Source organism: Sorex fumeus, unplaced genomic scaffold (assembly GCF_029834395.1).
Source record: "Sorex fumeus unplaced genomic scaffold, SorFum_2.1 ptg000047l, whole genome shotgun sequence".
NCBI classification, from domain to species: domain Eukaryota; kingdom Metazoa; phylum Chordata; class Mammalia; order Eulipotyphla; family Soricidae; genus Sorex; species Sorex fumeus.
In genome coordinates this window covers 55,034,821-55,105,077 of record NW_026606104.1, presented here as the reverse complement: position 1 = coordinate 55,105,077, position 70,257 = coordinate 55,034,821, and the positions used below count along the sequence as shown (strand labels likewise).

The 70,257-nt window shown below is 48.5% G+C and overlaps 2 protein-coding genes, 1 non-coding gene and 1 pseudogene across 3 annotated transcripts; 2 read left to right on the top strand and 2 right to left on the bottom strand.

The window, feature by feature from the left end:
• Positions 1-3,728: 3,728 nt before the first annotated feature.
• Positions 3,729-4,031, top strand: LOC130031935 (40S ribosomal protein S27-like; annotated as a pseudogene).
• A 13,359-nt stretch (positions 4,032-17,390) lies between these two features.
• On the top strand, positions 17,391-32,636 carry COL9A2 (collagen type IX alpha 2 chain). Its single transcript, XM_056123301.1, has 32 exons — positions 17,391-17,539; positions 18,502-18,576; positions 19,719-19,754; positions 19,841-19,903; positions 20,840-20,893; positions 20,990-21,025; positions 21,116-21,139; positions 21,358-21,411; positions 21,691-21,744; positions 21,850-21,897; positions 22,869-22,925; positions 23,011-23,064; positions 23,332-23,385; positions 23,602-23,655; positions 23,733-23,786; positions 23,898-23,951; positions 25,552-25,605; positions 25,983-26,036; positions 26,659-26,712; positions 27,436-27,480; positions 27,826-27,879; positions 28,709-28,762; positions 28,923-28,976; positions 29,061-29,132; positions 29,264-29,299; positions 29,407-29,451; positions 29,545-29,577; positions 29,723-29,869; positions 30,074-30,128; positions 30,573-30,761; positions 31,388-31,465; positions 31,932-32,636. Exons 1-32 carry the CDS (start codon positions 17,477-17,479, stop codon positions 32,129-32,131), a joined length of 2,058 nt encoding a protein of 685 aa, XP_055979276.1. The 5' UTR covers positions 17,391-17,476; the 3' UTR covers positions 32,132-32,636.
• Positions 32,637-36,022: 3,386 nt separating this feature from the next.
• ZMPSTE24 (zinc metallopeptidase STE24) lies at positions 36,023-69,134 on the bottom strand. The gene is made up of 10 exons (XM_056123364.1): positions 68,805-69,134; positions 65,369-65,515; positions 59,619-59,705; positions 55,011-55,127; positions 54,437-54,589; positions 52,270-52,411; positions 49,872-50,056; positions 43,723-43,827; positions 40,805-40,948; positions 36,023-37,527 (listed from the first exon to the last, which is right to left on the bottom strand). The coding sequence occupies exons 1-10, from the start codon at positions 68,925-68,927 to the stop codon at positions 37,303-37,305; spliced, it is 1,428 nt and encodes a 475-aa protein (XP_055979339.1). The 5' UTR covers positions 68,928-69,134; the 3' UTR covers positions 36,023-37,302.
• On the bottom strand, positions 61,641-61,747 carry LOC130032287 (U6 spliceosomal RNA). The gene has a single exon (XR_008793823.1). It is a non-coding gene; the product is annotated as a U6 spliceosomal RNA (small nuclear RNA).
• Positions 69,135-70,257: the final 1,123 nt, after the last annotated feature.

Sequence of the window (70,257 nt, the reverse complement as noted above, 5' to 3'; positions counted from 1 at the left end):
TGCCAGACACGGTAACAACGAAGTCTCCAATGGAGACGCTACTGGGCCCGCTCGAGCAAATCGATGAACAACGGGAGGGCCTTTACTTTACCTTTACTTTACTTTAAAGAGATTTTGGCTGGCCTTTGGGCCTTTCCTTATGACCCAGTGGCTCAGGCCCATTGGAAGAAACCTGATGGGAAACAAACTTTGCACTACCTCACCCCACATTTTTTTTCTTTTTGGGTGACACCCATCGATGCTCAGGGGTTATTTCTGGCTCTGCACTCAGGAATTACTCCTGGCGGTGCTTGGGGGACCATATGGGATGCCAGGGATTGAACCCAGGTCGGCCGCGTGCAAGGCAAATGCCCTACCTGCTGTGCTATCGCTCCCCCCACATTTTTCTCAAAATACCAGTGACCCCCACTTCTATGAAACCTCCCCTTTCTTTTCTGTTCCCCCAGTTTCCCTGTGAGACCTCCCAGCAATCCCTTACGATCATTCAGTTTGGATTCTGGGAATGGAGGCTGTTGGTGGTACTAGCAGTGTCTGAACCCCAGGCCAGCTAACCCTCACGAAGATCCTGCTTTGTCATTGTCCGTACCTACATAATAAAAGACTGGACAGCATCTGTGAGCCATTGCATTGCAACGCTATGATGAAGCAAGAGAACGGCCCTTTGGAATCATATTTCCTGGATTTTATGGTCTTGACACATCTAAGTAAGCACACCTGGTTAGGACCTACGCTGTGAAGTCTCTCCTGTAATGATGGGAAATTCACCCCTTCCCTATAGCAGATACTGGGTGGAAAGACAAGGCCCTAAAATTTCAAAGAAGGAAAACAAGTGACAGAAAAAAAAAAAAACAATCAGGAGCAAGAGTTCTCAAAAGAAAGTCTGAAAACTGGTGAACAATGGAATACTGACCCCAAAATTCTGAGGAAATCAAGTGGCCACCTCAGAATTCTATAGCATTCCAACACTTACTCTAGAGGCAGCTTTCAGATACACTCTATTTCATAATTCCATTTTTGGGGGTGTGGGGGTGGGTTGAGGGGTTGGGTCACACCTGATGGAGCTCAGGGGCTGCTCCAGGCTCTGCTCAGGGATCGCTACCGGCAGTGCTAAGGGACCATGCAATACCAGGGATCAGATTGGTTAACCCCACTCAAGGCAACCCTCTTAACCCCTGTGCTACCTTTATGGCCTCCACAACTTCAGTCCTTGTGCCAGCTCGCTCCCCTGCCCCTCCACATCCACTTTCCCTGTCCCCCGTGGTGCCCCAGTACACAGGCAATAGCAACCTTTATCCCCTGCACACTGTCACGAGTGGGAGATCAGAGGATAGGAGTGCAGAGAGGCTAAGGTTCTTATGTTCTCTGCTATCTCCCTCAAGTGACAGCCAGGGTCCTGATGTGGGCAGCCATCGCTCACAGCTCCGTCTTACTGGGTCTGCAGGTCCCCTCTCTCGCCCCCGCGGGGTCTCTGCTGCTGCCAGCTTTGGGGATCTCATGCCCTAGTGGGGTTGTTTTCTGACCCTGCCTCTACAATGTAAAACGGCCCCTTTTTCAACACTTGTCACTTGCTGCTTTCACCTTGGCGGAAAGGTGGGACCCTAACGCCCCATCCACATAATTTGTCAGAAAGACATCACAAATGAGGAAAAAAAAGAAAACACTGATCCAGAAAACAGATCATCAGACACAGGCAAAAGTTGAAGGTGATTCCCAGTGTGGTGGTGAAAGGGGTAATTCCAGGCAGCAGAATGAGATATTCAGAGGAGCAGCAGACAGGCTGGAACAGAAAGAGCCTGGAGAAAGGAAACTTCCTTTATTGGAACTAAGCGGAGATTCTCTTCTGTCTGCCGGGTGTGTGTGTGTGTGGGGTGATTGGAATCATCCTAGATTCACAGAAAATGAAGCAAATTTAAAAAGACTCCAGGGAGGAAAACAGTTTGACCAGGAGAAAAAGGCAAACAAGAAATGCCAGGGTTGCCTGTCAATAATTTTTGTTTGTTTGTTTGTTTGTTTGTTTTTGCTTTTTGGGTCACACCCAGCAATGCTTAGGGGTTACTCCTGGCTCTGCACTCAAGAATTACTCTTGGTGGTGCTCGGGGGACCATATGGGATGCTGGGGATTGAACTCCGGTCAGCCGTGTGCAAGGCAAACACCCTACCCGCTGTATTATTGCTCCGGCTCGTCTGTCAATAATGTTTAGTCATCATTTTAAAGATATCGAGTACTCATTGAACAAAATATTGTTTTGTAGCTATATTGGGAAAATGTTGGAGGGAATATGTGTTCTGGTGTGAGAAAATATTTATTTTAAAAGAAATCTATATTGTTTTGTAGCTATATTGGGAAAATGTTGGAGGGAGTATGTGTTCTGGTGTGAGAAAATATTTATTTTAAAAGAAATCTAAATTCTCCTCTTCCCTAGCAGAACATTAATAAGCACAGCTAAGAAGGTCAGTAGCCATAATAGAAGCAAGTCCTGTAGATAAAGTTGTAAATTCCCTAGGAAGCAACTACAAGAGTTCAAAAGGGTTGTTTCAGAGGAGGGGCAGAGCAATAGGACATCAGGTAGGGTGCTGGCCTTGCACAAAGCCAAGCTGTATCCTATCCCCAGCATACAATACGGTCCCCAAGCAACATCAGAAGTAACTGCTGAGTGCAGAGCCAGGAGTAAGCCCTGAGCATCTCTGGGTGTGCCCTAAAAACCAGAGAGAGAGAGAGAGAGAGAGAGAGAATATAATCCCCTGAGTATTACCAGCTGTGACCCAAAACCAAACAATAACAGCAACAAAATGGTTGCACCAGAGAAATAGGTATCGGGTGATCAGGGGTGAGACAGAGCATAGCCATTTGTCATCTTAAGCCTTGTATAATAATTTGAAAATTCAAGAGATGTACATTATTTACTTTGGTTAAAAAAAAAGTACTTTCGATTGTGCTAAATACAAAAGGAGTCTATGATTTTACTATTATGAATACCCATTGATTCCAAGAGATGAGTCAAAACATTTGGTGAGGCAGCTTTTAGTCCATGCTAAGTTAGTTTAGGATAAGCCGCTCTCTAAATTTCTTTCTTTCTGCTTTCCCCTTGGAGTAAATTTGGATTGATTGAACATAAGTCTTAAGAACTAACCATAGTCTGCCTAAGAGTGGCATACTTTCTAGCAGAAAAAATCCAGAGGTGCAAGAAAGGAGAAGGAAAATGAGGAAGAGGAGGGGGAGGAGGAGGAGAAAACGAAAGAAAGAAATCCAGAGATGAAGCTGGAGAGGCAGTACAGCGCGTAGGGCATTTATCTGCCTTGCACACGCAGACACCGGTTTCATTCCAGCATTCCATGTGGCCCCCTGAATCCACCAGGAGTGATCCCTGAGTGCAAAGCCAGGAGTAAGCCCTAAGTATCACCTAGTAGGCCCCTCTCTCCCCCTAAAAAGATGATTACAGAGGCAGTGCAGTGGTTTACATAATTCAACTGCCTGGCAAGGACATCCGCAATTAGATTCAATCATTTTGCCACATCAACCTACTGTATTTTTATCCTTTAAGTGAGTGGATTCTCAAAGCGTGATTCCCCAGAACAGTGGCATCTGCGTCACCTGTAATGTATTATAAAGGCACATTGCTGGGATCTGTCTAGATCAGGAATGAGAAATCGTGGGTTTGGGCTCAGCAGACTGTGTTTCAAGGAGACCACAGCAGATCTGTGCTGGTTGGACTTAGGGAAGGATCAGTATGCTTTTGGCTAGAGATTTGCTACATCTGTCTTTAGAAGAGGAAGAGAAGAGGGAAGAAAAAGAAAAAAAAAAAGAAACCGCTAGTCCAAAGTACAAATTCTTATTTTCTGAATGTAAAAATACCCAGGGTGCTACCAGAGTCACGTGGCTTTCAGCCGGACCCAGACGTTGGTTCTCTGTGCAGGTTGTTTCACGGTATTGTGCCAGCCAACAGAGGAAAGGCCAGACTAACTGCTGTTCATTTAGGAGGAAGCAAACTAGGGCTGGAGCGACAGCACAGCAGGTAGAATGCTCACCCTGAATGAGGCTAAACCTGGTTCTATCCCCAGCACCCCATAATGCCCCTACCTTGAGCCCCACCAGGAGTGATCCCTGAGAGCAGAGCCAGGAGGAAGTTCTGAGCACTGCTGGGTCTGACCAGTCTGACATTATTTACTTTGGCAAAAAAAAAAAAAAAAAGTTTAAATTAAGCTAAATACAAAAGAAGTCTACAAGTTTACTATTATTAACACCTATCAATTTCAAGAGATAAGCCAAAACATTTGGTGAGTCAGCTTTAAAGTCCATGCTAAGTTTAGGATAAGCCTCTCTCTAAATTTCTGTCTTTCTGTTTTCCCCTCTGAGTAAATTTGGATTGATTTTGAATACAAGTCATAAAAGGAGGAGGAGGAGGAGGGGGAGGAGGAAGAGGAGGACATGTGACCCAAAAAACAAGGAGGAGGAAAAGAAGGAGGAGCAGGAGCAAGACCAGGAAGAGAAGGAGAGGAAAGCAAATTAATCACACAGTTTCCTAAGTTTGCGTTATAATGCAAACGATATCATCATGTTTCATTTTGTAGGTATATAGCAGTGCTTTTCCATATCGTACTACTTCTGGACAGAGTTTTGATTATGGGCAAAAGTTTAGCTCTGAGTCTGGAGGAGCGGCGCCGTGGTGCCATAGCTGGGAGCCACTGCCCAGATGGACGTGAGTTCACGCGCCAGGGTTGTCCGTGCTCCCAACGCAATCCCAGCAGCACTACTGTGTGAGCCAGCAGCTTCGCTCTCTGCAGACTCTGGTGCCAAACAGTTTCGGCCGATCCACATCCAGGTGTGAATAAGCACCGCAAAAAGAGGCGCAAGGCATAGTGAGGATTACAGATAAAAAAAGTGTGAGAGGCACGGCCAGGAAGTGTGACTTTTGGAGAGCTCCTGGATGAGCACTGCAGTGACTCCTACCACCAGTTCCATAACTGTGTGCCTCAACTAATGGGTGAGCCCCAGTGAGGATATATGCGAGCGCCCTGACTAAAAGACGCCCAAAATCTTGGAGAGCACATCCAAGTATGCAACTCCCAAGACCTGATGTGCCAACCCTGCCCAGCACCACGGCAAAAAGCTGCCAGCGCCACAGCCAGGCATGTGTGGCATCTGGGTCATCGCGGCCACAACATCCGCAACAACAAAGGGGGTGGTGAGAAAGAGGGAGCAAAAGAAATAATAATGGGCGGGGAAGATCTGCGCTGTGCACTCCTAGCTCTGTGCTCAGGGACTGCTTGTGGTACTCAGGGAATCCTTTGCGGTGCCAGGGATCGACCTGGATCAGCTGCATGCAAGGCAAGCCCTGTACCACCTCTCCCCACAAAAATAATAATTTTAGATTTAAAAAACAAGCTGGGGTCAGAGTGATAGTACAGCGGGTAGAGGCACTTGTCTTGTATGCTGCCCACTTGGGGTTCGATTCCCAGTACCCCATATGGTCCCCCTTGAGCACCACCAGGACTAATTTCTGAGTGCAGAGCCAAGAGTAACCCCTGAGCACCATGAGGTGTTCCCCTCAAACCAAAAATTAAAAATATAAAAGTATTATAATTTACTCGGGTCGGCCATGTTGGCTGCGTGCAAGGCAAACGCCCTACCCGCTGTGCTATTGCTCCAGGCCGACCCGAGTTCGATTCCTCCGCCCCTCTCGGAGAGCCTGGCAAGCTCCCGAGAGTATCTCGCCCGCACGGCAGAGCCTGGCAAGCTCCCCGTAACGTATTCGATATGCCAGACACAGTAACAACAAAGTCTCCAATGGAGACGTTACTGGGCCTGCTCGAGCAAATCGATTATAATTTACAAGCAAATGAACAAGTCCCTCTGGGTATTAGTGCAATGCTCAAGTTTGAGAACCGCTGCTCACACTTAATATCTCATGGCTACAAAATGGTCACCATGGCCCTAACCATCATGATCATCATTGTTGCAGATAGAAAAGGCGGAAAGAGTGTCTTTAGGGGCTGGAGTGATAGCACAGCGGGTAGGGCGTTTGCCTTGCACGCGGCCGACCCGGGTTTGATTCCCAGCATCCCATATGGTTCCCCGAGCACCGCCAGGAGTAATTCCTGAGTGCATGAACCAGGAGTAACCCCTGTGCATCGCTGGGTGTGACCCAAAAAGAAAAAAAAAAGAGTGTCTTTAATTTGGCTCCTCTTTGTATCAGAAAGGCAAAACATCTCCCAGAGTTCCCAGAAGAGTTTCCTTTAAGACTTCTTGCTTTTGAGTTGCATGGTGCATCCTGGTTTTCTAGCCACTATAGTGGGTGGCAGGTGTAGGTATGACTATAGGCAGCCAACACACAACATCTGCCACTGGGTCCGCAATGATCAGGACCACAGATCACATCGTTCCTGGCCCCATTCTGAGAAAACAGCAGAAGATCATGTTGCTCATCTGCAAAGCATCCTTGGAACATCCTTATTCTTTAGCCAGGAGAACTATAAGCTATAGAAACCTTGTTCATAAACTTCACATTTTCCTCTTGAGGAATGACAGTTCTGGTCACGATCCATCCTTTTTCATCAAACACACGCACTGGGAGAAACAAGTTGGAACAAAGAGAACAGAAATCCTGTTCTTTCTCTCTGGCTTAATGCCTCTCCTATACTTAACTATGGAGTTTTGACACTGGCTGCTTTCAAACCTTTGGCCAAACGGTCCATCAAAATGCCCTATTTTGGCACACATTACAAAAAAAAAATGCTTTCCTCTGCCTTAATGAAGTCAGTTTCTAGGAAATGAGGAAAGAGAAAAATCCAGAAAGGGACCGGTGTGTGTGAAAATGCAGAGGTGGGAAGAGAAATGCAAATTTTGTGCAAATATTAAGAGAAGTTGGAGAAGTAGCAAAGGAAGTTGAACCTGGCCTATTTTCGTATAATTAAAACGTGGGGGGGGGAGGGGAGAGGTCACAGTGCCATTTGACTCCCATTTCTCTTGAAACTCTACTGCTCAGGCCCTGCCATAGGGACTGGAGTTGGCAGCTACACTTGGGTTTAGTGGCTGTGAGTTATGCCTCAATCCCAAGCCTTCCTCAAGGAAAACTAGTACTGGTGAAACTTCTCAGGAACAGAGTATGATGGTTCCCCAACGTCTGCAGAAATGATATGAACATGCAGCTTGCAAATGCAGTAGAATCACAGATGGAGCACTGTTTGGGTAGCTGGGTGAGGTTTTAATAATGTTCAATTGTATCTTTTGTATCAGTGATGTTGAAGAAGAGGAAGAAGATGGGTTTGGGGCCACACCTGGCAGTGCTCAGGGATCACTCCCGGCTCTCTGCTCATGGATCACTCCTGGCTATTCTGGGAGGACCATATGGTGTGTCTGGAATCAAACTTGAGGCAAGTCACATGCAAAGCAAGACTTCTTACCCTCTTTGACTAATATCTCTCTGGCTCCCGGAGATGGGATAAGGTGAACTTTGAAGAGCACATTTTGTGGGGCTTTAGTACACATTTACAAAGAATAAAAATTTGTTTATTGGTGACAATGGGAGAGTATCAAAGGTGGAAATTCTTGACCCTAGATTATAAAAAAAAAAATATCAGAAAGGGAGGGAAATTGGGAAGCTGGGGATTAGGGGAGAAGAGGAGGTCTGGAGGAAATATAGGAACAAGAGCCAGGGGTCTGGACTCATCTGAGTTGCAGAGTAGAAGTAGCTGTTTATGTCTAAACCCTAGAGCCAACATTATGGTAAGCATGGGACCCAAACTACAATAACTGTCACTGTCACTGTCCTCCCATTGTTCATCGATTTTATTAAGCGGGCCCAGTAACATCTCCATCATGAGACTTTGTTGTTACTGTGTTTGGCATATTGAATGTGTCACGGGTAGCTTGCCAGGCTTTGCCGTGCGGGCGAGATTCTCTTGGGGCAGGGGAATTGAACTCGGGTAGGCCATGTCTGTCGGGCTGGAGCAATAGCACAGCAGGTAGGGCGTTTGCCTTGCACACGGCCGACCCAGGTTCAATTCCCAGCATCCCATATGGTCTCCCGAGCACAGCCAGGAGTGATTCCTGAGTGTATGAACCAGGAGTAACTCCTGTGCATTGCTGGGTGTGACCCAAAAATGCAAAAAAAAAAATTTCTATCAAGGAGATATGGGTGCAGGGGCGGGGGTGTTGAGCAAGAGAGGCCCCGGGTCATTAGTGGAGGTATGAGGGATGCAGACACACCTGATGGGATCAGAGTTGGAACATTGTATGCCTGGACTTTTATTTTCAACAACTCTAAAAATTAAGGTGCCCCCTCACTGGTCAGAGAGTCCTGTTTACTCAGGGGAGACAGACCTTAATTCCAGACAGAGGGATTGTGTCACTGAGATGTGTTCCGAGCTTTTACCTTATTCTCTTCCATTGCTCACAAAATTCCTTCTACCTAAAATAAAAGTCCAAAGAGTTCTAGGCACCACGTTATGTATCTTTTTTTGTTGCGGACACACCCAGCAGCGCTCCGGAGCCATTCCTAGTAAACCAGGTGGGGCCAGGAACCATGCCGGCGCCTGACCGGGGGCTCCTGCATGCAGAGCCCGCCCCGCGCTCAGCCCTGTAAGCAGCTCACCTGACTGCCAAGCACATTTGAAACATCCTGAGGGAGGAAATGAGCAGGGGATAGTTCAAGAATGCACAGGACCTTCCAATCACTGGGGAGAGGGGTGGCCTTGGAGATCCCCCAAGTGTCACGCATGAAGCTCTGTGTAAAACATCACCAGGACTGGCCTCTGGGGTTTTGTGTTTTTTTTTTTTTCCAATAAGAAAACGGAAACTCTAAAGGCAAAGAGACTTGCCTGGGGTGACAGTTGGTAAGGGGTAAAATCACAATCCAATTCCAACTGATTATAATTTTTTTAAAAAATTGGGTCACACTCAACAGAGTTGGGGGGTTATTCCTGGCTCTGTGCTTAGGAGTGAATCCTGGTGGTGGCCAGGGGGGCCCTCTGTAGTGCCAGGAGGGAATTGAACCAGGACGGTGGGCTGTGAGGCAAGAGCCTTAACTCCTCTACAACCCCAACCCTATAACTAGAATGTAAGGCCACAAGAGGAGCCGAGGTAAATGGTGGGATGAGACCCTTCCTTTGGTAGAGGGTGTATTTTCCCAGAGAAGGGAGTTGTGGACTGAAAGCCTTAGAGAAAAGGACCCCTGCGGAAGGAGACCGCGGAGCAGCGTGGTCACAGACGTCCCCCAGAAGAGAGGTCCCAATAGAAGTGGTCACTCCAGGGGAGGAGGGGAGGCTGAAGGAGTGGGGGGGGGGTGGGGAGCGTCCTGCATGACCCTATCAGTAGCCGTACTGGAAACCACAGTGCCTCTTTGAGGCAGATGGCAGTGTGGGAGGGAAACTTGGGGACATTGCCGTGTCCCAGTGGAAGTGGACAGTGGTGAGGGAATTCGAGCTCTCCCTCACCAGGATTTTTTCCTAACTCTGCGCTCAGGGATCACTTCTGGGGGAGGGAGGGACTATATGGGATGCTGGGGATCGAACCAGGATCAGCTGCATGCAAGACAAGCCCTGGAACATTTAATTGATTGGGATTCTGTGGCTTACAGTACTATCAATATTGGTTTCTCATTTGATGTTGGGACGTTGTATACCTGAAACAGAATCGTGACAAACTCTGTAATTCACCATGTCGACATTTTTAAAAATAAAAATTGTAGAAAGGTCCCATTGACAATGAGGCGTTTTATCTCTATTGACCACTCGGTGGCGCCAGAGCACTAGCTAGTTAGAACTGACCACCAGTTGGCCGGAGAGCGACCAGGAGAAGCTGGTGGGGAGAAGGGTGGGGGCCTTTTCTTCCAGCTCTTCATGCCCACCCCTCAAATTTTCCTCTCTATCCGAGCTTGGAAGACAGAATCAGGAAATAGGAAGGCTAGAGATGAGAAATTTGGGGATTGTAAAGCGGAGGGACTCAGACCTCAAGTCAGAGAAAACTCTAAGAAATCGTCTCTAAAAAGGGCGGCCAGCAAATAAATAAAAGCTTGTGGTGTGGCCTGGATTTTTGTTGCGCTTCCCCTACTGTTAGCTATTTATTTATTTATTTATTTATTGCCTTTTTGGGTCATACCCGGTGTGATGCACAGGGGTTACTCCTGGCTCATGCACTCAGGAATTACTCCTGGCAGTGCTCGGGGGACCATATGGGATGCTGGGAATTGAACCCGGGTTGGCCGCGTGCAAGGCAAACACCCTACCGGCTGTGCTATCGCTCCAGCCCCTACTGTTAGCTATTTCTGTGCAGATTCCAAAGTGTTGCGGTCTTATTGGAAAGGGGAGATGCACATCGTTGGTATCCACCGCGAATGGGAGACAGTGGAATGACTTGGGTATCTCTGGGAAAATTATTTCGTGCCTCTAATTCTCAGTGTTGTATGCGAAGTAGGGATAATCAGAGCCTCACCGAATGGCTGTGAAGGTTGAACCACAAAATGCACAGAACGTGCTAGTACAGTAGGTGTCTAGAGAAAGATTTTTCCATAATTTTTTAATATAGAATTATATTAGAATTATTATATATACTATACTATATACATACTATATACTATACTATACTATACTATATATAGAATTATTTTTAATATAGAATTATACATAATCATATAGACAGGGGTTATATTATTAATAAGTAGAGGTTCCTAGCTTCCCTTTTCATAATTGTGCTATTTAATTATTCACTCGTATGTAATTATTCTCTGTTTACAGACCTGACATATATTAAGTTCCTGAGATGTATTGAAATTGAAAGTTCTCTGTAATGAACTTGAGTTCTCTGGGCTATCAGTAGCAGCTGGTGAGTCCGGTTTTTAGAAGTATGGTCTTTTTTTTTTTTTTTTGGTATTTAAAAAAAAATTTTATTTTCACTTTTCAGCTTAGTGTGGTTTTTCTTTTCTTTTCTTTTTTGACTTTTTGGGTCACACCTGACAATGCTCAGGGGTTACTCCTGGCTTTGCACTCAGGAATTACTTCTGGTGGTGCTCGGGGGACCATATGGGATGCTGGGAATCAAACCCAGGTTGGTCACATGCAAGGCAAATGCCCTACCTGCTGTGCTATCGCTCCAGCCCCTCTAGAAGTCTAGTCTTAAGGCAAACCAAGAATAAGTCTGCCTTAGAACAGTGTATGAGATAAAATTCTCAGTACTTTAGAAAGAAGGAAAGATCAAGAAAGGAAGAATGGGAAGAAGAAAACTATTAAGAGAAGTCAAAGGATGATTTTTAGCTGGGCTCAGCAGGGCCTCTAGCAAAATATTCATTGGAAAGCTTATATCAGTGTATCCTACATCTCCTCCCAACTCCCAATTTCCCCTAACATAGCCCTTAGCAGTTTTTATTTTTTAATTTTTACACTTAATTTTTTTAATGCTCCACAAGTTAAGGATCACATATTCGACATTTTTATACCAGCGTCTACATTTCACATACCAGAGACAATTTGGGCAACATTGTCTAGCAGCATCAAGAACAATCTTTCTCAATTTTCCATTAGATACTGTATTGGATAAATGTCCCATTCTGTGAACTTATTTCTTACCTGAAACTTCTCCTCCAAGCCAAGCTCAGTGAAGGCAGGAACTGTGTCGTTCACATTCAAAGTGGTCCAAACCTGGGATAATGGATGTGGTTTAGTGGCCAAGTGCATGCTTTGCATGAAGAAGACCAGGGTCCAATCCCCAGAACTGCAAAAGAAACGGAGAAAAAGATCTTTGATATAAAGCAGTTGTTCACTGAAGATTTTTTGCATTCAGCTGAGCTCTGGTGATAACGTAGTAGATTGCCAAACTATTTCACAAGAACTGAGGCACGGGGCCAGGGAGACACCTCAATGTGCTTCGAGCACCTGCCTCACAAATGAGAGGCTAAGAGTCCTATCCCTGGTGCCATCATGTGAACCAAAAGCAATTCTGTCAGCTCTGCTGTCTGTGCTGCCTGGTATTGAGTCATTCCCAGTCTGGGGTCAATGAGACCACCACTCAGGCGGTACAATCCCTGGCAAGTGCCACAGTTGAAAAGGTACCTGAGCACACGGCCAAGGAGTGCAGGTCCTAGGGACACATCTATGAACACTGCAGTGACTCCTGGGAAACAGCATAGCCTGAATGTGCGTGAGCACGACAAAGAGTGTGGTCTCCAGAGTAGAAGTGTGCAAGAATGAGAGTATCAGGAGCACAGGCAGGAGGGCCAGGACAGGAGGGAGGACTCCGGCTTTGCACAGGGCTAGTTTGGAATCCCAGGCATCCCTCTGGTCCCCTGAAACCACTAGGGGCCACATCTGAGCACAGAGGCAGGAATAAACCCTGAGCACTGCAAAAGTGTGGCCCCTCCTTGAACCACTCCCCCCCCTCAAAGAAAACTAAGGGGAGTGCAAACCTCAGCCAACACCAAGTGTGGAGTATGACAACCTGTGGTGTGGCCCCAGCGAGCAACACAGTTCCAGCGAGCAGGAAACTTAGACATGCCACCACCAGGTCACTGCAGCAACGCCACAATGAAGGGAAGGGGAAATAATACAGTAACAAAAACATACAAATGTAGGAGAAATGCCCAGAAATGGAAAGAAAAAAAAGTAAAAAGTAGACACGGCTAAAACTCTGCACAACAACACCCAGGATGGCTAAAAATCTGCACACCAACACCCAGACCTCCGGGACCAGCCACCACCATGCTGAGACCACTCTCCGCACACATGAAGGTACTGGCAGAGGGACAATGCCACGCGGGTTCCGGGGCCGAGACCTCCAAGCCTACTCGAATTGGAGTCGAGCATCTTCCACCCAGATCCTCCAAATTCCAGTAGGCGGGGGTCACACCCACCACCTGGCCCCCTGGCGCCATGTAATCCCATCAGCGGCCAAGACTCAGAGACAATAAAATCCAGATCCCGGAACCGCGCGGCCTCATTCGCGGCCGCGCGACATCTTATTACCTCATTCCTACTTTGGACAAACTTGCAGGCTATCCAAATGTAGCCTGCCCACAGGGCAGAGTCTGGCAAACTCCCCGTGGCCTACCAAATATGCCAAATACCAGTAACAATGATGGGTCTCATTCTCATAAAGAGCCATGAATATCATCTCAGGGCTAGGATGAAAGAGATGTTACTGGGGCCTGCTCGAGGCAATCGACGATCAACAGGATGATGAAATGAAAAAAAAAAAACACCCAGTAAATCTTTAGCTGAATCCTGAACTGTGCGCCCACAAACATCTCAATACAGCTCATAGAGGAACCTGTAGCTGGAGGAACAAAAGAACTGAGCACAGATTTGAGCTGCCCACAAAAGGCACCACGGAGTTTCAATCCTGCCAAGCAAGGTAGAATTGCTTGGTAAAGACTCGGGGCATTCTATTAAAATCCCAGGAGCAGGACACCTTTGAAAGAAGCTTCATATTCTGAAACTAAGGGGTATGCCCTAGAAATCAGAGGAAGCCAAAAGTAGACTCACACTAAAGAAGAGTAAAGCCAGGCAGTCACAAGATCAAGACTTGTGTCTTTATCTGTGGACGTGTGAGTGTGGGGGGGGGGGAGGGGAGTTACTCTTTAGAACAACACAACAGAGTAACTCTTTAGAGCAACACAACAGAATTCAGTCTCTAGAATGTACATATGCAGTGGACAATCACTGTATCACTGTCATCCCATTGTTCACCAATTTACTTGAGCGAGCGCTAGTAACGTCTCCATTCGTCCCAGCCCTGAGATTTTAGCAGCCTCTCCTTACTCGTCTTTCCCAACGCTGCCATATTGGAGACTCTTTCAGGGTCAGGGGAATGAGACCCATTATTGTTACTGTTTTTGGCATATCGAATACACCACGGGTAGCTTGCCAGGCTCTGCGTGTGGGCAGGATACTCTCGGTAGCTTGCCGGGCTCTCCGAGATGCATATATATATATGGAGACGTTACTGGGCCCGCTTGAGCAAATCGACGATCAACGGGAGGGCCTTTACCTATATATATATATATATATATATATATATATATATATCTGTCTGTCCTCCCGTTGTTCGTCGATTTGCTCGAGTGGGCCCAATAACGTCTTCATTTTGAGACTTGTTGTTACTGTGTTTGGCGCATCGAATACGTCACGGGTAGCTTGCCAGGCTTTGCCATGTGAGCGAGATACTCTCAGTAGCTTGCCAGGCTCTCCGATATATATATATATATATATATATTTCCTCTATGATTTTTTGCCTACTGTCTGAACCCCATCAAATATGGTGTGGTAATTATGAAAAATGGGTAGGGAGTGTCTTTTTTTTTAAATTTTTATTAGTGAAACACCATGAGGTACAGTTGTAGACTTACAAATTTTTGTGCTTGGGTTTCAGTTATACAGTGATCGAGTATTCATCCCTCCAACAGTGCCCATTTTCCACCACCACTGATCCCAGTATCCCTCCCACCCCCCATCCCCTCATCCCACCCTGCCTCTGTGGCAGGGCATTCCCTTTTGTTCTCTCTCTACTTTTGGGTGCTGTGGTTTGCAAAATAGGCATTGAGTGGCAATCATATTCAGTCTATAGTCTACTTTCAGCAATGCATCTCCCATCCTGCGAGGATCCTCCCAACACCCTTTATTTGGTGCTCCCTTCTCTATCTGAGCTGCTTTTCCCCCTAGCGTGTGGTTGGCCTCCAAGCCATGGAGTGAACCTCCTGGTACTTATCTCGGCTGTTCTTGGGGTAGGGAGTATCTTATGATGTGTCGCAGCCGCGTGGTCCAGGAATATATTCATGCATATGTGAGGCTTGGCCTGAGTACGTGGAAAGCGGCCTGGAGCCTGGTGGCGGTTGGGTAGTGGAGGTCGGCTGCAGGGGCTGGGTCCCACCCACGGTGAGGGCTCTCACCCGCCCCCCTCTGGGGCGCCCAGAATGAAAACAGCCTAGCACAGAGTCCGGTGTCATGGTTATGGGGGCCTCATTTTATGCTCAGTGGACAATAAAAGCCAATAAACATGCGAAGCAAATAAAGGAAAATGGATCCATAACGAAAGCGAAAAAGAAATAAATAGAAACAGAGTCAAAGGAACCCAGACGTTAGATTTAGCAATCAGGGATTTCTCTAACTCCATGTTAGAGGAAAGGGCAGGAAGAAAGCTTGTCTTGCATCTGGCTGACCCAGGCACCCCCTATGGTCTCCTGAGCCTGCTGCGTCCATGAGGAGTGAGCCCTGAGCCCAAAGCCTGGAGTAAACCCTGAGCACTGCTGGGTATAGCCCGTAATTCTGAAAAAAAAAAAAAAAAAAAGCCAGCATTTACAGGAAAGATAGATTATATTTGAGTTGAGGGGAAGGAATTAGAGGAATTTGGAGATGTTGGGAAAGAAATGAATGGGAAATCTAGAAATTAAAAATATCTGAAATAAAAATAAATATGAGTTGGGGCTAGAGAGATAATTCAGAGTCTATGGAGCTTGCCTTGCATCTGGCTGACCCTGATTCAATCCCCTGCACCACTCATGGTTCCCTGAGCAGCACTAGGAGTGACCCCTGAGGACAAAGCCAGGGGTAACCATGAGCATCCCTGGGTGTGACCCCAGAACAATGTCCCCTGAGCACTTTAGCAGAGGGAGAGCAACCGCCAGCACAGAGCCAGGAATGGTTTCGCTTCCTCCCCTCAACCTCCCACCAACTCCCAACCAGGGCTGTGGCCCAAAACCCAGGAACAAACGAACAAAAACCAAAAACCACAAAAACTATAAAACTCAGATGAAAACAGACATAAATCTGTGTCTAACGTAGACAATAATTCTTTCCGTATAACACCAAAAGCACAAGCCATGAAGGAAATATAGATGAAATTAGATGTCATCCATCTGCAATTCTCTGTTTATTGCAGCACTCTTTACAATAGCCAGAAGCTGGAAAAAACCTGAGTGCCCAAGAACAGATGACTGGTTAAAGAAACTTTGGTATATTTACACAATGGAGTACTATGTAGCTGTTAGAAAAGAGGAGGTCACGAAATTTACATACAAGTGGTACTACATGGAAAGTATCATGTTAAACGAAATGACTCAGAAAGAAAGGGATAGACATAGGAAGATTGCATTCATCTGGGGAACATAAAGGAACAAAATAGGAGACTAACACCCAAGAATGGCTGAGATTAGTACCAGGAATTTTACTCCATGGCTTGGAGGCCAGCCACACGTGCTAGGGGAAAAGGGAGCTCAGATAGAGAAGGGAGCACCAAATAAAGGGTGTTGGGAGGATCCTCCCAGGATGGGAGAAGCATGCTGAAAGTAGAAAATAGACCAAACATGATTGCCACCCATTGCCTCTTTTGCAAACTATAACACCCAATAAGAGAGAGAGAACAAAAGGGAATGCCCTGCCACAGAGGTAGGGTGAGATGGAGGGATGGGGGGTGGGAGGGATACTGGGATTCGTGGTGGTGGGAAATGGGCACCGGTGGAGGGATGGGTATTTGATCATTGTATAATTGAAACCCAAGCACAAAAATGTGTACGTCTGCAACTGTACCTCATGATTTCTCACTATTAAAATTGTTTTTAATAAAAAAAAAGAAATTAGACGTCATCAAAATTTTTAATGTAAAGACTTCAAAGAAACACCATTAAGACAGCGCATAGACTGGAAAGAGTTTGGCAAATCATATGTGAAGAGGTATGGTAAACCTGCAATCTATCTTTTAAAGATGCCTGGAACTTCGTAGTAAGGACATTTTAAAAAGGAGTTGCAGAGAATAGAAGCGATAGGAATTGGGTGCTGGTGGCCCTGGGCTGGGAGGACTTTGAGACAGAGAGGCCACAGGCGGGTCCAAGCCCCTCAGTCCCTGTCTGCAGGACTGCAGGGGAATTGGCCTCACTGGGGCCTTCCTGCGGACAGTGGTCACGGTCACGCTGGGAGCGGTCAGCAGGCAACTGCTCTGAGGAGAAACCGGGAAAGTCGGTGGAAAGGACCTTGGGGTGTTCCACACGGGCTGCAAATCAGCGTTGGGGCGTTTCAGGAGAGGCCGGGGGTCTGCGCAGAGCTCCCGGGGGAGGCTGCGGACTCTAGCGTGGACTCGCAGGCCTAGGTGGCCAGATGTGTTGCAGGTGATAGGACTAGGGCCAGAAGGACGGTGCGGGGTCCTGGAGGGCCCCTCGAACGGGGATCTCTGCCTCCCCGCCGGGCAGCCGGACCTTGGTCTCCGGCCGGAACCCCGACGGCTGCTCCAATCCCCTATTTCCTCCCTAGCCTGGGCCTCGCAGGGCTTGGCAACCTGGCGCAGGGTGGGCTCGGCCGTCCGAGGGGGAGGAGCTGGACGCAGGGCCGGGTCCTTCCTCCCCGGCAATCTCAGGTGACGGCCCCCGCCGGCCCCGTCCCGCCCCGCCCCGCCGCTTATTCTGGCGGCCCGGCCCCCAGAGTCCGAGAGCTGCCAGCACCGTGAGCCTGTGCCGTCGGGGCGCGCGTCCCCGGCTCCGTCCAGCGCCCAGCCGCCGACCCCATGGCCGCCCCCCGCAGCCTCCTCGTGCTTCTCCCGGTGCTCGCGCTGGCCCAGGCACAGATCGTAAGTGCCCCCCGTGCGCGGGGAGCCCGTGTGAGGGATGGGAGGCTCCGGGGATACGGGGCTCGGCGGGTGTCCCACCCGGGGCGCATCTTGGGACAGTGGCAGGACGCGAGGGGTCACTCCTGCGTAGGCGCACGCGTGGGGCTCCCTCCCGCACGCAGAACCAGGCCCGGGAAGCGGGAGGGTCCGTGTCCCGAGATGCTCGGCCCTGCCCCCGACAGGCAGCGGGGCAGGAGCTGGCGCCGCGTCCTGGCAGCGCGGCGGGCCCAGGTGGCCGGCACACAATGGTGACCATTCACCGGCCGCGGGGGCCTCCGCCCCGCCGGCTCCCAGGGGCGCCCAGGGCAGCCGCCGCCGCCGCCGCCGCCGCGTCCTTGCCCGCTGCGCGCTAGCCGCGGTGGTGGGGGTCGGGGGCGCGTGGGGGACCCCAGGCTGGGCCAGCCCAGAAACACACCGCACGCACGAAGTCCGGGACGGAGGAAGGAGCGGCCCTGGGAGAGAGGGGTGCTCCGAGAGAGGAGAGAACAGGCCTCCGCGGCCGGTGCCCCCCATCCTCTTTCCCTTCGGGGTTCACCCGCGCCAGGCGCAGGGAGAGGCGCGGACCCTCACTCGGCTGCCCCGCATCAGTGTCTGTCATTCGCTGATAATCACACGAGCGGGCGTTCCCCGACGGCCGCCCCCTTCCCGCAGCCCCTTGCCCTTTCTCGGGCCCCCCAAGGCATCTCCATCTGCGCCTCCGCAGCTCACGCTCTGCGCCTTCTCGAGGTTTCGGGGCCCGAGGGCTCTCCCGGGGCCCGTCGCCCGGTTCCGAGCACGGAACCTGGTGGGGACACGGTCGGTGCGCTGGCTCAGTGGGCGCCCAGCGGCGGTCCGTGCGGAGGGACAGCGCACCCGGGACGCACAGCCCTCCCCCCTGCCCCCCACCAGCGCTGCCTGAGCCGCACCCCTGCGTTTGTTTGCAGAGAGGCCCGCCAGGAGAGCCTGGACCCCCGGGACCCCCGGGGCCGCCGGGAGTGCCCGGATCGGACGGAATCGACGTGAGTGTCCAACCAGGACCGGCGGCAGGGGAGGAGGGGGCTGGCGGCAGGGGGGGAGGCGCCGGACAAAGGGGCCCTTTGTGAATTTGCGGGGGTGGGAGGGGGTGTGACCGAGGGGTGGGCGCCTGGACGTGCAGCGCCCCCTCTTGCCCGCAGACGGCGCGGCGGGCTTCACAAGGAACCTTTTTGTTGCTGCTCGAGGCCGAGCCCCTTAGAGCCGGCCCGGGACAAGGGGCCCGCTGTGGCCGAGGCCGCCGCAGCGCACAGCGATTCCTTATCCGTCTCCTGCTCCCCGGGTTTTGGAGGGTGGGAGACGCCTTAACCCCTCCCCGGGCCCTCCCCGCCTGGCACGTCTCAAGGCGTCTTCAGGGGAGCCTGGGCCAGACCGCGGTCCTCCCGGGCCCACCCCTGTCCCTGTCTCCCCGCATAGCGTTTTTCTCCTGGTTTAGACTCTGCGGGGTTAATGCCCTGCTCCCCCAGCACGCTGAGGGTTAAGTACCTCACTCTGGAGCTTGGGGCCAGCCCCATCTGGACTCACTTTTCTGCTCAGCCTGTGCCCGCACCTCCAGCACCCCACGCTACCCCCACCCGCGGGTCCCCTCCCCCGTCTCCCCACCCCACCCCTAAGCGCTGGCTGCTGCAGGAACTGCCTGGAGCGCCCGACCGGCCAACAGAGGGACGCTGCTGTCCCCTGCCTTGCCCCCGCCCCAATCTCGCTGTCCTGAAGAGAACCCAGTAGAGAGCACTGCAGGAGGATAGCCGCCCCCCCCCCCCCCAACACACACACACACACGCACTCGTGCTTCCTTCTCACACTTGCCAGATCCAAGAGGCACCATCTCTTGGAGCTCGCTCGGAGCCTATCTGCCGTGGCATAGCTGGCACCCCACACTGGCATATCTCAAACCCACTGGCCTGTGCGCGCTGCCCTCAGCAGCTTGGCTAGGGCAGACCGCACTATGGGGCATGTGGGTGCTGCTTAAAGGATCGTTTCTTTCTTAAGTGCAAGGCTGGGGGTTGGGGGCGCTCCCAAGACCACAGAGCGCATGAAGAGAGGAGTGAATGGGAGCAGCCCCCCACCCTGTGCCTTCAGACCGGGCAGTGTGAGCCCTCACCGCCTTCTCACCACCTGACTCTTACAGGGTGACAAGGGCCCCCCTGGGAAGGCTGGACCACCGGTGAGTGTTGGGTCCCTTTCTCCCTTTTGGCCCTGTGGATCTGTCCCCTCCTTCTTGCTGATGTCAGCTCTGCCTCTATCTTCAAGGGACCTAAGGGAGAGCCCGGCAGAGCCGGACCAGACGGCCCAGATGGGCGGCCCGGCATGGATGTGAGTAGCCGTCTGTGGGGGGTCGGGCAGCTCACGGCTCCCCCCTTGCCTCCAGGCCTGGGGCTGGCGTCTTCCTTGCTCTCCGGCGCCCAGCAAGGCAGCGGGACAGAGCTGTGAGTGCTCCCACCGGCTTCCTAGGGCTTGTGACCTCAGCAAACCTCACACCTATCCCAGGAGCATTGGGTCATAGGGAAATGGAGTCCTGAGAGATCGCTTTGGCTCAGTCAAGAGCTAGCCTTACTTCTCTGCCCCACCCAGGGGCCAATCTGAACCCACTAGGCGCCATGAGCTTACAGCTCCAACCACTCTCCTGTCTTCCCTGTGCCAGCCCTGACCCAGCTCAGAGAGAAACAGGGTTTGGTACCATTGCAAAGTCTCTGGGGGTCTGTGGTCAAGGGCCTGAGTGCAGCCATTGGGACAGTCTTCTAAAGGAGGGATCCCTAAGGTCCATCACTGAAGGAAGGAGGAGGAAGCTACCCCCTGAGTTGTCTTAGCCCTACTGGTTCAGGAGTACCTCTGAGTTCCTCCAAACACATCCACACCTTGTAAAGCTGACCTGTGTTCTTACATTCACCAGGGGGATGAACGTGACTATGAGCCCATTTTACAGATTGAGAAACCCAGGTTCAGATAGAGATGCCAAGGGCAGACAGGAAGGGTATGGCCACCCCCAGGCCTCCATCTCATCTGAGCTGGGAGGCACGAGCCTGGGGATGAACAATCTTCCAGCTTCCAGTGTAGGGAAGCTCTGCCAACTTGTTCCCTGGGGTTCCTGAGGGTGGGGGAAAATGACGTGTGAGGTTACCCGATCTTTCTGGAGCTGGGTGGAAGGCAGCCAGAGCCGGGCAGGGAAGCCCCTGGACCTGCCCTGCTGTGGGAGCTGGGGGCCAGGCACCGGCTGCCCTTCCTGGTTCCTACCTTCTCTTTCTTCCCCAGGGCCTAACAGGAGCCAAGGGGGAGCCTGGCCCCATGGGGACCCCAGGAGTCAAGGTACATGGCCTGCTGGGACTCTTGGCGAGTTTGGAGGTGGGGAGGGGCTCAGGTTGAGAGGACCCCGCTGTTGAACTGTCCCCATTTCTCTATCAGGGACAACCTGGGCTCCCAGGTCCCCCCGGCCTGCCGGTGAGTGTCACCTGCAAGGAAGTGTGTACGTGGTGGTGGTGGGGGGGCCTGATGAAGGAGGCCTGAACCTCATCTTTCCCTCTGTTCCAGGGCCCTGGCTTTGCTGGACCTCCTGTAAGTCCTTAGGGGAGGGGGAGGGTCTGGGGAGAGCTGCCCGCTGAGGAAGGGTGGGAATGGGCCAGCCCTTGTGGCCTGGCCACTTGCCCTAGGAGTGTCTGGAACTTCGAGTGCTGGCCCCCTGGGTAACTATGGGATATTCTGGTACCTACTCCTATCTCTGCTTGGCGTGGGTCAGCCCTCTGGACACTGGCCAGTGACCACTCTGCTCTTAGGGGCCCCCAGGACCTGTTGGCCTCCCTGGTGAGATGGGACTGACAGGCCCCAAGGTAAGTCCACACCCTTGGGGCTGGTAGCTGGTATCTGCTGGGGTTGTGGGGCCCATTTCTGGCCGGGCAGAAACTCCTTCTGGAGACCCTGGGTGGGTCTCGTAGGGAAGCACAGGTAGTGGCTGAAGCCACCTCCACTGAACAGGTCCTGGTTTCCCCTGAGATTCCAGCTCTCAGGAGGGCAAGGGGCAGGACCTGAGGGGAGCAGGAATTGGGGAGGGGGCAGGGGTGAGCCAGGTTGGTATATATGGGTGTCATTTGGGCCACTCTTACTAACAGGGAGATCCTGGACCAGAGGGACCAGAGGGCCCCCCAGGGCCCCCCGGGAAACCGGTAAGTGAGCTCCCATCTGGCTATGCAGCTGGGAAATTCTTGGTGGGGTGAGCCCAGGATGAGGAGGGCTCATAACCCTGTCCATCTTTACCCATCTCCCCTCAGGGCCGGCCCGGAACCATCCAGGGCCTGGAAGGCAGTGCGGATTTCCTGGTGAGAGGCTGAGATGGGGGGCATCCATGGGAGGATGACGATCAAGGAGATGATACGCCCAGGGAGGAAGGTTGCCCAGTGAGAGAGGTTGTCCAGGGAGAGAGGTTGTCCAGGGAGAGAGGTTTTCCAGGGAGAGGTTGTCCAGGGAGAGGTTGTCCAGGGAGAGAGGTTGTCCAGGGAGAGGTTGTCCAGGGAGAGAGGTTGTCCAGGGAGAGAGGTTTTCCAGGGAGAGGTTGTCCAGGGAGAGGTTGTCCAGGGAGAGAGGCTGTCCAGGGAGAGGTTGTCCAGGGAGAGAGGTTATCCAGGGAGAGAGGTTGTCCAGGGAGAGAGGTTGCCCAGGGAGAGAGGTTATCCAGGGAGAGAGGTTGTCCAGGGAGAGAGGTTTTCCAGGGAGAGGTTGTCCAGGGAGAGGTTGTCCAGGGAGAGAGGTTGTCCAGGGAGAGGTTGTCCAGGGAGAGAGATTGTCCAGGGAGAGAGGTTTTCCAGGGAGAGGTTGTCCAGGGAGAGGTTGTCCAGGGAGAGAGGTTGTCCAGGGAGAGAGGTTGTCCAGGGAGAGAGGTTGTCCAGGGAGAGGTTGTCCAGGGAGAGAGGTTGCCCAGGGAGAGAGGTTGTCCAGGGAGAGAGGTTGTCCAGGGAGAGAGGTTATCCAGGGAGAGAGGTTGTCCAGGGAGAGAGGTTGTCCAGGGAGAGAGGTTGCCCAGGGAGAGAGGTTATCCAGGGAGAGAGGTTGTCCAGGGAGAGAGGTTATCCAGGGAGAGAGGTTATCCAGGGAGAGAGGTTGTCCAGGGAGAGAGGTTGCCCAGGAAGAGGTTGCCCAGGGAGAGAGGTAGCCTGCAGAAAAAGATTCCTCATAGCATGTCAGTGGGAGGAGAGGGGCCACGGCCGGGAGGGCGGGAGGCAAGATGGTACACCCTGCCCAGTGGGTCTGGGGCAGACCAATGACCATGGATCACGGGGGACTTTCTTTCTAGTGTCCAACCAACTGTCCTGCGGGCGTGAAAGGCCCTCCGGGGCTGCAGGGAGTGAAGGTGAGAGTTTCCTCACCTCCGGGGGCCAGAGGAGGGGAGGCAGGTGATGGGGCCAGCCCGCACTGAGCTTTCCCCTTCCCTTCAGGGGCACCCCGGCAAACGTGGTGTTCTGGGAGATGCTGGCCACCAGGGGAAGCCGGTGAGTGATGACTGGGAGCAAGGCAAGGCTAATGGGAGAATCTGGGGCGGGGTGGGGGGTGTTCATCTTCGCCCCTATCGCTCCCCTGGGCGTCTCTGGAGATGGAGCCCAGAGCTGAGGCAGGGGCCTTGGCTCCAGGCCTCCATGTCCCTGGGCATGACTGTGGCATGGGATTGTGTGGCTCTTGGGTCCTTCCTGTTGGGACTGGCTTGGTGACTTCGCTCACCTGGAGCCTCTGACCTGTGATCTCTCTTTCCTACCCCTTAGGGTGCCAAGGGAGATGTGGGTGCCTCTGGAGAACAAGGCATCCCTGGGCCACCGGTAAGGGGGGGTCACCTCTCCTCAAGGACCTGTCACCCCCATCTGGCGTGTCTCTGGGTGGCGGCAGACCTAACAGAGGTTCAGTTCCCATGGCTGTCCCTCTGGGTGACTCTGGCAAGTCCCTTGCTCAGCACCCCTCAGGGGACAGAGGCTGAATGCGGGGAGTGGAGGAGGTTCCATGGGGGCACTCTGGCAGGTGTTTTTCTGTCTTCACAGGGCCCCCCAGGGGTCAGGGGCTACCCAGGAGTGGCAGGACCCAAAGGAGAAATGGTGAGTCTGGTGGCCTGTGCCCCAAGCCAGCCCTGAGACTGGCACAGCCAGGACTGATGGGCGCCTCTGCTCCCCAGGGTCCTCGTGGGTACAAAGGCATGGTGGGCTCCATCGGTGCCGCCGGGGCCCCGGTAAGTCTGCTGCTCACCCCCATTCCTCCCTCCAGGCCGGGCTTTGCCCCTGCCAAGGGGGTGCTGCTCCCCTGAGCCCCTGTAACCTGGATCATGGTTTGTCCTTACTAGGGCGAGGAAGGTCCACGGGGGCCGCCAGGTCGTGCTGGGGAGAAGGGTGATGTGGTAAGTCCTCAGCACCCCTGGGTCAGTGGGGGGACTCGGGGGCACAGGGCAGGGCTGAGCTCTGCCCCAGCTCAGTGTGTGGCTGTGTGGGGGCTTGTTTCCGTGTGTCTGGTATTACCCTGGGCCTGTGTCTGTGTGTTATTGTGTTGCCGTGTCTCTGCATGAGGTTCCTGTGTGTCTGTTTGTGTATGTCAGTGGCTGTTGTGGGGTAGATTCTGTGCAACTGTGCCCAGAACCCAGTCTGGGTACCCGCTCCTCCGCTGGATGTCCCCACAGCCTCACCGTCTGCTGTGGATGCAGTAGAGACTTCAGGAAAGGCTGGGGGGGTCTTGTCCCTCCACTGCTGGGGCCAGAAAAAAAAATTCCAGCACATCAGTCACAGAGCTCATGGGGTTTGCCCCCAGAGCCCACTTTTTAAACCCTTTTTGTTTGTTTTAATTCGTCATTCCTTTTGAACAATTTTGAGTTTATAGGGGAAAAATGTTAATGCATCATGCCAGGTATTAAACGGGCACAATAGGAAGAATGTGATACACCTCATAGATCTTCTCCCCGAATTAGTGTTTTGCCCAAATCACCTCACTCTTCCTCTTTGCTCCCTCCCTCCGTTAGTGATTGTGTTTCTGGTATCTTCATGCAAATCCTTAATCTCATGTCATTTCAGCCCTGAATAGTTCTGTATGTGTCACGTGTTGCTTACAAACAAGACCATTTCCTCAGAGTCACACATCATTATTGCACCAGCAAAATGACCAACCATTCCTTGACACTGTCCGATAACCATCTGTGTTCAGTTTTCCCCTCATCTCACTGTATCACTGTCATCCTGTTGTTCATCGATTGCCTCAAGCAGGCCCCAGTAACGTCTCCTTCGTCCTAGCCCTGAGATTTTAGAAAGTGCCACACTCGAGGCTCTATCAGGGTCAGGAGAATGAGACCCATCATTGTTACTGGTTTTTGGCATATTGAATACGCCATGGGGAGTTTGCCAGACTCTGCCGTGTGGGCAGGATACTTTTGGTAGCCTGCCAGGTTCTCCAGAGTAAGAACTAGATAATAAGATGTCAGTCAGGCGCGGATCCAAGCCTGCTTGGATTGGGACTGGGACCTCCTCCACCCAGATCCCCCTTCTTCCAATATGTAGGCATTACACCCACCAACTTCCCCTGGCGCCATGTAATCCCATCAACGGCCAAGACCCAGAGACTATAAAACCTTGCCCCTGGAAGAGAACAGCGCAGTCTCCTGCCTCCGCGCCTGGCTGTCCTCCCCTTACCTCAAAAATGCCTTTTCAGGCTCTTGTCCCAACACAGCCCAGCGCCCTCACGCTGCCTTGGAGTGTTTCTTCCGGTGAAGCTAAGAGTTTGGTGGGGGTCCCCTGACCACTGCTCCGTTCCCTGGCCCACCCAGGGTTTTCTTGGCATGAACCCTGCCCGCTTCCTGCTGGCTCCAGAGTGAATGCAGCTCTTCTGGGCCCCTTGCGGGCCCCTGCATAGTGTGGCATGTGCCATGGGGACCCCAGGCTGGGGTGCTGTTTCCGGCCTGTCCCTCGGAATGACACTCAGCCACCTACAGTGGCCTCTTCTCTGTCCATTTTCAGGGCAGCCAAGGAGCTCGAGGCCCCCAGGGCAACACAGGACCCAAGGGAGCAGCTGTAAGTGGCATTGGGCCCTGGACAGACGGCAGGTTCAGTGTCCCCTGAGGCCCTAGGAGAGGGTTGCCCTCTCTCTGGCTATTGTGGGCTGACTCTGTGGCCTCAGGAAGTGACTTTGTTTGGGGTACCTGTAAGTAGGGGGGAAACAAGAGAGGCTCAGAGAAACTCCCAGCCCTCGGGAAACCGTCACCATACAAGGGCAAGGCTGGCCTGTCCCCCCATCCTGTCCACTTCTGTTCCTCTCTTCCTGGGGCTTCCCGCCATGAGCTGGGGTAGAGCCCACTCTCAGTCTGTACCCCAGTGTCTTCTCAGATGGGGAGCTGACCTGGCCCTGGGCCTCTACCCCTGTGAGTCTCCCTTCCAACCCTCCTATGCAGGGCCCCCCAGGCATCGACGGCAAGGACGGGACTCCCGGTACTCCTGGCATGAAGGTAGGCATGGGAGGACCCACTGGGGGTGTCCAGTGCAGCCCTATCCTTGGTCCTGACCCAGAGCAAAGAGCTGGTCCCAGGTGTGTCTGACACCTCCAGGCATGTCTGACACCCCACCCCCACCCTAGGCATGTCTGACACTCTCTCTGCACCCAGGCACGTATGATACCCCCCTTCTGCCCCAAGGCATGTCTGACTCCTCCCTTCCCCCCAACCCCCCACGTCTAGGTGTGTCTGTGTTCAGTATTCTGAACAGACCTCTGAAGCACTGGTTCCCTGCCTGATGGGCTTAGGACTGTAGCACTGTAGCACTGTCCTCCCGTTGTTCATCGATTTGTTCAAGCAGGCTCAGTAACGTCTCCATTGTGAGACTTCTTGTTACTGTGTTTGGCATATTGAATACGTCATGGGGTAATTTGCCAGGCTTTGCCGTGCGGGCGAGGTACTCTGGGTAGCTTGCCGGGCTCTCCGAGAGGGGCGGAGGAGTCGAACCTGGGCCGACCGGGTGGGCTGCATGCAAGGCAAACGCCTTACCCATTGTGCTATTGCTTCAGGGCAGGTGCGGGTAAAGCCGTGCCCCTGGGCTGGAGCTCTGATTCGGACCTTTGCTCCTCTTCCACAGGGCAGTGCGGGGCAGGCAGGGTGGCCAGGGAACCCAGGCCACCAGGGCCTTGCGGTGAGTACTGGGTGGACCCTTGGGGGTTGCCCACTTGCCCACCTTGGCAAGAGTGGCTGATGAGGTCAGAGTCCACCCCTCGGAGGCCTCTGCACCCTCCCAGGCCACTGGCCTGACTGACGAGTCCTCGTTTGCAGGGTGGGTCCAGCCGTATCTTTGCCCCTTCCCAACCTCATTCCCAAGCTCATTCCTGTCCTCCATGAAGGCCAAGTGGAGCCCCACTTCCCCACCCAAGCACTGGCCAGGCCCCCATTGTTTCCAGGGAAGAAAGTTCTGGCCAGCAGGTTGGGGAGTTTTTGCAGGTCCAGGGTACTGGTGGTAGGGGGGATTGGGTAGAGGGGAGGGGAGCAGGGGGGCGGCTGTTGCCACATCAGCGCTCACGGCCTACCAGGCCCCAGCCTGCCCCTCTCTGCCCAGCTGTGCGCCTTCTCACCATGCAGCCCCGCTCTGTCCCACCCATGGAGGGACAGTCCGTGGGAGCCCTTCCCCCCGCCAGGAGGAGCTGAGCCCAGTGCTGGCAAGCAGACACAGGGCAGATCTTCCCCTGTGTATCCCAGTCCCTCCCAGGGACTTGGGCGCTGGCCACAGTCAAGGTGTGAGGCCATGAGTGGACTTTCTGCTGGTCACTCCCATGGGGAGAATCTGGATTGGGAAATTCAGCAGCGAATTCAGCAGTGGGTCCCCCAGCCAGGGGCACAAATGCATGTCAGCTTCTTTCTCCAGGGCGTGCCAGGCCAGCCCGGATCAAAAGGAGGCCCAGGAGACAAGGTGAGGTGCCCCCCACGCTGGGACCAGGGATATGGTTAAATGCAGGGCCTAGCCTCACCCACGATCAGAAAGACAACAACCAGTCCCACCTAAACAGCTTCCTGCTCCTGCCTCCTGTCTCCCCACCCTCCCCACGCCTCCTGCCTGGTGGGCACTGCTTGGCCTGGCCCTGGTCCCGGAGAAGAAGAAAGAAACAGGAAAATGCCTGAGCCTGGGGACCAGGCCAAGACTCCTCACTCTCCTCCTGCCCCATGTCATGCGGTTGCAGAGCCTTTAGGGATCAGGGCCTTCCTGGCACCACACCTAGCCAGGCCTCAGACTGACCTGAGTCGTGCTCTTCCACAGGGCGAGCCAGGACCCAGGGGCCTTCCCGGAGTGTCTGGTCCCCCCGGAAAGGAGGTAAGTCCTGCCTTGATCCACGTTCTTGTGGTGGTTTCCTCCAGCCTGAGAATTCTGTGCTCAGCAGCAGGGTCCTGGGTGAGGCTGTGGGGTGTAGCCTTAGCCTGGGGGGTCCCCTGGGTGCCACTCCAGGCTCTGCCACTGACCCACAGATCCAGGGAAACTGCCTTCTCTCTGGACCTGTTTTTTTTTGGGGGGGGGGGGTCACACCCAGTGATGTTTAGGGATTACTCCTGGTGGTGCTTGGAGGACCATATGGGATGCTGGGAATCGAACCTGGGTCGGCCTTGTGCAAGGCAAACGCCCTACTTGCTGTGCTATTGCTCCAGCCCCTGGACCTGTTTTCTTAAGTGTGGTGATGCGAGGGTGGAGACTAGCTCCATCTTGGGGTACACACTTCCTGTTTGATGGCCACTGAATGAATGGCCGTCCTTGCTTCATGCATTTGTTGATACCCACACTGTGTCCATCTATCCATTCTTCATGCATCCCACGCAGTCACCAGATAGCCAAACTGTGGTCATTCCACATTCACTCACTCCACAGTTAGATACCCACACTTGTCATTCACTCATTCCCTTCATACCCAGACCCCCACACTGTGCTGGACACTAAAGCCCTTCTCTCTCCCATGGAGACTGAGTTTCAATAGAAGAGACGTTCGTAAAGGACTCGTGACCAGGTGCGCTGGGTCTATGAAGGAAAAGAACAGGGATCCAGAGAACAGGGAAGAGGAAGACTTCCCTGACGACGCAGGAGAGCTGGGCCTCAGGTGGGAGTTAGCCAGATGTTAATGGCCCTACCACTCATCCTTATTCTGTCCCCGCAGGGAGAAGCAGGACCTAGAGGAGAGATCGGCCCACAGGGCATCACAGGGCAGAAGGTAAGATTTGAGGAGTGGCGTCTTCCAAGCACTCTGGGTCCTCATCAGCTCCTGCCCATCAAGCCCACCTGGGTGAAGCACCTCCAGACAGGGCCTGGGGGCCTGGCAGGGCGAGGCTGCCCTGTTGGCTCCTGGGTGAGACCCCTCTTTTCCATTTCAGGGGGACCAGGGCGAGAGGGGACCGGTGGGGCAGCCGGGTCCTCTGGGACGGCAGGTGAGTGCTGACTGGGGGGGAAGGTGGGGGGTAACCTGCGAGCCCAAGTGCTCACGCTTACTCACTTCTCTGGTTTCTCATCAGGGCCCCAAGGGTGAGCAGGGTCCCCCTGGGATTCCAGGGCCCCAAGGCTTGCCTGGCGTGAAGGGAGACAAGGTACCGAATGTGCTAAAAACTGAGAAAGCTGTGGGGCGTGGGGCGCAGCTCCCTAGGACCCTGGTTGGGTGAGGCAGAGGGGGTTGTGTCCAGAGCCGAGGTAGGGTCTCACTATGCCCTGATTTCTCTAGGGAGCCCCAGGAAAGACCGGACCACGTGGGGGTGTGGTGAGTCCACATCTCCCCTTTCTGCACCTATGGTGGGGGTGGGTCACAGCCTCAGCTGGGGTGGGGGTGAGGGGTGCTTCCCACTGATTCCAGGTCTCCGTCTGCAGGGTGACCCAGGGGTGGCCGGCCTCCCTGGAGAGAAGGGGGAGAAGGTGAGTGGGATGTGTGGGATGTGTGGGGGCGGGAGGGGTCGCCCGGGTTCCTGCACCCTAGCTTCTGGTGACTGTGTTTCCTCATACCTGCAGGGCGAGTCTGGGGCACCAGGACCCAAAGGGCAGGTGAGTCAGCCCTTGTCACTGGCCTTCCCCACGGCCTCCTCCTTTCACCCAGACTTGTTCAAGCTACATCCCCCCGATGCCCCCCTCGGTTCTCTCCCCCTTCCCGGCCTTGCACCCATGGGCTCTGTAACCATCATCCTGGCAGCAAGGAGTCCGCGGAGAACCCGGCTATCCCGGCCCCAGTGGGGATGCAGGTGCTCCAGGGGTGCAGGGCTACCCCGGGCCCCCTGGCCCCCGAGGACTTGCTGGAAACCGAGGCCTTCCGGGCAGGCCTGGCAGACAGGGCGTCGCGGTGAGTGACCCCCTCGGGAAGAACGTCCCCCTGGGAAGGTGCTCTCTGGGGTGCTGGGCGAATCCCACTGACTTCCCTGGGCCATATCCGAGGATGTGTGTGGGTGTGGGTGCAGCAGGAGGCTGGGGACGCCCGGGGAGCCTCAGGGGAGGAGGCCAGCCTGGGCCCCCGCAGCTTCCTGAAAGGCCTCACCTCTACTGCCAGGGCCGGGATGCCAGTAACCAGCACATCATCGATGTGGTGCTGAAGATGATGCAAGGTCAGGAGTCCACGTGCCTCTCCTCATCCTGTGGGGGCCGGGGGGGCTCCATGCAGTGCTGCCTGGGACCTCCCGTCAGCCCTGCCCTCTGACCTCTATCAGCTGAGGCTGGCCAAACCCCGAGGGCTAGTGTGCATGTTGTGTGCAGAGGCGCCCCCAAACAAACTGGGTCTGCACAGTGGGGCCAGGGTCCTCTTGATGCTCTGCCCTTCCCCCAGCTTGACCAGCCCCCCCACGTCTCAAATCATATCCCTTGGGCGATAGTACAGTGGGTAGGATGCTTGCCTTGCACACGGCCCATCTGGGTTTGATCCCTGGCATCCCTGAGTAACGACCAGGAGTGATTCCTGAGCGCAGAGCCAGGTGTAACCCTTGAACATCACCACGTGTGGCCCCAAACCCAAACCAAAAACAAAAACCCATGTCCCGCCTGTGCCCTTCCAGAGCAACTGGCTGAGGTGACTGTGAGTGCCAAGCGGGAGGCCCTGGGTGCGGCAGGGATGATGGGCCTCCCGGGCCCCCCAGGCCCTCCTGGATATCCAGGCCAGCAAGGACCCCACGGGCACCCTGGCCCTCGGGGCATCCCTGGCATCGTGGGAGCCGTGGGTCAGATCGGCAACACGGGGCCCAAGGGTAAGTGCTGGACCGGGGGGCATGGGGACTGATGGGGACCCAGCCCAACTGCCCCATCACTCAGCCCACCCTCACCCTATTTCTCATCATCCCTGTCCCTGGGGACTGGCTTTGGCTGATGTCCTCCTGTTCCCTAGCCCAGATTTCCAGAAGATACCCCTAGGCTTGGGTTCTCAGAGGCTGTTGATGGAAGTGCCATTTGATAACTTGGATTGGGGTGTTGTTCTTAGGGCTACTTAGTGACACCTCATTAAGGGAGGAGGCAGATCAGCCAAGTGTAAGTAAGGCCAGCAGGCTCTGTGGTCACTATAGACAGTGTGAGTGTCTTCCCTCAGGGATCCAGGCCAGACCACTCTCCCTGGGCTGGAACTGCCCGGGGTGTTAACAGCTCTTCCCAGGACACATGCCAGGTTCCCACAGCTGCTCCTGCTGTCCTGTGCCCGAGAGCTGCTGGGAGGAGCTTTCAGCTGTTGCCTTCTGCCCTCTGTCTCACTACGTCGTGGGCATCTGTAGCTTTGCCCTGCTACAGACCAACACCAACACGAGTAACTGCTGCACGTGCCGAGAAGAGAGAGCAAAAGAAAAGCCATCATCTTCCAGTCCTGAAAAGTCTTCTTTCTCTGCAGGAAAACGTGGAGAGAAAGGGGATCGGGGAGATGTGGGGCGTGGCCATCCTGGAATGCCGGGCCCCCCGGGGATCCCAGGTACGACCTTGGCACTGCTCAGTGGCTCTGGGGCTAGTGACCCACAGGCATGGAGCTCTCCTAGGGCCCATCCAGCTTGGTCCCCAAGTTCCTCACCTCCAGCTTCTTCTGAACCCCTTGGAGTGGCAGGGGCCCCAGGGTGGGGTCTTATTGAGAACTGGACCCCTAGCTGGGATTCTGAAATCTATCTTCCTGGGGGTCCCAACCCTGCACTGGAGGGAAAGGAAGGACATTTGCTCCCACACCAGCTGGCATGGGGAGTAGTGGACGCTCACACGTGGCTCTCAGGACTCTGGGGTGCAGTCCCTTCTTCCCGGGGTTTACTGGTCTCGTTTCTCCAGCTGGGACCAGAGTTATGACTGGGAGATCCAGTGTCTGGCTTCCCGCAGGAAGCCATAAGGGACAAGAGACTTTCTAGTCCCAGGGCGGACACAGGAGACTTGACATCTTGACTTCCCTTTCCCAGGACTCCCTGGCCAGCCTGGCCAGGCAATCAATGGCAAGGACGGAGACCGAGGGGCACCCGGGGCCCCAGGAGAGGCCGGCCGCCCTGGCCTCCCTGGCCCAGTGGGGCTGCCGGGCTTCTGTGAGCCGGTGGCCTGCCTTGCAGCCTCGGCCTACGCCTCTGCACGCCTCACCGAGCCTGGGTCCATCAAGGGGCCATGAGCACGAAGGCCCGATTGCAGGCTGTAAGCACCTGGGGGACGGCATGAAACCCAGACCATCCCGCAGCCCAGGAAATCGGCTCTCCCAGGATCTTCTGGCCGGGACTGTGGAGAAGAAAATTCTAAAACGTGGGAGAGAAAAAGGCCTGGGAATAAGACGAGGCCGACCCACCCGCTGGGGTCCCAGCTCTGAAGGGAAGCGGGTGGCAGGCCTGCTCACTGGGTGCCGCGTGGCTGTTAGGAGATGAACGTCACCTTCAGCTGCCCTCCCCCCACTTGTGGTCTCATCCTGAGGTGGGGTTGAGGTGTCTGCCAGCATCAGCTCCCCCATCTGCCCCCTGGATTTACCAGTGGGGTGACTGCTGAGACAACCAGCCTTAAGCCAATCTCCCAACTCTTCCCTCTCCCATCAAAGTATTTAAACACTCGGCCTTTCCCCTCCACACCACTCCTCTACACTTCCCCAGGTTCTTTTGTAAATAAAGTGCCCAGTGGGTCCAAACCAGGACGGGAGTTGTTGGGTGTAAGGGGACGAGGGCTTGTTGCTGGGCCTCCACTGCCTGGACAGGAAGATTGGGGGTGCTGGGGAGAACTCCCATCACATCCCACCCTGACTCCTTCCTGGGCCCCAATGCATGCACATTTAAGCAGACAAGCACATACATCCCACTGACACTACCTCAGCCCTGAGCCCCCAAACATCCTCACACCTGCTGAAGCCATCTCAGCCAGCCAGCCAGACACACACACACACACACACACACACACACACACACACACACACACACACCACACACACACACACACACAATGCCACCTCAGTCCCTTTCCTGAGACACACAGCACATACATCCCATCAATGCCATCTCAGCCACATACCCCAAACTTTATGCACATAAACCCCTGCCATTTCTGTCCCTTACGAGTCCCAGGACAGGCAGGAAGAACAGGAGTGTCACTGCATCCTGAATCCCACGGGGACCCTGAGGAGGTAGGGCTGTGAGGACAGGATGATGACATTCCTCACCATCAGAGGGGCTGCCCCTTCCCTCGACTGAATCACCTGTCCCCAGACAGGAAACCTGGGCTCAGGAGCCCTCTCCTTCCTGGCTGCTTCCATGAGACCTGAACTCTCTGCCTACGCTCTGACTTCCTAAAGGTGACCACCCAGCCCTAGGTGGAGTGATACCTGAGGGACTCAGGTTTTGGAAGTTGTGCACAGGGCCTGATTCCTACAACTGCCCGCCAGGTGAATTAGTACTTTATCACTGTCCCCCCGTTGTTCATCGATTTGCTCGAGCGGGCCCAGTAACGTCTCCATCATGAGACTTGTTATTGTGTTTGGCATATCGAATACGTCACGGGAAGCTTGCCAAGGCTTGGGCCCTCTGAGAGGGGTGGAGGAATCGAACTCGTGTCGGCCGCGTTGGCCGCGTGCAAGGCAAATGCCCTACCCGCTGTGCTATTGCTCCAGCTGCAAGTGAATTGCACTAGGAAAAACCCACATCCTTCCTGTGACCTGTAATTTCCTGTGAGCTTCTCGGCCCCCATGAGTTTCATGTCTATGTCTGGATCTGGTACATTCCGCTCCAGCTACACCCCTTGGCCTGGCCCTCTGATCTGCACTTGGAATGCTCTTTTCCCAGATATCCTGGCCTGCAACTTCGTCTCAGGTCTTTGCTTAGGAAGTAGCCTTCCTAGGGCAGCATCTGGCTTTGTTGTGGTGCACAGGCCTTGCGTGTGCAAGACCCTGGGTTGGGTCCCTTGCACTGTCACCACACAGTGTGGGATCCTGGGATGGGTCCTTGCACTGCACACACAAAGCAGCCTCACCCCTACCCAGTCTTCCAGATATGCCTGTTGTGTTTTATCTTTTGTCCTTAACACTAACTGCTCTTCAACATATAACAACATATAAGCAGTCCTGACCTCACAGGACCTTAGGATGTGCTGGGGGCATTATTGGTCTCTTGTCCACTTGCTCAGGAGATCCTCTTTCCTGGAAGTCATCTTCAGTGCAGAAGACCGAAGCTTTCTGTCCCTCCTGCTCATGACTCTGCCTCTCCAGCCAGCCGTGTGGAGCTTAGCACAGAAATTATTTGCTCACATCATAGTAGTCTTGTTTTTTTTTTTATTTTTTGCCACGCTTAGTGGTGCTCAAAGCTGACTCCTGCGCTCAGAGCTGACTCCTGGCTAGTTCAGGGGACCATATGGGGTGCCGAGGATCACACTGGGTCAGCTGCATGCAAGTGCCCTACCCCTGAACTACTGCTCTGGCCCGACATTAATCAATTTGTGGTGGTGGTGGGCTGGGCCACATGCACCTCTGCTCAGGGATTACTTTATGGCTCTATACTCAGGGATCATTCCTGGTGGGCTCAGGGGTGCCAGGAATCCAACCATACCATATGGGGTGCCAGGGATCCAAGCAGGGTCAACCACGTGCAAGGCAAGTTCCCTATCTGCTGCACTATCTCCAGCCCTTACAGTGGTCTTTAAGCTGAAGTGTGGGTACAAGTTCTCCATAATGTTCCTTTTAAGACCTAGGCAGAGTTTAAGGCTCTCACATGGAATTTAGTAAGCTTTCTGCCAATGATAAAACTCAGAACTGGCAGAGCTACACAAAGTAGTCCGTATGTACAAAAATGTGGAACGATCTAGCAAAAACGAGCAAATGGAGGAAGGCTTCTCCACGAAGGGCAACACTATGTAAAAGATGAGAGGTGACTGAGACTCTTAGCGGTGAAAGCCAGAAACATCTTTGGTAGTAAAATCACTGAACCAATCCCAGGAATTCTGTTGCTGTCCTGCACAGGTGTCGACTTTACAATGAGATTCTGCAGGGAGTCAGTAAGGGCAGCACGAATGCCCAGCAGAGACTGCTCCCCTTTAGAGACCCACCGAGCACCTTAGAGAGAGATTAGCATGTTTTAAAAGGCCTTGTCCAGGGCTGGAGCAACACCACAGCGGGTAGGGCGTTTGCCTTGCGCGCAGCCAACATGGCTGATACAGGTTCGATTCCCAACATCCCATATGGTCCCCCGAGCACCGTCAGGAGTGATTCCTGAGTGCATGAGCCAGGAGTGACCCCTGAGCATCGCTGGTGTGACTCAAAAAGCAAAATAAATAAATAAATAAAATAAAAGGCCTTGTCCTCCTCAAGGCTGTGCCCTGTACAGCCTTGAGTCTTCCTGGCAGAGTACACCTCATTTTCGCCCTGCTTGGCCTCTCTACTCCTTTCTCTTAATTAGTCATTATCTCAGGAAACTACCAGAACTCTCTGGCCACCTCTATGCCATAAACTAGAGGGATTAGGTTCAAAGAATCACATATTAGGCTGCAGAAATAATATTGGGGGTGGTGTTTTGGGAGAAGGGGTTTGCCTTGCCTTGCATGAGGCCAACGCTGGTTTGACTCCCAACACTGCCAGAAATGACCCCTGAGCACCACCAGGTGTGGCCTACAATGACACCCCCTCCCCAGTGGCTAGGCAGGTGGCATTATGGAACTTTGGGTTTGATCCTTGACACCAGAGCTCCTGGGCATCACCAGAGTTATCCTCAAAGAGTTCATCACACATATAAGGACTGAACAAGACAGCTGGGCAGCCCAAATCAGAGACTACGAAATGGATGTGTAATGATGGGAATGAAGCTCGTGGACAATCTGAGGCTCTGGAGAGGAGCATGAGGAAGTGCTGACAGGGCTCCACGGCACAGCTCACAAATTAAGACAAAGCACATCAGTCTGCATTGGCAATTTTTAATGTTTCATTTGTGCAGAACTGAAATTTGTATTTAAAGGCACAGAAGGAAGAAAAGGCAGTTGTCACAGCATGAATTCACAGATAACGGATGCTGGATAAAATCATAAGCCTTGGGAAAGTAAATAATGCAATACCAGGTTCACGTTTATTTTATTGTTTTTCCATGTAAAGGCATCACCCAAATATCAGACAAGCAGAAGTCTCTTCCGGATACAGAGGGAGACAGCTCAGCCCACTGGGATCAGTGCCCAGTACATAAACATTACCAGCAATTGGGGGCCCCAGGCACAAAGGAAGTTTCAGAAAGTTGATAAAGATTTGAAGCAAACATTCAGCTTCAAAGTGGTAAAAGACATATTGCATGACACTCGTTTTGGAAAAAAAAATCTGCATATCAAGAACTGTTTCAAAACCACTCTCAGGCCTGATTAAACAGTATTTCTGATTAAACTGCTGAAAATTACAAAAATAAAAATGGAAACTCTTCTGCCCTTCAAGCAATAGAAAACTATATTTTCCCTGTAGTATCATAGGAGAATCATCAATATTTCACCCTTATGCCTTTTAAAATGTCACTTCTTTTTACATTATCACTTTTAAAATAGCAATACCTATACAAGATGGCAATTTCTGGATACAGTTCATAAGATAAAAGAGTAAACGAGAAAAAGCTGAATGTCTTGAAAAAAGTACTAGTCTAGCCGTAAATATGCAGAGGTGGAAAAGAAGTCTAAGATTTTCTTTAGAAGCAAAAACAAACCCCAAAGAGTTCAAACATCTGATACATAATTCTTCCTCATTTCAAAGCACTCTTAGAAACCCCTGATCAGTACACTGTAAGAGAGGAAATGGAGACACTTGGTAGAGCAGACAGTGTAATAATGAGTTCCAATGAAATAATATTAGCCTTTGTAAATGATCTTTCTTCCTTACTTAAAACACTGATTGGTCAAGTTAAACCATGACAGCATGGAAGTTAGAACAAGTCTCATCCCCAGAGCAAGCACAAGGCCTGGGGGCAATGTTCCCGCCACCAGCCAGTCTCAGAGGAGAAGCTTGGGCTTCAACATGCCTCCAGCACCTCATATGCAGACTCCATATAGGTGTGGGAGTAAAAAAAAAGCTCTGAATTTTCTCAAATCACTTGACAAGTTGATGGCAAAACAGATGTTAAAGATAAAACTATGCCTTTAAAAACATTAAGCCCGAAGATTTCATCTAATATTTTCTTTAAGAAATGGATCATTAAAATCATTTTTGAAATGAGATACTAAATGTATTTAATTCTGGACTTTTCTTAATAATTTTTCTTAAAAAAAAAAAAAAGTTAAAAAACATCAAGAGCCGGAACATGCTGCCGGGACACAGATAATCACCAATGTCTTCGGCTGCAGACCCTGGACAACTCAATCTTCTTTTGACGTTTTCAAAGCCTGAAGTCTCTCGAGGAGCGGAGGGTGGGAGTAATGCCACATTGAAAAGAGCCAGTCAGAAACGGGGAATCCCAGATTGTCTTTGTTTAGTTTGATTAAAGCAGAATATAAGTCTTTGGCCTTCCCAAGCTTCTTGGCAAACGCATCCGCTTGAAACTCAAATCTGCGGCTCAAGACTGTTAGGCTAAAAGAAAGAACCTGAAAAGGTAAAGAAAAGGGTGTTAACCTCTGCCATCTCTGTGATCTTGCTGAAGGTGTTATGAACTGAGACTGCAGAGGAAGTTAGGCTGGGGTCAGAGAAACAGGAGGTGGGCCAGACGGAAAGATCAGCAGTGGAAAGGGAACCTCAAGAGGGGGCTTTATTGGAAACTGAGACTTGCTTAGGACTTCCAAGCAAAACCACTGAAAGTCTTTCTCCATCCCCACTCCTGACTTAAGTGTACCAGGCAAGCTTTTGGTTTGGGTTCAGTTTGGCTTTTTGAGTGGGGGTCTCCCAAGCAGTAATCGGGGTCCGAGCCTCTCCTGCAATACTTGGCTAACCAGGTCAGGGGGCTCAACGCTCAGCCACTGCAGTTGTGGCTTTGGTTGCGGGGCCTCCAGAGGCACGCAGCACGCATCACACTGGAGGAAGGGTGCCCCTGACCCATGTGCTAACTCCCTAGCCTTGCCACCTTTTCTTTGAAATGTCATTTTAACACAAAATTAAAACAGAGACTGACACTACTTGGCTCTGATGTTGTGTTTCTTAGGTTTCTTAACTGATCAAATTTCCCAATTTCTTTCAAGTATCTTTTTGTTTCAGGGGTCCATACCAGGATGAGCTCAGGAGTTACTCCTGACTCTGTGCTCAGAGATCACTTGGTGGTGCTTTGGGAACCAGATGGGGTGCCGAGGATCAAACCTGGGTTGGCTGAGTGCAAGGCAAATGCCTTAACCCTTGTATTACCCAGAAAATATCTTTTATTATCACAACCTCTTAAGTACTAATAGTAAATTAGTACTTAAATAGTGGCTGACTACATCAGTATTTAAATAGTAAATACTGATTTTTTTTTTTTATGTAGGAGTACTGCTATTTATTCAGCCACTGATTAGCTGATTGAATTGGGCATGAACTCCACATAAATACTGATTTTTATTAAAATTTTTGTTCTGTTTTTTCCTTTGTGTAATACGAGGGATAGAACTCAGACCTCATACACATAAAACACGTATTCTATCACTAAGTCACATCATTAGCCCCCTCTAGTTTTCTGTTTTTGGGTGACAACTGGCAATGCTCAGGACTTACTCCTGGCTCTGTACTCAGGGATCACTCCTGGCAGGCTTGGGGGACTAGACGCGGTGCCAGGGATCAAAACCAGGTCAATCACCAGACCCACTGTTTTACCTCTTCAGCCCCTCTCTTCTAGTTTTTTTTTCCTTAAAAACGAAATCTCCATTTCCCCAAGCTTTTTTAAAACAGTTGCAAATATCTCTGTGGATTAACCCCATTTCAAATTTCACTAATAACTTCCGTTTACTTAGATATTTCTGAAGTGAACTCACTCCAAGCAAGCAAGTCAGTGAGAGCAAATCCTCCTAACAGGCAGCCCATGCTGACTGTAAACCAGGCCCCTCGCCTTGCCTGCCAGGACGCCCTCCTATTCGGGGATAGCGACTCCGCTCTTGGGGTGTGCCCATCTGACCTCCCAGCTGACAGCAGGGTAAAGAAAGTCAGAACAGTCAGAACAGCTTAATAATGGCAATGGACATTGACCGCAAGAATGATCAGCTTGACAGTGAGCGGAGACAAGAAAACTCAAGAACAGCACAAGCGCTTAAGAAATCAGAGCAGTCTATCGTCATTTAGTATGTATGTGTGTGTGAAATTCTGATCACGGCCACAATTACAGTTGATATACTCTGGATAACAGTTAATCTTTATCTACCAAGTCTCTAAAGCACATGCCATGCCAAAGGACTAAACAGTAAGAATGTGACAAAGCAGAAAGGACAAGGTGATTAAAAGGTATTCTGTAACCTCTGATTGGGGGGAAGGGGTGTGGGGAGACCTGGGGAATCTACTCTTGGCTCTGTGTTCAGGGAACCACACGAGGGGCCAGGGATAGAACCAGGGTCAGCCACATTCAGAGCAAACACCTTAATCCTATACTTTCTCTGGCCTTCTATAATCTAATGCATTAAGCAGTAGATAAGGCACTTAACAACTATTTTCAATTTAAAAAATTTAGTTTAAAGCTAAGAAATCTCAGTTCTCTGAAAAATATGTTTAGTCTGTGTGGCTAATGCTATCTACATATAATCTAGTCCTCTCCACTTTCCTCCCCTAATGCCCCTTCCTATGAAGAAATGCAATTATCTTAATCTTACAAAAACTTGTCTCAAGGAAAACTTCTTCTTGAAGATATTTCAAGATCTCCATATTACTTTGTCTAATTTGGAAGCCATATCAAATATCTGACATGCTACCACCATTAGTCTCACACACACACACACACACACACACACCTTTTTAATCCTGTCACACATGGAGTCCCCTCACTGACCCCTGAGCAGTGGTTTCCAGAACTTCACTTACTGGGACCCACTAGTCTGACTCAGAGAGTCTTCGTGCTGCCTCAGGGGACACTGCAGCACTGTCCTGCAGCACCTCATTCCACCGCTACTTACACATGCTCTCACCCAGGATTTTACCCACTCACTGGTGGAAGTGTGGTCTGGACAGTCCACAGAGATAGTGAACGTCATGATCTCTGAGTCTCTGAAGATGAGTTATGGCAAGGTTTTTACTACTAACGTCTAATTTTCCACTTTTTCTCTCTTACTGGTAAACTTCTTTGTCAAGATCATGAACGATCGGTTTGAGGCCCTCCATGTTCCCGGAGCGAAGAGATGCCATTGGGCTACACTAGCACGCGACAGGGACAAATGGAGACGTTACTGGCGCCCGCTCGAGCAAATCGACGACTAACGGGAAGTTAAGTGATTAAGTGACTGGTAAACAAAACATTCATTTATTTGGGCTTTCTGCTACTTTCTTGGACAAGTCAGTAAATCAGGGACTTGGTCAATACTATTGTTTTCTTTCTGTTTTTTTTTGAGAGGGGTGGGCAAGGGAGCTTTCCCAAGTGAGCCAGAAGGGGGCACTGGTCCACTTCAGAAATAATTGCTTATTAGAGCTGGTAGTTCAGTGCTACCACACCCGAGGATGTGCTATTGCTTGGGCCTTCTAGTGAGTGGCAGGGATGCAAGAATCAACCCAGTGGTGCTCGGGGCCCTCAGGGCTATACCCGGTGGTGCATGGGAGGCCATCTGGGAATCAAACCCAGATCAGGCTTGTGCAGGCTTAATGTGTGCCTTAACCCTCATACTCTTGCCAGGTCCCGTTTCTTCCATTTTAACTAAGCTGTAATTTCAGATTTGAAGCAGGCAAGGGCACAAGTAAAATATGTATGTTAAAGATATACAATACCTCATTGTAAGGTGAAAAAATGAACTGGAAGATGATCAAGAGACCAATTAGAGTCGGCTGACTGTCATAAAAACCAAACGCAGCAAAAAGCTCCTTTCGACCAATTAATACAGCAAACAAGAAAAAACACAGGAAAGAATTCATCTAGAAAAAGACACAAGATTCCCAAGTTATTACTAAGATGATTTCCCTCTGGGATCAGAAGTATCAAAAAAATTAGAACAATACATCGTAGTGTGATTTTAAGAATGGAGCTAGTGTGATCATGGGAAAAAGCTAGCTTTTAAACAGTGCAAATCTAACTGCAGTTTTTTATTCTAGGGAAGAAAATAAAATTTACCCAAACCTATACAGACAGACTTTGGTACAGCAACCTGTGGTTCAGGGTTTAAAGTAGTGAAGAGACAGGAATATTATCTTTCTGGAAAAAGTGAAAACCTAGGGGCTGGAGCAATAGCACAGTGGGTAGGGCGCTTGCCTAGTGTGCAGTCAACCCAAGTTTGATCTCTGGCATCCCATATGGTCCCCTCAGCCCACCAGGAGTGATTCTTGAGTGCAGAGTCAGGAGTAAACCCTGAGAACTGCCTTCCTTGCATGACCCCAAACCAAAACCAAATAAGCAGTAAAGACCCAGGCCAGGGAGGTAATACCCAAATAGGGCATCTGCCTTACATGCAAGGGACCGGAGTTCAATCTCTGGAACCAAATATGGTCCTCTGAACCCTGCCAGAAGGAAGCCTTAAGCACCACTGGGTGTGGTGCTGTGAAGTAAGTGAAGACTCAGAATGGCCGTTGGCTTGACTGGCATCAGACTGTTAGTGGACACAGGCCTGACAGCTAACCCTGATGTGGAGATACCAAAGAAAACAGGCTTTTCTTGAATTCTCTCCAGGACCACTAGAACTATACTTAGAGTAAGAAAGGTCCAAGGAAACTCTCTTTAACAGTAAGACAGAGAGTGAGAGAGAGGAAAAAAAAAATCAAAACTCTACACCAATAACAACCCACTGGAAGTCACTAGAAAACAAATACCACTCTTTCAAAAACATTATTTATATATTTGGTCACATTTGACAGTGCTCAGGAGCTCCTCCTGGCTCAGTGCTTGGGGGACCATGCAGTGCAGAAGACTGAACCTGGGGTTTCCTGCATGCAAAGCACGTGCTCTAGCCTGCTGAGCTCTCTTCAGTGCAACAAATATCTTCTTGTCCCTTAGAAGACTGAGATTTTGGAGGTCACATACACTATGCTGTTTCAAACCATTCATCAGATGACTCTAAAAAGTTGCCAACGACAACAACAACAACAGAAAATAAAACCCTAAAAAAACAACAAAAAAAGAGGGAGCCAGGATGTGGCTCAGAAGCAAAACTTAGTGCCTGCGTGTCTGAGAACTGGGTTTGATTTCTGGCACCAGAAAAGGAAAAAACAAAAAGCTGCCAGCCTGAGCCAGGAAATGCGGCTCCGGTGGGAGAGGGTGTGCCTTGCTGATCCTCCAGCGTGGCATGCGCTACCTCGCAAATCCCCTCCCAGCCCCTCTTCACCTGGAGCCACTGGGTGTGGTGCCCACATAAAGAAGTTGCCAGCTTACAGGGCTGCTCAGAACATGAGAAGTCACGGGGTTTCCTTCTTCATTTAAAGGGACAGGATTTCCCTTAATAGGCTGAAAATTTACATTGGACTGACTGGATTTGGGATTTCTTTAATCTCTTTTACGTAGCTTTGTAGTCATACATAGCTTCAAGCCATGAAATTCATTTGATACCTACAGATATGAGCAGGAAGGTGCAGACAGGGGTTGCCAAGCCTTCCCCTATGATCCGTTCCAAAACTACCAGGTTTTCAGGAATTTAGAGACTGACTTGAGACTCAACCAGTCAGCAACGTAGTTTCCCTGATGCCTCAAGACTGTGGCCACTGTCGGTTTAGAGGAAGTTAGTCAAAGGGGGACAGAACTACTGTTAATTTCTTTGTATTTGTCAGATTTTCCCATCTCTTTTCAAGAATGTATAGGACTTTTCGATGAGAAGGATTTCCTGCCCCCAGTTCTGGGCTATATACAGTGGTGTTCAGGGCTCACTCCTGGTTGTGTTCCAGGGACCATATTGGTACCAGGGATTGACCTTGGGTCGGCTGTGTACAAGGCAAACACCCTGCCTATTCTACTATCTCTTGAGCCTAAAAAGAATTTTGTTTCTTTTTGGGTTACACACAGCTGTGCTCAGAGCCTTCTCCTGGCTCTGTGCTCAGGAATCACTCCTGGTGGTCCTCTTGGGAACATATGTGGTAGCAGGGACGGAACTGGGATCAGTCACATGCAAGGCAACTCTGGTGCTATCTCTCCAGTGTCAAGAAATCGTTGTTGTTTATTAAAATGGCATTTTTTCACTATTTTTTTAGCATTTTGGGTCACACCCGGCGATGCACAGGGGTTACTCCTGACTCTGCACACAAGAATTACTCCTGGTGGTGCTCCAGGGGACCAAATGGGATGCTGGGAATCGAACCCGGGTCGGCTGCGTGCAAGGCAAACACCCTACCCGCTATTGCTCCAGCCCCCTACCCTAAAATGGCATTTTAATGTCCAACTTATCAATGTTTAATCATCATCATCATTGTTCCCACAGCCAATGGAGGTCATGATAACGAAGGTGATAATAAAAAACATTTACACAGTTCTGAGCACAGCCTGGGTACTACTCCAAATGTTTATATACATTATTGCACCAATCCTAGGAGGAATTTTCATTCAGTAAGGGGAGGAGACACTGAGGTTTCAGAACTGCTGAGTTCATACAGATAGTGAGGGAGCCATGCTGGGTAGCCAGGCTTGACTGTTTTAGCATCTTTTTTACATGGTCTCCTATGCCTGCTATCCTTCTACTTTGACTGAAAGAGAACAGTTGCTTCAAACTTACCTGGCTAATAATTATATTTTTGACTGTGTGTCCCAACTTCCAGTGCCCCAGCTCGTGACCTAGTACAGCAAGCACCTCCTCATTTTTGCATCCTTGCTTCTTGTTCTAAATCAAAGAACAAAATGAAAAGAATGATCAAGTCCTCAGGAAAAAGTATGCCTTTTATCCCAGTAAGAGCCTTGATACCATCCAACCTGGTGAGAGGCTTCTAAACTTATTTGGCTACTGCTCCAGTTTCAGAAGAGAAAAATTACTTGGTGCCCACCCTAAATATCTACCAAATATAACGCACCCCCCAACAGCAACTGAGACTACAGCTGTCTCCCTCCATGGGTACAGCAACCTCCAGGGGTTAATACTGCCTACTTTGGGCAATACTAAATTATGAAAACAGAACCTTAAACAAAATGATCGATTCATTTAATTGCAATAAAGGTAGAATGATGAAGACCGATCTTCGTGAAGCTTACAGTCTATTTTAGATTGAGGAGTGGGAAAAATATAAGACCTTCTTCTGCAGAACACTAAGTCGATTGTGTCAAAGTCACTACAGTTGTACTATGAGCCCATTACAAGTTTTGTTTTCAAGGAATATGTTGTGACATGGGAAACTGCTCATCATGGTGTCAGGTAACGTGTTATAAACACATCAGAAATGTTCTCAAAGATTAGGCGGATATGTGTGAGTGTCACAACTAGAGGCTGTGATCCTGGCAAGCACCAAAACTGAAAAATATGTGCGAATATCCTGGCCAGAAGTGCAAACCCTGGTGAGCACGTGAGTGAGCACCTCGACTGAAGAGTTCAACTCCCTGTAAGCATTCCAACAGGAACTAAAGGGTGTGACTCCTAGCACGTGTGTGTGTATGTGACGTAACCTTCAGTCATCATTTGAGAGATGGGAGGGAAGGGGGATAAAGACCCACATTAGTCTGAATAAAGAATGAATGAAAAAGATTCAAAGAAATAATCAGTAATCTAGAATGTGGAGCGGAGAAAATGACCAGAATGCCGTTCTGAGAGCTGGAAAATATATGTATGGTTAGTAATTCGGGGAAACAGAATGGGAAGGCATATATTCATCTAATTGGAATTTCAGAGAGATGGAGGGAGAGAATGGAAAAGAAGCAATACCCAAAGATATAATACTGAAAAAATTTTAAGAATACAAGAAAGATGTAAGTTTAGATTTAGGTACCACAATATATTAAAAGCAGGACTGAGAAAAATAAATCTATTTCCGCACAACATGAAAATCTCAGTCTCACTGACTACTAAAATCCATAGCTGTCAAAATTAAATTCACACCTAAGAATGAGGGTGAAATGAAAGAAATTTATTATTAAGAAATTTATTAGGGCTGGAGTGATAGCACAGCGGGTAGGGCGTTTGCCTTGCACGCGGCCGACCCGGGTTTGATCCCCAGCATCCCATATGGTCCCCTGAGATCCGCCAGGAGTAATTCCTGAGTGCAGAGCCAGGAATAACCCCTGTGCATCGCTGGGTGTGACCCAAAAAGAAAAAAAAAAGAGAAAAGAAAAAAAATGTTTTGTTTTTGGATCATACCTGGAGATCATCAGGCGTTACTCCTGGCTTTGCACTCAGGAATTACTCCTGGTAGTGCTCAGGGGAACATATGGAATGTTGGGGACCGTATCTGGTTGGCCACATGCACGGCAAAAGCTCTACCTGCTGTACTATCTCTCCAGCCTCCATTTGCTAAGAAATTTCTAAAACACACTTTCAGGAGAATGCGACATCTAAAAGGTTGATGTGTCCTGAGGATGCAGCTCAGAGGCAGAGTATGCTTTGCATGCATGAAGCCCTGGGTTTGATTCCCCGACACCCCAAAGCAAAAAAAAATAAGATGCAAGGTGAAAAGAAATAGCAAGAAAACAGGTCAAATGTATGTGAACCTAAAATGTTTATGGAAATCATATAAAATCAGACTGTTATTATTTTAGTAATAAGCAGAAATATTTGCTTTCGCTCTGTAGTTATAATAATGATCAATACCACTCAGTAATTAATGACTTATATACTAGACAGAATACAAAGCAGGTATTTTACACGTAGTTCATCAATTTTCCCCATTCCAAGTAGGTGTACTAGCCCTGTTTTATATAAAGAAACACTCTTCAGGCTTCTGTTCTCATATTATTTGTGCTCCACTATGAACTATAGATAATCTTTCAAAAACAATCTGTGTGTCAGGAACTGGCGAAATGGCACAGGAGTTTAAGCAATTTTAATCTCCAACACTCTGAACCTTAAGCACCACCAAAGGTCAATCCTGAGCACAGAGCCAGGAATAGCCTCTGATAGCAGTTGGGTGTGGTCTAATCCTTTTTTTGAAAAACACGAAACAAACAACCAGTTCTTCATTAGATAACTTAGGCCCCTGTCTCTTGAGTTTGATGTCTACGTCTAGGTTTAGAACTGCTTCAGCATCACATTCAAAGATCACATGCTACAAATGGAGACTTGTGAACTATGGCACTCTTGGACAGAGCCAGATTTTCTTGTCTTTCCGTATCAGTATCACACAGGAACAGGCGCATCTTTTATTTTATGAGAGCATTCCCCTCCTCCCCCTTTTTTGAATCAAATTCACAGACTCACTTATTTCATCCTTGTAACATCAAGGAGGAAAAGATGGGAAGTATTATCCTTACTTTATGTATATTTTTAAAGGCAAAAAAATTAAAATGTTTTGCTTAAGATGACCTATTTAAGTACTGGGTAAAACCTGAATGTACATCTTTGGAGCATGGGTACTCTCTACACACAAACCATATGCAAGACTTTCACAGAATCTTAACAATGGCTGTGTTCCTCTGTACAAGGACAACTTTTATGTATAGCTTTAAGATATTTCTAATTTCTAATTCTAATTTTCTTTTTAAGCTACTTTTGAGACAGGTTATACCAATTAACCTATTTGTTATCTGAAAAATAAAATTCCAGGAAGTTTCTTAGGTATCTTTTAAAATGTAAAAGCGGGGCAGCCAGAGTGGTAGTACACTGGGTAGTACAATTGCACAGGCTGACCTGGGTTCAATTCCCAGCACCACATACAGCCCGTCGAATCTGCCAGGACTGATCCCTGAGTACAAAATTAGAAGTCCTAAACACTACTGGGTGTAGCCCAAAAACAAACCAAAAAATTTATCTCTAAGGGGTGGGGGGATTTTATTTTTATTATAATTGTTTTTCAATAATGTTTTATTTATTTAGCTTTTTGTAACCCCTGGTGATGCTCAGGGGTTACTCCTGGCAGGGCACGGAGGACCATATGGGATGCTGGGGATCAAACCGGGGTTGGCCGAGTGCAAGGCAAACATCCTATCAGTTATACTATCATTCTGGCACCTGAGTACGGTGTGATTTTAGATAACTTCTGTGAAGGATGAAATGTGTCGCTCAAAATCACCTTTGCATTCTCCTCTCTTGTTCATAGCAGATATGCAGTGGCAGAAGCTGAATAAATCAGTTCCCTAAACTTTTGCCTACCTGCTCTCTTTGAGTATTTACTTAGTATCTCTCTTTATATCAATTTGCTTTTTTTTTTTGAGGGGGGCCACACCGAGCAGTTCTCAGGGTTTACTTCTGGCTCTACGGTATTTGGGAGACCATAAGGGGTGGGATGCTAGGGAATGAACCATCATCAGGATCATGCAAAGCACAAACCTATTGCAACACTATCTCTCCATTCCCAAGAGCCTAGCTTCTTAAACTGTGAGTACTGTTTGTGTGTGTGTGTGTGGGGGGGGGGGGGAGGGGGAGAGGATGCAAGGAAAAATTTTAAAACTTTGTTCTACAATAAGTTTATTTTTATTTGGGCCAGAGAGATGGTATAGGAGCATGCCCTGCATGCAGCAGATCCCGCTTCCATTACTGGCATCATGTGCGGTCTCCTAAACACCACAGAAGTGAACCCTAGGCACCGCCAGTTGTGGCCCCAAAACAAAACAAAACAAAACAAATTTTATCATTGATTTTGAGTAAAAGGTAAAAGGTAAAGGCCCTCCCGTTGATCGTTGATTTGCTCGAGCGGGCCCAGTAACGTCTCCATTGGAGACTTTGTTGTTACTGTGTTTGGTATATCGAATACATCACGGGGAGCTTGCCAGGCTCTGCCGTGCGGGCGAGATACTCTCGGTAGCTTGCCGGGCTCTCCGAGAGGGGAGGAGGAATCGAACTCGGGCCGGCCATGTTGGCCGCTTGTAAGGCGAATGCCCTACCGCTGTGAGTAAGTTTTTCATTTATTTAACTGTTTTACATACCTATATGCCTGGGATCATATAAAAATTTCTCAGGAGAAAAGGGGTTGCAAGTGAAAAAGCTTAAAATGCACGGATCTAGGGCCGGAGTGATAGTACAGCAGGGAGAGCGTTTGCCTTGAATGCAGCCGACTCAGGTTCAATCCCTGGTATCCCATATGATCCCCCAAGCACCACCAGGAATAATTCCTGAGTGCAGAGCCAGGAGCATTGCCAAGTGTGACATAAAATACACACACACACATATTGCTGAGTGTGACAAAATACACACATACAGACACACACACATTGCTGTGTGACAAAATATCCACATACACAGAGATACACACACACACAAACACACCCTAGTCTATACTACATTGCTGAATTTTAACAAACTTGCAAACAGATTTAGCTTCTACCTAAGTCAATCTAAACTTTGCATCCAGGAAGAAAAGCACTCCGTGGCTTCTAGAAGTCCTTTCCTACCTTTCTACTCCTATTTACAAGAATCCATTTAATCACAGATCTCAAAAAGGACATTATTTACTCTTTTTTGCCTCCAGTTTTATTCATTTTGTATCTTCAACCCAAAAAGCCTCATCCATGCCCATGTCAAAATACTGCCTAACCCAAACATGCTTTCCTTTAAGAAAATTTGTGGGGGCCAGCGAGATAGTACAGCAAGAAGCTTGCCTTGCATGTGGCTGATCTGGGATTGAAGAATCTTGTCACATGCAATGCACTCAGCAATCAGTCCCGGCAGGCTTGGGGGATCATATGGGGTATCAAGGAATGAACCCGCATTGGCCCTGTGCAAGGCAGACATGCAATCTGTTATACCATCTCTCTGGTGCCAAGATGTCAAAGCTTTGAGAGTCCTCTTACTTGTCCAGAGTTACACTGACCCCAAACCATCTCTGTAAGCAGCAGAGCAGAGGCACATCCCATCACTCCTACAACACTGGTGAGTTTCTGTTTTCTTTTGTTTTTGGGTCACACCTGGTGATGCTTAGGGGTCACTCCTGGCTCTGCACTTAGGGGACCATATGGAATGCTGAGGGCTGATGCAGGGGTCAGCTGCGTGCAAGCAAGTGCCCTACCCACTATCCTATCTTTTCAGCCAATCTGATTCATTTGTATTATGTCTCACCATTGTCTTTTGTGCCCCCACTCAGTGCTGGTACTTAGCATTAGCTGACCTCACTCAGGAAAGAATTCAGAAGTTTTCCTACATTCTCAGGTCATATTTAAGAAACATCCAGTATACAAAGCTCCAGAAGTTATGGGACCGGAGGACCTTCTTCCATTTAAGTCTTAAGCTCCTTGAGAGCAAAGTTTATGACTTATATGGAATACTTTTATACATGGTGCTCAGCAAAGTAGCACAGACTATACATTTCATAAATATATGTTAAACAAAAAAATAGAGCAACAATTACATAGTGTACCCAAGGGCACACACGGCAGAACCAGGACTCAAATTAAGTCTCTCTACAGCAAAGCCTATCATGACTAGATCTCAATGACGCTGAAAACGAGGTATTCATCTCCGCTCTCTCTGGTGAGAATGCTCTGCTGAAAAACATGTCAGGAAAATGTACAAAGCTCCTGCTTTGAAGATAGCTTACAATCATAAGAGCTTTCCTGTTTTATGCTTCTCATTTTGGTGTACATTTCTGTAAGAAGCTCACGAGGTCTAACATGTCCGAAGTGATAAACTCCCAAATCCCAGCTCTGGAAGGGGCTGGCTGTGATGTTTTCAGCCGCCTAGTGTTCAGCCTCCCTAAGTTCTACACTCACTACATAAAGATTGATGCTATTTTGAGTCATCACAGGAACGGTTTATAAAACTATGCCAGGGTCTCAGGAAAAAGCAGAACTCACTTTAACTTTAGCTTTAATTTCTTCACCGTCCCCTTCTCCATCATTGTGGGATTCCATGCCCGACTCCTCCTGGATGTCTTTGTTTAGTACCGAATACTCTTCTAGTAGAGTGTCAAACAAAACTATTCGCTTGTTCTTGAAGAAGCCATAAAAATAAGCATTGCTGTGGGAAGAGCGTTTAGATCCTAAGGAAGAGACAGTTCAAGCATGGAAATAATTAAAAAGTTTGGGGTCCTTGGAGAGACTCCTAGAAACTGAACTGCTGGAAAGGAGAGTAACATTTAAATTGTTTAATACCTAAAAGAAAAGAAGTATATTAACAGTGCCTGTCTGGCTGAAGTCTTGCCAATAAATTTTTATGTTCACTGCAGCTTAGAGCAATAAGGAGCAAAAGTTAAATATCCGACAACAGTGAAATGATTACATCATAAAGTTATGAAATGTAATTCTAAACAGCCAAAAAACTATATTTTTGAAGAATTTTAATAAAATAGGGAAAAATCTCAACAATAAATTGCGAAAGATATAAAACTTCATTTATGTAAGATTACATTATGCTGTAAAAAAGTACATGGAAATAGAAAAGCATAAATACAAGCCATGCTTTTTGGGTCACACCCGGAGATGCCTTGGAGTTACTCCTGGCAGTCCTTGGGGTACCATATGGGATGCTGGGAATCGAACCCAGGTTGGCTGCGTGCAAGGCAAATACTCTTCCTGCTGCACTACCGCTCCAGCCCCTCTGTTTCTTTTGATATACAGCTTCTCTGGTGATTTTTAAGCTGAGAAGGGAGATGGGCAAACTAGGGCAACTCCAACTTTCTTACTTTTTAATGCTTATTAAAGGACAGCCAATCTTGATTATATAGCCTGCCTTATTTATTTTTCTAAAACGACCATTAATTTGAATAAAAACCATGTGGACTGCATTATCTTATCCTTTATACATAAAGCATGTGCTAACTATGACTCAGAGATAGTAAAATTCAAAATTATAGGGAGAAACTGACTTACAGAAGGTTCTACAGTTGGCAAGTAATGAAAGCAGAAACAGACTAACTTATTTACGTAAATTTTAATGTAGGGACCAGAAAGATAGTACAGTGGATAAGGCACTTGCCTTTCACATCCTTGAGTTTGATCCTAGCACCCCATATGTCCCCCAAGCCCACCAGGGGTGATCCTTGAGGGCAGAGGCAGGAGTAATCCCTGAGTACCATAGTGTGTGGCCCAAACTCTCCCCACACCCTTGGGAAAAATAATTTTTTTTTAATGTATAGATTCTAAAAATCATGAGACCACACTAGTTGCTCTTTTTTTTTCCCTCTACAACTATATAGGTGTTTCTGAACCTTTTAGAGTAATAATGGGCTAATAGCTTAACTTTCTTTTTTTTTTCCTTTTTGGGTCACACCGGCAATGCACAGGGGTTACTCCTGGCTCTGCACTCAGGAATTCCCCTGGTGGTGCTCAGGGGACCGTATGGGATGCTGGGAATCAAACTCGAGTCAGCCGCGTGCAAGGCAAACGCCCTACCCGCTGTGCTACTGCTCCAGCCCCAACAGCTTAACTTTCAAAGGCAATCATATGAAAGGCAAAATATAGAGCTGGAGGCAGTATTGGGTATAAGGTGCTTGCCTTGCATGCTCTGACCAGGGTTTCATCCCTGAGCAAAGAGCCCAGAGTTCGCCTTAAATACAACTAGGTATGTCCCCCCAAAACAAAAAATATTGTATATATGTGTATATGTATTTATACATATATATTACATATTATGCTAAAAGGAACTGACTATGCCACACTCTCCAACTCAATTTTTTTTTAATGTATAGATTCTAAAAATCTGTACCATCTAGGGGCTAGAGTGATAGCACAGCGGGTAGGGCGTTTGCCTTGCACGCAGCCAACATGGCTGACACAGATTCGATTTCCAGTGTCCCATCTGGTCCCCTGAGCACCGCCAAGAGCAATTCCTGAGCGCATGAGCCAGGAGTAACCCCTGAGCATCGCCGGGTGTGACCCAAAAAGAAAAAAAAAAATCTGTACCATCTAAAGGAGTCAGACAGGCAACAGAAGTAAATAAGTCAGTCTAAAAGACACGATATACGAGGAGTGATAAAAGCCTTGACCAAAATTTAAATAACACTTTGAGCCAACCAAGTCTAGCTGTAGGCAAGAGCAGGCTTTGGCTGTAGGAGCACCAAATCTATCACTGGTCTACGTCGTTAATTCCTCTATAGCATTACAAAAATAAAGTGTAAAACCCTAAATGCTAAGTAATAAATTAAAAAAAAAATCAAATGCCTGATTAGTTCTCTTACTAAAGTGTTAAGAATAAAGTACTCAAATAGAACAAAACACTTGGAAAAAAAAAGCCTTCTTAATCTCAGAGTCTTACCTTCAACAACATACACTTTAGTCAAAGGAAAGTCAATGCTCTTCGCCATCACTTCAATTTCCTGTTTAAGCTTTCCCTCAGGCAGAGGTGTAAACTTGTCGAATAAAGGGGCAATATAATCAGCATAGATTGTGACGAGCACCTGAAAAATAAGTGTCACAATAAATTGTGAGTATGTTCTCTGAAGATAAGTACTCATTATACAGATTTAATTCTATTAAGGCAATTGTGATCCCAGTCCAAGATCAGGGACTGCAATCTTATTTGCCCTAGTTTCCCTGTCCCAAATAGTACCAGACAGTAACACTTGCTATCTGTTTGATGAACTGAATAGAAATGAGTCTCTACAGTAAGAATGGAAAAGTAAAATGCCCATTCAAAACTATCTTGAATAGATAAAGCCAACATAACGTGAAATTTTGCCTACACCCATCATAATACAGAATTATGTCACTTAAAAAGTAATCAAAATGGGGAGGGCAGAGAGATAGTACAGCGAGTCGGGCATTTACTTTGTATGCAGCCAACCCAGGTTCGATCCCTGGCACCCATTATCCTATGTCCTCTAAGCCAACCAGCAGTAATCTCTTGGGCACAGAGCCAAGAATATACCCTGACCAGTTGGGTATAGCCCAAGAAACAAAATTAAAAAAGTAATCATGATGGACCTTAGGTCTACTAAAATATAATCAAGGGTTTATGTACTCTGTTATCGGTTTATCTGCTAAAGTAAGTTACCTAAGACTCAAAACTGTACATTTTAGTTCAACTAGTACTTAAGTAATTTTTAAAGCATTTCTCTGCTCTTTCATCTCATTTAATTTTTCATGTAGCAGATATGTATGTTTCAATCCAATTTACAGCCATCTTCAATCTTGATATCATCAATGGAAATCACGTGGAAAGTGAGTAGATGGAGAAAAACTCATCTATGGAGATGAAAGAGTTGACAAGTGATATTTTCTGGGGGTTGCAAATAGAAAATTTTGATTATCCTTTGTGTGTGTTTGTAGGAGTTTAGAATTAAAAAAAAAAAAAGGAAAAGAAAATGTTTTCAATGTCCAAAAGGAGGGGAAGGGTGAGAGAGAGAGAGAGAGAGAGAGAGAGAGAGAGAGAGAGAGAGAGAGAGAGAGAGAAACTGGGAAACTTACACTGGTGGAGGGATGGGTGTTGGAATACTGTATGACTGAAATTCAATCATGTACAGCTTTGTAAGGGTATATCTCACAGTGATTCAATTAAAAAGTTAAAAATATAATAAAATGTCACTTGCCCTTAGCAATAAATAAATAAACAAATAAATAAATAAATAAAATGCAACAGTACCAAAAAGAAAAAGGAAAAGAAAATGTGTTTTAAGGGAAAGGGAGGGAGGTGTGAGAAGAAAAGAAGGAGACAAAGAAGAGAGAAGGGAAGTACTGGGAAGAGAAAGGGGAAAGAACCAGGAGCAGGGAAGGGAGGAGAAAGCGAAGGCTGGAGGGAGGCAAAAGAAACCAGCTATGTTAGGCTTTCTTTTTATCCTTCTTTGGAGCAACAATGGTTTTTCAGGCACTGGTATTCCATCAAATGTCTGTGACATTATCACACCGAGGGGGGGTCAGGGATGTGGCTCCAACAGTAGATCATATGCCTTGCATGTGTTAAGCCCTCGGTTTGATCCCTAGCACCACAGCACTGCTGGATCTGGCCCTGGTGGCCTCTGAGCACCAGCACAAAGTGCAACAGCAACAAAAATTATTCAAGTTAAACCATTTATCCTGATGGCAACTCACAAACACAGTCCCAAAATGCCGGACCACTGGTTCATTAAAGGTAACTAATAATGGGTCATGGAGATGGCTCAAAGGCTGGTGCCCATTCCCTGGCATCACAAGGCCCTTGGATATCTCATCAGGAGGAACCTCTGAGCACTGCTGGCAATGGCCACAGAATAACAAGAAACTAATAACTAGTTTCTAATACCTAAAAGATACAGCATTAGGAAAAGATAGTCTATGGTTAACTCTCCTATTTCTATACTCAAAAGAAATCAAGAATTTACACAAACATTTATATTTCATCTGTATGGTAAGAATTGTTCATTTGCCAATGAAGAATATCTATTAAGAAATCCTAGGTGTCTTCTTAAGGTACATTTACAAATGAAAGAAAGGCAGGTTTTACTCACCAGAGAAACTACTAATGTGAACAGCCAGGCATAAATAAAAAAATAGTCACCTCCAATTTTAATAATGTACAGTAAAAGTGACGACACAGGCAACAAAATGCACTGGGTTACAACAAATTTCTTGACTGCATCTTTCATGAAGAATCCCAATGTCTGGAAATAAAAGACATTAACAGAAAAAAAAAACTGAGAAAATGCTTTTAAAATAGCAAATAACTGAATTCAATGGACATTTAAATTTAAAAAATAAAATATAAATGAAATTAAATAAAAAGGATAAATTTTAAAGAATCAATAGGTGGTGTGACTATTTTTCTATGACACTAGGAAACCTGAGAAAATAGGTAAATATCTTGGAATTTATATTTTAAACTTAGTTAAGTGTTAATAGCTGAAGAACACTAGACATTATTGCTAATAGAGTTTATGACTAAGGCTTTATGATCTTTACCATATCTGCAGCTGCTTTTTTCTCAATTAATTCATGCTCTAAAACAGCAAATTATGTTTCAATTAGAATCAGCAAACACAAAAGGTCTTCACATTTAAGTGAACATTTGCAGTGTCTACTTACCTGCTGATTGAAACCATGTTTTTCTTCTATCACAAAGGTATTATAAAGACTCCATGGCAAACCAGTCAGTGCACTGAAAAGTGTAGCCAACAACAGAAACATCAAGGACTGAGTGATCTAAACACAAGGGGAAAACGGTGGTTTTCATATTACAATACAATACATCACTAGTGAACAAAATCAGTATTTGCTGAACACTTACTGTATCAAAATAAATATATCTGATTCGAAGGATAGTACCATATCTGAATTCTATATCACACAGTTTACTTTAAGACAATTCCTCTTTAATTACACAGGCACTATATGAAGCCATCTAGCGACAAACGGTTAAAAGAACGAAAGAATGAAAGCCAGAGAAACTGGTGAATTCAAGGCCTGCTTGCAAGGCTGATGGTAGTCTGAAGAGAAAAGTGGAACAGGAGGGATGAAGGAGGAGAGGGGCCAGAGAGACAGTACAGTGGGTAGGCGCTTGCCTTGTACACAGCTGACCATGGTTGTATCCCTGGAACCACATATGGTCCACCAAGCCTGCCAGGAGTGATTTCTGAGCACAGAGCCAGAAGTAAACCCTGAGTATTGCCCAGGATGGCCCCAAAAAAACAAAAACAAAAAGGAGGAATTCCATGCCATTTGCAAAGGAACACGAAGCATTTCATAACTAACAGACCAGTCTGGGACAACAACTGTGCTAAGGAGCTGTTTTAGGGCTAAAACCTAGTTTTACACACCGGTTTCGAATATTTGTTTTAAAATAAATTTCCTTATGATTTATTATCAGTTAAGTGTTTGATCTGAATACTCATATACCCATGGTCACATAAAAATTTCCTGGGTGGAAAGGGGTAAGGGGTTGCCAGTGGCAAGGTTTTTAAAGCCCTATTCTAAAGAAGTCCTTCTGTAAAGAGTTCTCTCTAAGGGATTAGGGAGAGAGGCTGGAGGCATGGCTAGAGTGCATGCCTGGCATGCAGGAGGCCCTTAGTGTGACCCCTGCCACATGTGGAACGGCAGGCCCTACCACAGCTGCAGCTGGGCAAAGTAGGATTATGTCACTGGGTCAAGCATCAACAATAAATGTGCCCCAACACCACTATTTTTTTAAAAAGGGGAGATTTTTTTTTTATTAAAAAAAATAAAATTCTGAGTCTAACCTTCAGTGTGCTCTGCAACTAAAAGTGTGTGAGCGCCACAACCCAATGTGTCTGATCCCTAGTCACTGCAGAGACAACAAAGGGAAGGGAAGGAGGGAAAATGAAAAATAAGTAAATAAAACAAAGCAGCCTCGAGATGTGGCTCAATGCAGAGCACCTGCCCTGCATGCAAGAGGTCTCAAACCCAAATTTTCATCTCTAGCACTGTTCTGTATCACCGAGTAGTAGAATCCCTGACAGGCCGGCAAAAATAAACTCTTTTTTTTTTTTTTTTAGTTTTGGGTCACTCCTGGAAGTGCATGGGAGTCACACCCAATGGCTTAAGGGACTGTATGTTTGAATTTACATGCCAAGGGCTCCAGTAAGGGTATAGCCCATTAAGCTATCCAACACCCCCAGCATAACTACTTTAATCTCTGCCCCTTATTCCCAGGGCAGTAAAGCATGCAAGCATCACAAGAAGTACAAAACCTCTGCATACTGCTACTCAAAAATAAATAATGAGGGGGTATGTGCCGCCAGCAGGTCAATCTGTACCTGTGAGGCAAGTGTATCAGCAGCCGGATGACACCTTCAGATTTCTAGATACCCCAATATTGCTGCTGTGCCTTTGGCCAGACCCCAAAACATTGGGGCAAAGTCTACCAAGAAAGTAAACGGCCAAAAGTTAGGTATGTGGGAGACACACCCACACAAACCACCTCTGGCTCAGCTATATAATTGGAGGCATGGCCTCTCTTGTTCCTGATTGAACTTCTTAATGGCCATGATCCCAGAGACTCAGAAACAAATCTCGAAACCCAACAGCTTTAGGCAGAAATGAGTTCAGTCCCTGCAGTAGGTTACCGGTGCTGGGCCACCCCAGGTGGGAATAGGTTTTGTGCCTTGGCCTGTTCCCCCTGGCAGCCTTGTGGCTGTCATCCTCCAGAGGCCACTGGATAGTCAGGTTGGGGCCTGCAGTGATGAGACATGTGGGGCCTCACAGGATGGGGGTGGAGCCGGCCCTTTCCTCCCAGTGCCAACGAGACCCCGAGTCGCCACCCACAAACAGCCTCTCTGGTTCCTGATCAAGCTGTTTAACGGCCATGATCCCAGGGACTCAGAAACAAATCTTGAAACCCAGCGGCTTTTGGCAGAAATGCGTCTGGACCGCACAGTAGGTTACTGTCGCTGGGCCACCCCAGGGGGGAAAGGGTGCTGCCCCTCCGCCTGCTCCCCCTTGGCGACCTGGTGGCTACCATCTTCCAGAGGCCATTGGACAGTGAGGTTTGGGCCCGCAGTGACGAGACACGCGGGGCCTCATGGGATGGGGGTGGAGCCGGCCCTTTCCTCCCTGTCCCAACAAGACACTGCCCACAAACGGCCTCTCTGGCTCCTGATCAAGCTACTTAACAGCCATGATCCCAGAGTGTCAAAAACAAATCTTGAAACCAACGGCTTTTGGCAGAAATGCATGTGGGCCACGCAGTAGGTTACCGGCTCTGGGCCACCCCAGGTGGGAATAGGTTTTATGCCTTGGCCTGCTCCTCCTTGGCGGCTCGGTGGCCACCATCCGCCAGAGACGATTGGTTTGGGCCTGCAGTGATAAGACACACAGGGCCTCATGGAATGGGGATGGAGCCGGCCCTTTCCTCCCCACCCCAACAAGACCGTGAGTCGCCACCCACGAACAGCCTCTCTGGCTCCTGATCAAGCTGCTTAATGGCCATGATCCCAGAGATTCAGGAACAGATCTCGGAACCTAGCAGGTTTTGGCAGGAAACCTCTCCAAATTTAATTGTTAAAATTTCGGAATTTCAAAATTGCGCAGCCACTACTGCAACCGCACGACATCATATATTATTCATGACCAGGGATAGAAAACAAATTGTCTACTGTTGCCTTTTCAGCAGATCTGAGTGTTGGGGTAAAATCCTAAATAATAATGGTGGGTGTGGTGTCGAAATGTCGAATGTGATCAGAGAGAGTGATTTGGAAATCATCTGCCCCACAGGTAGGGGGAGGGTGTGGGATGGGTACACTGGGGTTTTTGGTGGTGGAGAATGGGCACTGGTGAAGGTTCGGGTGTTTCATTGTATGACCGAGACTTAAACCTGAAAGCTTTGTAACTGTTCTCACGGTGATTCAATAAATAAAATTATAAAAAATGGGAAAAAAAGTAAGGTGGAGTTCATGCAAAATTCAATCAGCCTAATCAGTGGCTGAATAAATAGCAGTACTCCTACACAAAAAATAAATAAACAAACAATGAATCAACAAAATCATCAAACTGGAAGGAAGAGAATCATAAAATTGTTGCTAGTACTGCTAACTGTAAAAATTGTCTCAATATTATATGAAATATGTATACCATTAAGCTAAGGAAACAGAAAGAACAGAATTATGTTCATTCTGTAAATTGTACCTGCTTGGTGTTGGCAGTTCTAAGCACTAGTAACACAACAATAAAGAAAATGCCCAAGGAGCTTTGTTCCTTGGGTAAGAACTTAAAACATTCTTGCGGTGGGTTGAAAATGTGATTTGCATGAGACCCTGGTTTGTTCTAGACCACCAAAAAAAAAGTTTAAAAGTTCTTGTCAGGAGATAAAAAAGTAAACAAATTAAAAAGGAAGGTAATTGGAGGAAGCCTGTATAAGGTAAAAATGTGTGCTATGTAAGTTACAGTGTTCAGTGTTTTACTAACATTCACTTCCAGCTTCACTAGGACACTAGTGGATGAAAGAATACTATTTTAGATGAACTGGTTAGGAAAGGTCGCTCTAAGAAAAAGCAACGTATAAGATGAGAAGTCACTAAGGAGGCAGGCATGATGTTTATATGAAATCAACCTAAATAATTTTTGAAACAACAGAGAGGTTACTATATCAACTGCCTTATAACATGATAGGCCAGCATCAAGAACCTGGGAAGATAAAAAGATCTCACAGGAAAAAGAGATGGTAAAAAAACTAGCTTCTTTAGAAGAATATAAAGAAAAGGAATACGAGATGAGCTAATTAAAACTGAAGACAGGGCCAGCGACCTAGTATATTTTCTTGCATGCAACTGACCCTGGTTTAATCCTGGCACAGGATTTGGTCCTCCAAAGGCCAGGAGTGATCCCTGAGCACAAAACCAGGAGCAAATCCTGAGCACCTTGACGAGTGGCCCAAACCTGCCCCCCAAATTAAAAAAAAAAATCAAGGCAATTAGAGATAGAAGAAATTTTAAACAACCAGGAAGGAGGAAACAGACTAAATGTAGCTGGGAGGGCCCCTTAAGCACTTCTTAGGAAGTTCCAAAAATAATTTTGGGTCTTATTAAAGCAATTAGCATTATCCTAACATGGCATAGGTGAAATGAGGCCTGTGCAGACTAACAAGCCAAATGATTGCAGAAAACAAAAATGAACTTTCTATATAATGTTTGTCAGGGAAAGAAAAAGAATCTGAAAAATATATGCTAATGAATTACATACCTCATAGTCTGATCCAAAGCCAGCATAGCCACAGAACCGTCCTGAAAGTCTCCAGAGATAAGGAATTCCTCCAAATAAAAGAATAAGCTATAAAACAAAGCATACTTAGATCAGATCTGAGCAGTAGCAGAAACTCTCATTGAGAGATCATGTTACAAAGAAAGAAAGAACAAAATAATTACTGTTAGAGAAAAGAGAGGACTGGAAATACGACTCTGCAGTACAGCACACACCTTGAAAGCACGAGGCTTTGAGTTTGATCCCTGGTTCCCAAACAAACAAAAGAACAAGAAAAAAAAAGTTTTTATCTGTGCATTTTATATGGAATAATTGTCAATTATTAAACTCCCATGCAGTTGTTAAAAAGAAAACACTATGACCACCCTCGGCACAGCTGGGTATAGCCCTGGTGGCCCCCTGCACCACTGGGCATGTGCAGCAGTTTGATGCCCTGTCACAGCACTGAAATATAAGGACTGCACTGCTGGGTTGGTCACTACAGGAAGGACCTGATTCCCAAACACTGCTGGTCAGGCCCCTACAAAAAAAAATAAGTATCTTTTGCTAAAAGCAAAACAAGCAAACAAACAAAGAAGATCAGGGAAGAGATAATACATCAGGCAGGGCACTTGCCCTGCATGTGGACAACTGGGGTTCAATCTCTGACACCCCATATGGTCCCAAGTATCAGAAGTGGTCGCTGAGTGCAGGGCCAGGAATAAGAGCTGAGCACTGCTGGGTGAGGGTCTTCGCTCCCTTTCATTCTTCTCCCCCCAAAAAACCCCAGATAATGGTTTTTTAAAATCAGGAATGATGTTCAGAAGGTCAAGCAATTTGTCCAAAATTTAATACACATTCAAATCTGAAAATTGGGCTGGAGAGATAGTATAGTGAGTACAATGTTTGCCGTGCACACATCTAACCTGGGTTGATCTCTGGTACCCCATTCGGTCCCGAGTCCTGCCAGGAGTGATCCCTGAGTATAGAACTAGGAATATTCCTGAGCACAATGAGTGTAGCCCCCACACAAAAAACAAAATCAAGATTGAAAATCACTGTTTTAACTTACTTTTTAAAAGTATGGCTCTCTTAATTTTCTATCTAGCTAACTCCATTTTATAAGACTCAACTCAATATTGAATGTAAAATCTACTTCCCAAAAGATATGCTTTGGCCCCACTGCATATCTATTTGTTGAACTACCGGCACAGAATGATATATATTTTTTCATTCTAGTCCCAATACTAATATTAAAATAATGCAGAATCCAGGAGTTATGGAACTTATTTATTTATTTATTTATGAATCAATGTTTATCAGAGAATATAAAAACCAGCTCCCGGAAGAGAACAGTGCAGTCTCCTGCCCCCGCGCCTGGCTGTCCTCGCCGGGCCCCTTGGAAGGAAGCAGGTTGAGCTTTCCTCCCCGCCCCGACCAGGGCTCCGGCAGACCTCCAGGACCAGCTACCACCATGCTGAGACCACTCTCCGCACACATGAAGGTACTGGCAGAGGGACAAAGCCACGCGGGTTCCAGGGCCGAGACCTCCAAGCCTATTCGGATCAGGGCCGAGCATCCTCCACCCAGATCCTCCAAATTCCAGTAGGCGGGGGTCACCCCCACCAACTGGCCCCCTGGCGCCGTGTAATCCCATCAGCGGCCAAGACTCAGAGACTATAAAAAAACCAGCTCCCGCGCGACATCTTATTATCTCATTCCTACTTTGGACAAACTGGCAGGCTTCCGAATGTAGCCTGCCCACAGGGCAGAGTCTGGCAAACTCCCCGTGGCGTACCCAATATGCCAAATACCAGTAACAATGATGGGTCTCATTCTCCTAAAGAGCCTTGAATATAATCTCAGGGCTAGGATGAAAGAGACGTTACTGGGGCCTGCTCGAGGCAATCGACGAATAACAGGATGATTTGTGATTTGTGAATGTTTATTCATGATGCTCTTTAAGTTCCTTTTTTTAAAATTTTTATTAGTGAGACACCATGAGTTACAATTGTAGACTTAAAAACAAATATGGAACACTTCACAAATTTGCGTGTCATCCTTGCACAGGGGCCATGCTAATCTTCTCTGTATCATTCCAATTTTAGTATAGGTGCTGTCGAAGCGAGCACGAGTTATGGCACTTTTATTGAAAAAACTGAAACATGTATTGTTTAAAGTCTAACTTTCAATTATCAATAGTAACTTTAAAATGAATTTTAATTGTATCTGAATGAAGTTAGAAGATGCTGCAGCAAACCTGGCTTAAGACATTTTGGGGAATAAGAACAATAAACAATTTCAGTACTTTTACATATGCTTATTTCACTAAACTTGAAACAGACAAGGCAGGAAATACTAGAGATGAGGCAACTAAAACTTGGAGAGGTTAAAGTAACTTGCGTAGGGGCTGGAGTGACAGCACAGCAGGTAGGGCTGACCCAGGTTCAATTCCCAGCATCCCATATGGTCCCCCAAGCACTGCCAGAAGCAATTCCGTAATTCCTGAGTGCATGAACCAGGAGTAACCCCTGTGCAATGCCGGGTGTGACACAAAAAGCCAAAAAAAAAAATGTAACTTGCTTAAAGAAATCCAGTGAAGGATAAAGAAACTATGGCATAGAAGTACAACAGAGTACTATAAGAAAATAGGAAAGATGCAGATGAAAGCATGCAAATTGCAGATAATTGGATGGAACTGGAGTGCCTCATGCTGAGTAAAGTCAGTCAGAAGGAGAGAGACAGATGCAGAATGATATCTCTTATATGTGGGGGGCTGGAGCAATAATACAGTGGGTAAGATGCTTGCCCTGCATGCAGTCAACCCACGTTTGATTCCTGGCATCCTGTGGTTCTCCAAGCACCAGCAGGAATGATTCCTGGTGCATAGCCAGGATTAACTCCTGGGCATAGCGGGGTAGAGCTTCCAAACCAACCAAATAAACAAAAAGAAACAGAGACAAGCAAGTTATATTTGTGTTCAAAGGAGATCCACCAGGAGTGATCCCTGAGCGCAGGGTCAGGAGTTCCCCCACCGTCCCCCCACCAAAAAAAAAAAAAAAAACCTTATATGTGGGATATAATGAAATATAGCAAAAGAATAACAAAAAGCCAAAAGCAACAAAATTTGAGATCTGGACTACAGAACCAAGTTTACCATAGCCGGGTGATGAGATGGGGAAGAGAGGTGATGGGGAGACACTGAGATAATGAGGAAATGGATACTCTGGTGTTCGGATGTTGGGAAGTTGCATACGAGAAACCCTATCGTTAACAATACGATAAATCATGGTGACTAAAATTGATTTTTAAAAAATTCAATGACTAAGAAGCAGCTATGCATTAAAACACTGCTCTAAGTGCCCATTACCTTAGTCTTCACAAAAAAATATAAAACATGATTTGCTATTATTTCTCATTATTGAAGTGGGGAAAATGAGACATGGAAGTAAACTACTGACTCAGAAACAAAGGGGAACTGGAAGAATTTGAACCTTCCTGTCTTCCCCTACTCTGGTCCCATGCATTCCTTCCCTGAGGCAGGCTCTCTGCTGACAGCTGAGACATCACAAAGCCCCTCAGGGAGGCAGACACCTTCTCTCCCGAGACCCTGCGCTCTGCCTGAACCACACACCTGCACCTTCCACACACGGTTTGGTTTGTATTCGCTCAGTTAGAACGTAATGAACAAACAAGCCTGGAGTGGGTAGGGCACTTGCCTTGCACATAGATGACCTGGGTTCGATCCCTGGCATCCCATATGGTTCCCTGAGGAATCACCAGAGTGATTCCTGAGTGCTAAGCCAGAAGGAATCCATGAGCATTGGTGGGTGTGACCCAAAACCAAAAAGAAAGAAGAACTAAGATCCGGAAGACCAAGTGGCTGGTTTGAGGCTACAGACCGAATAACGTAGAGCTACAATTCTAATTCTAGCCATATGAATTCAGAGTCCGCTTAACAGTCCTCTCTACAAGTTCACCAAAAACAATAATTCTTGGGTGGCAAAAATCTCTTTTTATGTATAAAGCACAAACACACATGCATATCGTACTGAAACTGATAGGCAGTTTTTAGTAGTATTGACATTTTATAGAGCAAACAGAGTAAAAATACCTAAAAAGGCTAAAGGGGACAAGGATGTGAAGATCATAACAAAAGTATAGCGGAACATGTTCTGTACTAAGTAGTTTCTCTTTTAGCATGAGGGTAAGACAGTCTGGCTTTGCCACATAAAAAGAATGTCACTGCTATACCCAGTAAATACAATTTATGTGCTTATTCTATGGCAGGCACTAGTATAATATGACAAACAAGATCTTAAATTACCCTTTCTGTTAGGAACTATCAGTCTGTCAACTAAGCAGGCAAATTCAATGCACTGTGATAAATGCTCTGAGAAAAATAATGAAGCTGGATAGATAGTACAGAGAGTAAGGCACTTGCCTTACTGACCCAGATTCAATCTGCAGCACCAAATACGGCTCCCTGAGATCTCCGGAGTAAGCCCTGAGCACAGCCAGGGGTAGCCCAAAACCAACAAAGGAAAAAGTGAAAAAGAATAATAGGGTAGGTAGGGTGCTATCTTATCCAGACATGAGGGGCTGAAGAAGCCTGGCTTCTTAGATGTCTCGTTTGGATCCAAATGCCGAAGTTGGGAACAGTCAGTTTCCAGAGAGCGAGGGGAGATGATGAAGGTTGCAGGGGTAGGGATACCCCAGACAAAGAGAGCAGCAGATGAAAAGACCCAGAGTTATTAAGAAACCACGCTGAGTTTGAGTTGGGCAAATGAAAACAGGAAAGGATTTGGGGAGAGAAACAAAAAAGATGAAACTCAAGTAAGCAATGGTCAGTCAAAAGGAATCTCACAGACACTAAGGAATGGAAGAGTCTTAGACTAATCTCAAGAAGAATCAGCATAGGAGACAGAAGGTTAAACTGGCTGTTCTGATACGTTAGGGGGTGGACGAGAACAGCAGTATCAGTCACTTTTGCCAGGAATGCCCTTCAGATGACTCCTGGTGCTGGAGTTTTTAAGGTGAGTCACTCTGATGGACATTGTGACAGATACTTGTTTTGGGGTTAAACCTAGCTGTGTTCAGGGCTTATTCCTGGCAGTGTGGTCAGGGATCACTCCTGGCATGACTCAGGAGATGGTATGTGGTGCCAGGGATAGAATCTGGGTTGGCAGTGTTAAGGCAATGACCTTAACCCCAGTACTACCTCGATGGCCCACTGGCAAACATTGCCTGACCTACTGTTTCAAAAAACCAGAAGACAAGTAATTAACTCTACTGTTTAATTTCGATGGCTTCAACCCCCCGAAAAAAAGAACCTCATAAACATTGTCAATGGAACTGTGAACTTTACCCTAAAGGAAGCCGAGAGTCAACGGAAAGTTCTATGTGGATAACATGACCAAAATTGTGCTTTCAGAATACCTTTGGCTGCAATAAGATAAGCCAAGAGTGAAGAGAGAGGCAAGAAGCCAGAAATAAGCGCTGAGCACTGCTGGGTAAAATATAGACCCTCTGCCCCCATCCCCCATCCCACACACACAGAGAAAACAAACATGATATATTATTACATGACCTGATACACTGTTTCCCAAAGAAGTAAATTACTCACAGTGCTCTGAACATGGCTGGGTTTGGCACACACAGACACAGACACAGACACAGACACAACCGGAAACAAACATGGCATTTCATTACATGACCTGATACACTGTTTCCCCAAGAAGTAAATTACTTACAGTGCCTTCAATCTCTGAATAGAATCCAGACCAGAAGCTGAAAGTACTTTTATCCAGCTGGTACAGTCGAGATTTCTCAAATGTTTCTGAGTCCATGATCTGTTCTAATTCCAGGGGCACATGAGTTGTAGTTTTATATATCCTCCTCTGAAATATTTGGAAGAAAATACTTTCATGAAACAAAACAACTCATTATTACTATTGTCATGTATGATCAAATACTGCATGACTAGCATTTTTTTGGTTTGCCATTTTTGCAGTGCTGAGAATTGAACTCAGTGCCTCAAATATGTGTGGCAGGTGCTCTACCACTGTACCACCTACCAAACCACAAACATTACACGGCATACAGCGAAGTTCCCATCTTACTTGGCTTCTTGTCCCCTTTATTTTTTAATTTTTTTTTTGGTCACACACAGCGATGCACAGGGGTTCCTCCTGGCTCACGCATTCAGAAATTACTCCTGGTGGTGCCCGGAGGACCATATGGGATGCTGGGAATCGAACCCGGGTCGGCCGCGTGCAAGGCAAACACCCTACCTGCTGGGCTATTGCTCCAGCCCCTCCTGTCCCCGTTTTTTAAAAAAAAAAATTTAATCATCATCCACTTGCAATTCTACCTTCTTTAAACAAGCAAACAGAAAACAGACCCCCTATTTCTCCTGAGATTATTACACCTCTCCTGGATTGTGCCAGCACCCCTACCTCAGAGGATGATACAGCCCACTTCGGGAAACACTGGTTTAGAGCACTTGTCATTTAAGCCTACTGGATTTGCTTTATATAATAAACATATATTACATGTGGCCAGCTACACTGACAACTAGAATAACTGATGCAGGAAGGTAAAAACAAAACAAGATCATTTGAGGTAGGTTGACTTGGTAAAATCAAAGTATGGGGTCCAGCGGGGCCAGATAGATACTGCAGAGGGTAGGACACTTGTCTTGCAACCAGCCAACCCAAGTTTGATCTCTGGCATCCCATCTAGTCTCCTAAGCCCTGCCAGGAGTGATCCCTGAGCAGTCAGGAGTAAGGCCTGAGCACAGCTGTGTGGGTCCCAAAATAAAATAAAATAAAATAAAATAAAATAAAAATCCGGAGTCCAGAGAGACCTCAAAGTGCTGAAGTGCATGCAGTGACACAGCTTAGTGGACTATCTCTGGATGTGGCCAGTTCTCCTCCTCACCCCACTCCCCCCACCCCCACCAATCCCTCACTGCCCAGCACTGCTTGGGAGACTCCCTCACCCCCAACCCACAGAAATTACAGTGCTTCACACACTTTACTTTGTAAAGCAACTTGGAATATCACAAAGGACATTGCAATTCCTGGTATAAGCTACACCTTACCAAAAAAAAAAAAATCATGAAAAGGAGAAGGAAGAAAATATTCTATCTGTCATAGATGTTGTGGTCATTAAATTTGGTTCAGAAGCCAAAGCAAGGGTAATTTAATGAGCGACAGATGTAAATATATCAGGTCTTCAAGAAAGGTAGGCTTTGCCATTACATTAAATTCTAAAAGGTCACTTCAGTCCGTGAGGCATAATACAGTAAACAGATATCAAACAATAATGGAGACAGCATCTTTTACAAGTTTTACAGCAAATGGTCTCTCTATGTTGCTGTAAACCTAACCAGTCCCTCAATAAAAAGCATAACACTAAAGCAAGTTAGTAAAAAAAGACATTATACAAAGATAGTTACTGTAGCAAGGCGTATTATTAAAGAAAGACAGATCAGGAGCTGGGGAGAGAGTACAATGGGTAGGGAGCTTGCTTTGATCAAGGCAAATCTGGGTTACATCCTTGATACCCCATTCGGTCCCCAGAGCCAGGAGTATATAAGCGCTGAGCATCAATGGGTGTGGCCCCAAAACAAAATAAACATTTCTTTTCTTTTTAAAAGACAGATCAACACCCCACCTTCTGGGTCAGAGGAGTAGTACAGCAGGTAGGGGGTTTGCTTTGCATGTGGCTGAACTGGGTTCCATCTTGGGCATCCTATATGCTCCCGCCTGCACACAGCCAGGAGTAACCCTTGAGCAGCGCTGCTTGTGATCCAAAAAGTCAAACAACAAAAACCCATCTCCTATAAATGTGTTTAAGTATCTGCTCTAGACCTTTAAGATACTCCACTAAGGTACCTAAAGAACCATGTCAGACAATCAAGTGCTATACTGCTTACCACTGCACTGATTTGTATGGATTAAAGTCAGAGAACAAGTTGTAACCCAGTCATTGATGGAAAAAGAAAATCAACATTTTCAGTATAGAATGACAACATATAGAATGTCAACTGGGAGAAGAAACTTGCAGAGGAAAAAAAGATTAACTCTCAAGAAAATGAGCTACCACAAATGAAAAGACAAAGGTGTGAAAAGGATAAGTACCATGGTTGACTCAATTTAGTGTGAATGAAGTGGAGGTGAAGCAAACCAACGGCGAGATCGCTTTATTTATTTATTTTGGCTTTTGGGGGGTCACATCCAGCGATGCTCAGGGGTTACTCCTGGCTCTGCACTCAGAAATTATTCCTGGCAGTGCTGGGAGGACCATATGGGGACGCGGGGATCGAACCGGGGTCTGCGCGTGCAAGGCAAAAGCCCTAACCGCTGTGCGATCGCTCCGGCCACCAAGACCGCAGACCGCTTTAGAGCAAACAGTTCAACTTAAACCTAACTTCCACGTTCAGATCCCTGATCCAAAGCAACTATTTCCTATTTAGTAGCTACTTAGTAACTATTTCCTATTTAGTAACTATTTCCTATTTAGTAGCTATTTAGCAACTATTTCCTATTTAGTAACTATTTACTATTTATTTAGTAGCTATTCCAAGTAACAGATCTTGGGATCTGTCAAATGACTCCTTTACTGCTCTAACTTTTTAAAACAAAAGAATTGTAAAGATGCTTAAAAAAAAAAACACACCCAAACTATTCGGTGGGGTGGGGGGCGGGCACGGGACGCTGGTGGGTAATTTTAAGGTTAGCTAGCAGAGCTCAGGTCCACAGGCTGAGAAACCTTCGTTTTCAGAAAATGGTTTCCTAACCCCGTGGTGGTGCATGATTACACAACGTCGTGGAAGCTCGCGATTTCCAAAGCTGGAGGCTCAGGAGGAGTCGCGCGAGGAGGCGAGAGGGACCCCAGGCCCTAAAAGGGTCCTCACCGGGGCTAACCCAGAGAGCAGCCGTGCCCCCATCCCTACCACCAGGCCCTCCCGAGCACGAGTCCCACCACCACGCTGCGGAAACGTCCCCGACTCCCCCGAGTCCCAACCCCCAACCCCCGAATCCCCCGACCCCCCGGGCGTCGGGCGCGGCGAGGGGGCCCCGCAGGACCCGGGGCGGGGGCGGCCGCTCGGCGTCGGGATGGAGGGCGCGGCCGGCCGCGGGCTGGCGGGGGTCCGGCTCGGCGGGTCCCGTCGGGGCTCACCTGTCGCTGTGCCAGGAAGGTCTCCCACAGATACACAGTCCAGGAGAAGAGCAGCACGGCCCCGAAGATGCGCTTCTCGGCCGGCATCTCCCACACCGCCTCCAGCGACGCCCACGTCCCCATGGCCACCCGCCGCTGCCGGATCCCCCTGCGTGCCCCGGTGCCACACCGACACGAGTCCCCTCGGAGCCTCCCCGCAGTGTCACAGCGATATCCGTCCCTTCCGAGCTCGCCCGCGCCTTACACCCGCCCCCATGCCTCCGTCTCCGGGCCGCCGGCACCGTTCCGCGAACACAGCCCCGCACCGGCGCCCCCTAGGGCTGCCGAGGAGCGACCGGAAAGACGCCGCCCCGCCCGCCTCACTTCCGGCCCGGGGAGGCCGCGAGCTCCGAGACCTACTTCCGGCTTCCGCGTCGGACGTGAGCGCTCGGAGTCGCGTCGCACTGATATTCTTCCCCCCGCCCTACCTCGCGGGGTTCTCGTGGAAGGTTCCGGCTCCCTTCCTGGACCCCGCCGCGCTGAGCTGTCCGCGTTCCAGCCTGAGGGTGTCACGTCTGTGCGGGGAGGCTGAAAAGCTGAGAGGACTAGACTTGGGTGCCCCAGCTGAGCCCTGCGCTGGGAAGAGCGGGTCACCGCATGGTGTGGTCCCCTCCCCCAGGTGGCATTTCATCCCTTTGCTCAGAGGGATGCCCTCCCCAGTTTGCGGCCTCTGCGGTGCGTCTGCCAGCCGGATTTGTCTGCTGCCTGCAAGAAGGGCAACAGGCGCCGATCGCCCAGACGCTCAAACTCATTCCTGGAAAATCGTGCTATTCAGACCGTTGGCGTACTCGTCCCCGGAGTACCTGAAGACTGCGGAGTAGTTTAGAGCCAGAAGAGGCATTTTTAAGAGTAGCATTTTTAGCTGAATTTTGGGTTGATGTGCATGTTCGAGTGTGCAGGCTGATGTGAATTTTATTTGAGATCTTAACCGCTTTCACCCCAAGTGAAACCTGAGAAGGCATTTCGCCAAAGAAACTACCTCGGGGGGGCTGGGAATGTAGTTCCTGCCGGTTAGTAATAAGGTCCTGGTTTGGATCCCCAGTACCTCAGATGAGGATGAGGATGAGGGTGATGATGAGGATGTGGTCTGGAGCAAAGCAAGGACAGAATAGATTTACCTGAAATGAAAGAACCTCACCAGGGACAAACTCAAATCAAACCTTAGTGCTATGTCTCGGTATTTAGAAGGAGTCGGAGCGATAGATAGTATATAGGGGTAGAGCATTTACCTTGCACATGACCCACCCCGGCTTTATCCCAGGTATGCCAGGTACTCCTGAGTACTGCCAGGAGTAATTCTTCCGTGCGGAGCCAAGGAATAACCCTTGAGCAATGTCTGGTGTTGATGTAGGCAGGTAGATAGGGAAAGGCTCTTTGCAATGAAACAAAGTTTCATGGAAGAAGCATTCTAGGA

Coding starts and splice junctions, on each gene's coding strand:
- COL9A2 (XM_056123301.1), top strand. CDS start 17,477: ATGGCCGCCCCCCGCAGCCTCCTCGTGCTTCTCCCGGTGCTCGCGCTG. Junction 29,133..29,263: donor CTGGCGTGAAGGGAGACAAG/GTACCGAATGTG, acceptor TGATTTCTCTAG/GGAGCCCCAGGAAAGACCGG. Junction 29,578..29,722: donor CACCAGGACCCAAAGGGCAG/GTGAGTCAGCCC, acceptor TCATCCTGGCAG/CAAGGAGTCCGCGGAGAACC.
- ZMPSTE24 (XM_056123364.1), bottom strand. CDS start 68,927: ATGGGGACGTGGGCGTCGCTGGAGGCGGTGTGGGAGATGCCGGCCGAG. Junction 59,706..65,368: donor ATTCAGAGATTGAAGGCACT/GTAAGTAATTTA, acceptor TTTGTTTTATAG/CTTATTCTTTTATTTGGAGG. Junction 50,057..52,269: donor TAAAGTGTATGTTGTTGAAG/GTAAGACTCTGA, acceptor TCTCTTCCTTAG/GATCTAAACGCTCTTCCCAC.